The sequence below is a fragment of the Myotis daubentonii genome, chromosome 18 (assembly GCF_963259705.1).
Source record: "Myotis daubentonii chromosome 18, mMyoDau2.1, whole genome shotgun sequence".
NCBI classification, from domain to species: Eukaryota; Metazoa; Chordata; class Mammalia; order Chiroptera; family Vespertilionidae; genus Myotis; species Myotis daubentonii.
Window position 1 is genome coordinate 27,266,962 of NC_081857.1, and position 72,089 is coordinate 27,339,050.

General features: G+C 38.2%; 1 long non-coding RNA gene across 1 annotated transcript; it reads left to right on the forward strand.

Moving 5' to 3' along the window:
* Positions 1–2,749: 2,749 nt before the first annotated feature.
* LOC132221203 (uncharacterized) lies at positions 2,750–44,932 on the forward strand. The gene is made up of 3 exons (XR_009449919.1): positions 2,750–3,232; positions 9,587–9,699; positions 44,861–44,932. It is a non-coding gene; the product is annotated as an uncharacterized LOC132221203 (long non-coding RNA).
* Positions 44,933–72,089: the final 27,157 nt, after the last annotated feature.

Genomic DNA, 72,089 nt, shown 5'->3' on the forward strand with positions numbered 1-72,089 from the left:
ATTTAAAATTGTCCCAAATGTCTCCAGGGTTGACTCACTGTTAAACCTCATGGAAACCCTAGTTTGTTTGGCTGAACCCGGGACTGGGATTTGGGGAATTACGATAATTACAGCTCATCTTATGATCCAAGGCCAAGTATTTTATTTTTCTTTGCTCTCGTTGCTCCATCAGCAAAAGGTAAAATTTATTCTGTGTAACCAGGAGGTCGATTGCAAAGGATAGCAAAAGTTGCATGCAGTTTGTGAAGCATAATGCTATATAAAAGCTAACTGTAACCATCCCAACTGCTGCAGGGGAGTAGAGTTCAGATCTTTTTTCTCAGGGGGTCTAGCAATGAATACATTACCCAGCTCCATTTTTCAGACCAAATCATACAGCACATTTTTAAATCACAAATCTTAGATATTTCAGTATCTCAGTAATATTAATGATGATGATGATAAAAATGGTAGTCATCATTTGTGGAGCCTACGAGTGTACCATATTCTGGATCAAACTTTTCAAAACTCCTGTGAGGTGTGTCATCTTAACTCCCTTTTGCAGAAAAGTAAAAATAACAGGCTCAGTCAGGATAGGTGGCTTGTTTGAAATCACAGAATTAGAGAAATTGTCATCTCTCTGACCCCAAGCTTAAGCTCATAACCAACATGCGTGCCACTCTCACTGATCAAGGCTCTGGGTACACAGCAGAGAGCTGTGAAGTGGGAACTACTTTTGTTCTTTGTGACAGTTTGATTCATTTTATAGCCCCTCACTTGACTTGTTTTACTAAGGATATTTTAAGAGAAAATAATTCAGATTTCAGCTAACTTATAATTTGGTTTAAGTATATGATCCTATGCTCTTTTTGTTGATTTTACTTCCTTCCCTGTCTCCCTCCTTGCATCCCTTCCTTCCTTCCTTCCTTCATTTCCCCCTTTTCTCTCCTTTCACTCTTTCCTCCCTTTTTCCCTCCTTACCCCCTGCATCCTTACTTCCTTTTAAAAATTTAATGGCTTTAAACTTTAACTCTAATAATACAAGAAGGATTTTATTAAAGTTCTGTCTATTTTTAATACCTATCCAGCAAGACTATCACATTGTAGCAATATTTTTTAAAACATTCAGGGCAAACTTTTGGTTTTCTTGACTTCATCTAATTTGAGATACTAACAGTATCACCTTCTATTTATTTGGCAATGTGTTGCTAATATCAGAACTTCCTTCTAGGCAATTGTTCTCCAGGTACATTGGTTTCACTGTAGAGTTGAAGGGAAACTTTCCTCATCTCTTGGTTACCATGGCTTTCAAAATCATAGTTGCACACAGTAGAGCCATCATCCGGAAGACACAGAGGTATTTCTATATTCATTATGTATTCACCAGCCTCCTCCCCTATTGAAATATCAAGGCTTTGGGCCCTTATTTAATCCCACCAAATGCATTCATTAATTTCACAACTAAACTCTGGTCATGAGAGTGAAAAAACACACATAAAAAATCAATCCTTAATTTTATGAAGCTGATCCAATGCATATATTCCAGCCATGTTCACAGTCTATACATTCTCCTAGGGTTAGGTAGAGTTTGTCTATGGGCACTGGACTCTGGGGATGGGTGACAAAACTTAGCTTGAGAATTTAGATTAATTACCATACAAATAGTTTTAGTGTGTTTCTCTTTTAGTTTTATTAGTCTAGATGTCTTCTCCTTTGGTCATCTTAGTTCATCTGCATTTTTCTCTTTGCCTTTTGTTTTCTTCAATAACCTCAGCACCCCCCTCCCCAATTCCCTCCTCCCCGCCATGCTTTAATATTCCGAAAAGCCCTTGTCAGGCTTTGTTTTATAGATGAGGCAATTAAAACTCAAGTTAAGTACATTCTTCAAGGCCACACAGCTAGTAATAGTAGAGCTGGGGTTTTGATTCATATAGTATATCTTACTCCAAAAGTTGTATTAGCAACCACAGTTTTATTCTACTAAAAAAAATTTCTTCCATGCATTTACCACTAAGTACTTAATCACATGGGATTATGCTTTTGCACAATCTAAACTCTGGTCTATAAAACATGAATGATAAAAGCATATAGTATTCCTGGTGCTATTTTCAGCTTATGATGGTTCTGATCCATTGCAGAATCTAGTGTTTCTAATGCCATTCAGTTCAAGAGGACAGTTAATCCATTTTCATTGGGAAATTCTTTGGTCTTCTTTTCAATCCTCTGACACCACACCACTCCCCCCTACATAATCCATCAGAAACCTTGTTCTAGCTAACCCTGAAATTTTTAAATGGCTGTATGTAATTATTACTCACTAATGTGTCTGAGAAATTCCTTTTTTGTATATGTGAGTTGTCCGAACTGCCAGAGTCCTCACCAAAAACAGATGAACAAAAGCACTATCGTTACTGAAAGCTGTTCTGAATTTACACATTTTTCTCTAATACTACCTGAGTTGAGAGTGGTAGAATTTAAAAAGGATCCTATATAGCAGAATGAGTCCTGTTTAGAGAGATCCATGGGGTCGAAGCACACAGGAACATTCCGTGTTTAGGGCCTGTTTTTCTGGGCCTGAGTTTCCTAATTTATGAAATTGGGTCTATTATACTAGGCAGTGACTGTGTGTCAGAATTGTGAAGGAGATTCTTAAAAACACTGACTCCCAGTATCCACTCAGAGATTCTGGTTTAGAAGGTCTGGGAACTTCTATAATTTAACCAGTTGTCCAGGTGATTCTATTGCAGACTGTCTTTTAAAAGAAATTGTGTGGGAACCACATATAATATTCTACACTTCGATGCTTCAATGGACTTTTGGTTCCATTAAACCTATTTTTCCCCCACTTAGGATCCCCGTTGCAAAGAGGGGAGGTCTCGCATCCAGCTGTAGGCCTCTCATTCAAGGTTCTTGCTGCAGCCAGCAGTGTCCTTGGAGTCTAGTTCAAAGCTGGAGAGAGTGAACCAGGGAGCCAGGAGCCATTGGTGGAGGGGCTGGCCCGAAGGAAGTGAAGTATTTCAGCCAGAATGTATTGACGCACGACCAGGAAACCACAAGACTGGTGAAAACCTTTCCAAGCCTGAGCCCTATGATCAAAAGAGGTGCAGGAAACAGCTCTGCCAAGAGTCCTTTCTGCTGCCTGCTGGAGCCCTGCGCCTCTGATGCTTTCTGAGTCAACTCCCTGAGCAGATGCTATCGCTCAAGGAGGCATTGCCCAAGCATTTTCTTACTTTGCTCTGACGTGGCCCCACAGGTGGGTGGAAATGAGTTGCTTTCTCTTTTTCTCTTATAGCCTCTTTCTTTTGGCAGAGGTTGCTATCTGGTTGTACACTCTGATTTTTCAGAAGCCATAGGTTACTGGCTTTTTACCCTTTGGCAACTGGCTATTGTTTGATGTTCAGGACCTGTACAAAAAAGTCAAATCCTAAAACTCTTATCAATACCTGGATCACCCGATCAGCAAATATCAATAGCTTGGGCTTCAACAGGAATGAACTTCCTTTATTTATTACATCATAAGCATTACCCCTTCTCCCAGGATACTCTTCCTTTTGTTCCTCATAACAATAGCTCAACCAGGAATTACATTCAGATCCCCATCAGGGATAGAGATCATGTCTGGATACAAAGTCAAAATAACTATGTTCCTGTGATTTCTCTCTTTCCTTGGCCAGAGTAACTGCCAGTTGTCATGCATGAATCTCATCATCATATAGCACATCCAGTCCACAGATGAGACTAGCATGTCCTTAACCATGCCCTGAGAGCTAAATGATGGAGAAGTTGGACTGGCCATGGAGCACTTTAACTGATTGCTTAGTAATGGGGTATTTTTCCTGGAAAGACAACAGAATCATTCTGAACTATTGATTCTGTCATGGATTCAGGCTTCCACGTAGAGGAAAATAAAGCAAATGTGATACATTTTTCATTTGGCCTTCTGCCTGGCTTTCCTGTTTATTGCCTTATATTGCATGCTTCCATTTTTATTCTTAAACCTCGACTAGATGATCCAGCAATATTGCCCATATGGCATAAAATCCACAATCTTAATCTGCTTGTTACCAAAATCTCAGCTAATAGATGGCCAGTAGCTTTTATGAGACAATGCCCTGAATGTTAGCTTAGGTTTCAATCAGTTTAGGAAACATGAAAAATCAGTGGGGAGGGGCCATACCCCCTTGGCAAAGATTTGAGAGGTCAAGGTCTGGGAGACTCTAGGCACAAAGTGAGCAGTGACAAGCAAGTGTTTTCTGAATGATTCCTCCCCTGGGACGTCCATGTAAAGCAGAGACTTTGCAAACACGTTGCCCCGCAGTGCGCTTGAGACGTGCCGTTTTGGGGAAGTGCTAACTTTGTACACTGCTGACACCAACCATTTGAAAATAAAACCATTTTTTTTTCTGTCTCTCTCCAACACTCTTGGCTCAGTTTATCCTACCAAAACACACTTCAAAAGACTTCTTTATAGAAAGAATGTTTCAAAAATATAATATTCCATCTGTTATTTCAATAATACATGCTCTGGGACTCTCTTTATGAACCATTTTCCTTTCTTTGCTCCCATTTAGATGTATAAATATTTGATTCAAGAGCCCTGAGGAATAGTCAGCCAATCAGGTCACTGAATTGTGAACATTCCTAACCCTATAATTTTGTCTATAGCAGCACCCCCTGCTGTGGAACTAACTGCTAAGGGATTATAGCAATGTAACCCTCAGCCCGTTCCATCTCAAGGTTACTCCTAAGTGCAGAGAAGGAAGCAGTTTTAATTTTGATAAAATAAACTTTGTTTTGTAACTTTATTATTTGTTTTTCTTTCCCCTTTCAGCACTTCATAATAGACGTGTCTGGTAATTTGAAGTCAGCCTCCCTGGTTGAGGTGCCTTAGGCCACCCCCTATTCTTGTAGCTTTTAAAGAGGTAGCCACACGATGTTTGGTCCTGTCATTCCAAAGTGCAGAACCCAAGTTTTTTCTACTTCATGTGAACTGAACCAAGCCATATATTGACCCGTATTAAACATCTCCAATGGAGCTTTCCAGTGGGTGGCAACAGAAGAGCATGAACACTGTCATATCACCCAAATATGTTGGAAATGTCAAACTATGTGTAAAATTCTTTGCTCACAAGATCTGTACTTCAGCTATTATTGAAGCATTTAAGGTTATAATGTGAATTTCAGGGGAACCCCCTCTTTGATATTATAAACTCAAACATGTTGCCAGGAACAAATGGCCTTTTATGGATGAAATTTAATATATTTTGAATAATGCTCAAAGAGATCTTTTGCTGTGTGTGAAGAATAAAATAAAAATTTCCGTTATAAAAATTTATAGCTGGATGGGTAGGGAAAAATATTTTCCAGGATAAAAATATTTTCCTGTGTCTTCTAAAATTAAAAAAATACAAAGTTTTAGATACACAGAAAATTAAGTTTAATTATTACCATGTAATAGCCAAATCTTTCTAGAGACAATAGGCCAAAATGTGGCAGAGCTTTAAAAATGTCCATAACTTTGACCAAGAAATTATGCTTTTAGAAGTTTACTCAGAACATCATGACATAAAAGTACATATCCATAGATGTTTATCATTGCATTATTTAAGAGTGAGATATGCAAAGAGTTTAAATTTAAAAGTGCCCATTAGCAGTCTGAATAAGAACTCATATTTAGTGTTGCTTTTAAAAAAGACTTTTTAAAGTATTATTTCTAAGTATTAATTTGAACCTTGTCATTCCTTAGTATTAATAAGTTAAACACTCAAATTGCTCAGGTCAGTCTAGATATGATCAATGTTAAGATGATAATCTCTAGAGGAGGATTAACTTTCCCTTCCAGCTATGACTGAATAGCTTCTACCTGACCAACACTCCTACAATAGCAACTTAACATCTGGATAAATTTAAAAAATAATTGTGATGGCATTGGAGAGGCGTAAGGCACCAATAACTTCAAAATAACAGAACAAAGAGATGAGCCTAACATTTGGAGCTGCTTTTCCTATTGAGCTATTTCCCATTTTAAAAGGAGCCAAGAAATTGAGAAACTGAGGGCAGCTTTTAGCAGTTTTATGAAATTGAAGGAATAAAAATTAGAATTGGAGTTTGAAGGTATTAAGGATCTGCTAAATAATCAAGACATTCATTTGGGACCCCCCCTAAAGGATTACAATTTAGGAATAAGAATGAATAGAATCAGCCCCTACAGAGACTGAAATAAACTCTAAAGTCAGTTTCGTCCCACAGATTAGAATAAAGTGACCTACAAAGCAAAGTAAATGCCTGGTTCAGGAAGGTAACATCAACAAAAACTTAAAACTGTTTTAAAATATTCTTAACACTAACATTTAATAAAATATTGTCAGCCTTTCCATTAGGCAAGACCAAATGATCAAAAGTGAAGTGAAAAAACACTCGGGGTGGGGAGTGGGGATGAAAGAGACCTGTAGAAAACATTTATTAGAGTTACCAGACATGGGCTTTTAAATAGCTATGATGAATAATTTCAAGAAAGTGTAGGACAAGGTAAAAAGTTCCAGCAGAAAGTGAATCTGAAAAAATAATTGAATTGGAATTCTAGAATAAAAAAATACAATGATTAATTTTTAAAAATCAGTAGATGGGTTTAATAGCAGATTAGACATAGCCAAGAGGTAATTAGTGAATTGGAAGGTAAATCAGTAAAAATTATCCAGAATAAAATATAGCAAGACAAAGGAAAGTACCGAGATAACAGACATAAGACATGTGTAAGTGCAATTCTAGGAGAGAGAATGGGGCAGATGCAATATTTGAAGAGAGAATGGCTGATAATTTTTCAAAACTGCTGAAAAGCATCCAGCCATAGATTTAAGAAGTGTTATGAATGCCAAGTAGGAAAATATAAAGAAAATTACACGAAGGAAAATTATAATAAAGCTACTGAAAGCCAAAGAGAAGGAGAAAAATCTTAAAGTCAGTTAAAAAGGCCCTAACCAGTTTGGCTCAGTGGATAGAGCGTCAGCCTGCAGACTGAAGGGTCCCAGGTTCTATTCCGGTCAAGGGCATGCACCTTGGTTGCGGGCACATATCCAGTAGGGAGTGTGCAGGATGCAGCTGATCGATGTTTCTCTCTCATCGATGTTTCTAACTCTCTATCCCTCTCCTTTCCTCTCTGTAAAAAATCAATAAAATATATATATTTTTAAAAGTCAGTTAAAAAGGACTTTGATTTCAAAGAAACTGTAAGAAAGCAGCTGGCTTCTCAGTTAAAATTATGGAATCTGGTAAATAATGGAAATCATATTCAAATAGCTGAAAGAAAAGAATTTCCTACCTCAAATTCTGTATCTAGTAATATTGTCTTTCAAAGTTCAGGTTAAATAAAGACATTTAAATACCGAGATTCTTCATCATCAGAACTTCACAAAAGGTAATTGTAATGGGGGTTCTTCATGCAGAAGAGAAATGATCCTGGTAGAGGCATGAGGATGCAGGAAAAAATATAGTAAAATGTATAGTCAAGCCAAATCTGAAACAAAAACAAAAACAAATGTCCATCAATAACAGAATGGACACATAGATTGTGTTCTATGTATGTAAAAAGGACTAAAGAGCAACGACAATAATCAAACTATAGTTACATGAATCAACGTGGGTTAATCTCATATGTTGAGTGAAAGAAGAAAGACACAAAGAATATATATTGGACAGGGATATGCATTTCCAAAAAGGGCCAAAATACATATGATAGAATGCAGAATGTTGTTTCCCAGGGTAGAGAGTATACTTACTGGAAAGAAGCACGAGGGGTTTTTAAGGGTTGGGATAATCTCTTGTTTTGGATCTGGTTCCTCATTACATGGCCGTGTTTACTTTGAGAATATTGGTGAAGATGTACATTGACGATTCATTTATATTTCAATAAAGGGAGGGAGAAAATATTCCAGAGGGAGTTTTATTCACATAATGATAAAAATACATTTTTTTTTCAGTGAAGGAATGAGAAAGGAGTACAGGAATAGCTCATTGAGTTTTACTTCCTTAAAAGGGATTTTTAATAATTTGGAGAACACTCCATGGAATTTTAGGATTTTTTAAAAAAATCGGCCCTAACCAGTTTTGCTCAATGGATAGAGCGTCGGCCTGCGGACTGAAGGGTCCCAGGTTCAATTCCGGTCAAGGGCATGTACCTTAGTTGAGGGCACATCCCCAGTAGGGAGTGTGTAGGAGGCAGCTGATCAATGTTTCTCTCTCATCATTGTTTCTAACTCTCTTTCCCTCTCCTTCTCCCTTCCTCTCTGTAAAAAATATATTTTAAAAAATCAAATCCTAAGGGTTATAACCCCTTTCAGTCTTTCTATAATTAGCTTTCAGTCATTACTTCTGAACCTTGAGGCTGTTAGATATGAATACTTTTCTTAAATCATTCATTTCTTTCATTCATCTCGACTAACAAAAATGTGGCCATTTAGATGAGGCTTGTCTTTGACTGTGTTTTAGAGCACCACACAGTCCCAAGGATGGGTCATTGTTTGATAAATGGGGTAGTGATTTAACACTACATCTGCCTCACAGTGCACAGACACAGAGGGAAAAGATTCAGGTGGTGGGTAGACTTTAAACTTTCTTAGAAACTAACAAAGTTGAAACCTCTGAATAGAAACCTTGGGAAGCTCTGGGTTGCTGTGAGAATAAAGGGGGTCAGGAAGATAAGTCTCTGGAAGGAGGCTCCAAAGCAGGAAGGCAGAAGCTCAGAGTAATCTTTTCTTAGGAGACCCATTCAGATAAGAATGAATCATAACAATTCATATTTTTTTTTGGCTTGAACATGTGTGTAACAGCTAGGAAACTATCTCAGCTGACAAACTTTTGCTTACAGCATGGTTAAAGATGGGATGATTTAGTTTGAGCTAGAGGTTTTGATCTAAGAAGCCAAGAAGCAGAGTAGCAGCCAATGGAGGGCCTATACCCCATAGCTAGGGGACTTCTCTAAAACAGAAGTGAGCCTCCAATGGAATGCAAAAACAATTTCTTAATTGTTTCTTCTGTGACAGTTGTATATGCTTAGAAATGAACATGGTCAGATGCTTGTTTTTTCAGATACAAATTACAATGCCGCACAATAAATGTTTTAATGTTCTCAACAGGGGTCTTCAATCAGTTTGGCATGGTTTTTTAATCTTTGCGAAAATAAATTTTACAAACAGAGCTATCTTAATATGTTTGAAGCAATTTATACTTGCTCTAGAATTTTTACTGTCTTTTCATGCAGCAATTTTCAACCTTTTTCATCTCAAGGTATACATAAACTAATTACTAAAATTCAGCTCCCGAAAGAATATAATTTTTGGGTGATCTGACAAAAAAAGGTAAAAAATTGATTCATTTACACCTGGTAACTGTTGTTGTGTTGGCAGTTGTCATTTTTTTATTTGATAATCTAAGGGAAAAGAAGTCAGTGCCCCTGACTAAATAGTCGGTATTGCATGTTTTAAAAATTCTTGCTGCACAGTGGTTGAAAATCGCTGTTTTAAATGTGATGGTGGCAAAAACATTTTTTCAGGGAATGAGAACTAAGAAAAATCAGACTGCTTTTCATTTATCTTTACACATTCTTCCGCAGATATGTCATCAGCGTGATAGTTCAAAAGGAATGATGCCTCCATGACACTTGTTCCCTTACTACGCTTCATGTGACCTGTGTGTCAGCTCTATAGGACTTCCAGCAGCGTCAAGGTAAGGAAATATATTTCTTTCTGGAACATCCTCATAACCACTGTTGTCAGGCATCACTAACAGAATTACATAATCTTCTTCCTTAGTAGACTTGTATTCTAGAGGCTCCTAGGTAACCTAGAGACTCACTTTGCTCACAGAATCTTGGGAAATTTGATAGCCCTCGAAGCGTCAGTGACATCTGGAAGTGAGCAATCCACTGTCCCCAGCCTAGCTGAAATAAGGGCGTTATGGTAAAGACATGTTGATAAATGCCACACCTATACCAGCCTGTGAAAGGTTATTATTTTTGTTGGAAAAATAAGCTTCCTGTTTCTCCTCTCCTGTAACAAACATTGTCCCCTGGCCACAGGGTTAACAGGTGGTATTCCAGGTCTACATCTCACTGGTTACTGTGATTGTCTCAAGGGGGGCACGTGGTCTGAGAAATGTCAGTCTTAATCTTTCCCTGGGACTAACCTATTCCCTGAGGTTGGTGTTTATCTGGGGTTGCTAATAGATATATGGAGAGGATATGCTTGCTGAATAAAGTCAAGTGGAGACAGAGGAATCTGTGACTTTGGTTCTGGTTAAAGACCCTGAGGCTCTTCTGTCAGTTCTCTGACTTAAGTATGCTCTTTGTGAATGAAGGAATTCTCCTATTGCACAAGGCAGTTAGAGTTGATTTCTGTCACTAGCAACCCAAAAAGTCTTAATGAACAAAAGAACATTATCAAGAGTAATAGGAGGCTCAACAACTGCCAGTTGCCCCCAATTTGTGGCTATTTTCAGCATCTCATCCAAAGATGCTCTCTTATTTGTATGGGTCCTTGCCAATTGTACCTTGAATACCTGACATATATATTGTCATCATTTCCAAATAGTCCAGGCTCTCCATATGGCTTTTCTCAGAGGGCAGTGTTCCTCAATTTCAATCTGTTGTCAGGAGCTAAAGATCTGATTTTTTTTTATATACCAAAAGTGCCAAGAAATCTATATTACGACCTTGATTGGCACAAAGAGTATAGTAACATCTGCTATAGTCTCTAGGCACTGTGCTCAGCAGAAGTTTAATGAATTAAAAAATGGCTTTAGACCTCAAGTTACTTAAAACCAGAAGTTTATCTATAAATACTAGTAAGAACATAATATGCTACATGTATTATTCATTAAAGAAACAATAGCTAATATAAACTGAGCAATTTGGGAATTGAGAGGACACTATCACTGTGGGCTAAGAACACTGGAGATGTGGAATTGAGCAGAGTCCTGAAGGACAGCTGGGTTCAGATTGTACAGAAAGCAAGAATTTTTGCAGAGAAGAAATATTTGGGACAAAGAGAGCAAAAAGAATGGAAGCTTGATGAAGAGGAGGGCATTCATTCCATACCATCTACCATTTGATACTATCTGTGGCCAGTCCTTAGGATTTTATGCTGGATTTTGATCTGAGAGTAAGAAGAGGGAGCTAAGCACCCCATCTGGAGCTCTCCTGGACACATGGTCCCTAAAAGCCTTTTGTATGCTCCTATTCTCTATGAATCCATGGGCTTCCCTTCTGATCATTCATCAAAGTAAGGGGCCATCTGCTCTGTGCTCCATGAATGAAATGAAGGCATGTGTTATGTGGCTCCATTCCAGCTTCCCCTTCTTTACATCTGCTGTGCCTCTTTGAACAGCCCATGGGGCATAACTGATATCTCACCTTACTGCAAGGTGCACGACCCTTTGCTTTCAGTCCTTTTTTACTTTGAAAACTACCTGCACCTCCCGCTGTTCAGGTGTTATTGCAGAAACCCTTACCATCCACCAAACCACTGGTTGTTTAGACTTCTTTGGCAGTAACCCATTTTACCAATGAAAGGAATTAAACATTTTCATTAGAGGAAATTCAACATTTCAACCAATTCTTCTATTACAGGAAGAATAACAACTTTCAATTTATATATCCCAGCCCCTTTGAAGTACATTATTGACATTTGCTAACCAATCTCCTTTATATTCTTGGGCACCTCACCTCACAAGACATAGTTTGAAGCTATAACAACCTTGAAACTACAGTGTAAAATGAATGAAAATATGCCTGGGAGTGAAGTGACAGAACTAAAAAAAATATTGCAAAGGTCTTTCAATAACTGTGTGTGTGTGCATGTGTGTGTGTATGCCCATGCCCTTGCCCATGTGTGTATCTGTCATGTGCTCTTTTCCCCCGAACCAGAGAAAGACCTGTCAATGACTAGGAGGAAGGAATTTTTAATTTTATATTTGTATAGGAAAAAATTACTTTTCCAAAATTTTTTGCATCCTAGATAAGTAAAATCAGGCAAGTATTTAACATCTCTGTTCCTCACTTTGCTAATCTGCAAATTGATAATAATAAATATCTGTATGAAAGAATTTTTATTAAGGACTGAGTATTAAGCACAGTGCCTAATATATGTAGTAGGCACTCAATCATCACAGTGCTTGGAATATACTGGACATTCAATAATTATCCCTTTTTTGAATAAGTGAGTAAATTAAACAAATATGTAGAAAGTGCCTTGTCTTCCAGGCACATAGTTGGTATAAGTTGGTGACTCTTAAGCTCCTGGAAAGATATATTCCCACCATAATTTAAAAGTGATTGATTTATATTCATTGCTTAGCCTGATGAAAATAATGAGACATAAAAACTAAACTATAGAAATAGTCTTAATAATTAGGCGCCACTGGCAACATCCTTAAGGCTTTTGTGAACTGGGTCATTCTTTTCTAGAATTTCAAACAAAAAGTAATTCGCTGAGAGCTATTAGGCAACAGAAAGCAAAATTTAATTAAGGATAATTTGGGGCTGTGAAAAAGGCAGGTAAACAGAATTGAGTTTGGTGATAGTTTTAATAGCTTTATTGAGAAAATAACTGACAAGCAATAAACTGCATGTAAAGTGGGCAATTTGGGTTTTGTTCTATGAATAAATGCATGTCACTGACATACAAGCATATCAGTGACCCACCAAATGTCCTCTCACTCTCAGTAGTCCCTCCTTCTCCTCCCTTTCCTCCTTCCCCTGACAACCAGTGGTCTTTTTCTATTAGTATAGATTAGTTTGGATTTTCTGGAGTTTTATATAAATAGAAGTATATAGCACACGCTACCTTTTTTTAAAATATATTTTATTGATTTTTTACAGAGAGGAAGGGAGAAGGATAGAGAGCCAGAAACATCGATGAGAGAGAAACACCGATCAGCTGTCTCCTGCACACTCCCCACTGGGCATGTGCCTGCAACCAAGGTACATGACCTTGACCAGAATTGAACCTGGGACCCTTGAGTCTGCAGGCCGACACTCTATCCACTGAGCCAAACCGATTAGGGCAGCACATGTTATCTTATTGTCTGGCTTCATTCACTAAGCATAGTTAATCTGAGATTCATTCTTATTGTTGCACTTATCAATAGTTCATTCATTTATATTTCTGAGCAGTATTCCATTGTATGGCTAAAGCATATGTTGTTTGTCCATTCACCTGTTGATGGAATTTTAGGTTGTTTCTTAGTTTTGACTATTACAAATAAAGCTTCTATGAATATTTGTGGACAAGTCTCTATGTATAGTCAGGGTGGGGCAAAAGTAGATTTACAGTTGTTTGTATGGAAAATAATGCAATAATTAATAAATAATAATACAAGCATAAAATCTGTGTAGTATGTACTCACAACAGTAAACCCACTTTTGCTCCACTCTGTGTGCTTTCATTTCTATCTAGGAGTGGAATGGCTGGAAAATGGTAGGTGTGTGTTTAACTTTTTTTTAATATATTTTATTGGTTTTTCACAGAGAGGAAGGGAGAGGGATAGAGAGTTAGAAACATCGATTAGAGAGAAACATCAACCAGCTGCCCCCTGCACGCCCCCCACTGGGGATGCTCCCACAACCAAGGCACATGCCCTTGACCGGAATTGAACCCGGGACCCCTCAGTCCGCAGGCTGACGCTCTATCCACTGAGCCAAACTGGTTCGGCATGTGTGTTTAACTTTTTAACAAGATGCCAAACTGTCTTCTAAAATGTTTCCATAGTTTTCATATCCACCAGCAATTCCAGGTCCTCCATGCCCTCACCAATCCTTGATATGGCCATTCTTTTCAGTTTTGGTCATTCTAATGCATATACAGTGGGGCCTTGACTTATGAGTTTAATTCGTTCCAAGACCGAGCTCGTTAAGAAGCTCGTTAACTCAAATTACTCTATCAACTCAATGCAAAAAATCGGCCGAGAGACAGCTGGTCTCTCAAAAAACTCGTTAGTCGGGACACTCGTAAGTCAAGGCCCCACTGTATAGTGATATGATGTTAATTTGCATTTCTCTAATAACTAAGAATTCTGAGCATCTTTTCATGTGCTTATTTACCATATGTATATTTTAGTGAAGTGTTTGTTCAAATCTTTTGCTCATTTTATTAGGTTGTTTTCTTTTTTTTTTTTTTTTTTTTTTTTTTTGCTCAGTAAACAATGGTTTTTATTTTTATTTTTATTTTTATTTTTATTTTTATTTTTTTTATTGCTTAAAGTATTACAAAGGGTATTACATATGTATCCATTTTATCCCCCCGCCCTAGACAGTCCCCTAGCCTCCCCTATCACCCAGTGTCTTATGTCCATTGGTTATGCTTATATGCGTGCATACAAGTCCTTTAGTTGATCTCTTACCCCCCTACCTCCTGCCCCCCCAACCCTCCCCGGCCTTCCCGCTGCAGCTCGACAATCTGTTTGAGGCAGCTCTGCCTCTGTATCTATTATTGTTCAAAAGTTTATAATGGTCTCTATTGTCCACGAATGAGTGAGATCATGTGGTATTTTTCCTTTATTGACTGGCTTATTTCACTTAGCATAATGCTCTCCAGTTCCATCCATGACGTTGCAAATGGTAAGAGTTCCTTCCTTTTTACAGCAGCATAGTATTCCATCGTGTAGATGTACCACAGTTTTCTAATCCATTCATCTACTGATGGGCACTTAGGCTGTTTCCAGATCTTAGCTATGGTGAATTGTGCTGCTATGAACATAGGGGTGCATATATCCTTTCTGATTGGTGTTTCTGGTTTCTTGGGATATATTCCTAGAAGTGGGATCACAGGGTCAAATGGGAGTTCCATTTTCAGTTTTTTAAGGAAACTCCATACTGTCTTCCATAGTGGCTGCACCAGTCTGCATTCCCACCAGCAGTGCACAAGTGTTCCTTTTTCTCCACATCCTCTCCAGCACTTGTCGTTTGTTGATTTGTTGATGATAGCCAGTCTGACAGGTGTGAGATGGTACCTCATTGCTGTTTTGATTTGCATCTCTCGGATGATTAGTGACTTTGAGCATGTTTTCATATGTCTCTTGGCTTTCTGGATGTCCTCTTTTGAAAGGTGTCTATTTAGGTCCTTTGCCCATTTTTTGATTGGATTGTTTATCTTTCTTTTGTTAAGTTGTATGAGTTCCCTATAAATTTTGGAGATTAGGCCCTTATCAGATATGTCATTGGCAAATATGTTTTCCCACACAGTGGGTTTTCTCGTTGTTTTGTTGATGGTTTCTTTTGCTGTGCAGAAGCTTTTTATTTTGATGTAGTCCCATTTGTTCATTTTTTCTTTAGTTTCAAGTGCCCTAGGAGCTGTATCAGTGAAGAAATTGCTTCGGCATATGTCTGAGATTTTCTTGCCTTTGGATTCTTCTAGAATTTTTATGGTATCCTGTCGTACATTTAAGTCCTTTATCCATTTTGAGTTTATTTTTGTGTATGGTGTAAGTTGGTGGTCTAGTTTCATTTTCTTGCATATATCTGTCCAATTTTCCCAGCACCATTTATTGAAGAGACTATCTTGGCTCCATTGTATGTTCTTGCCTCCTTTGTCAAATATTAATTGAGCATATTGGTTCGGGCCGATTTCTGGGCTCTCTATTCTATTCCATTGATCTATATGCCTATTCTTGTGCCAGTACCAGGCAGTTTTGAGAACAGTGGCTTTGTAATACAACTTGATATCTGGTATTGAGATCCCACCTACTTTGTTCTTTTTCAGGATTGCTGCAGCTATTCGGGGTCTTTTTTTATTCCAGATGAATTTTTGGAAAGTTCGTTCTAGATCTCTGAAGTATGCTGTTGGTACTTTAATGGGAAGTGCGTTGAATTTATAGATTGTTTTGGGTAGTATGGACATTTTGATGATGTTGATTCTACCAATCCATGAACACGGTATGTTCTTCCATCTGTTTATGTCTTCCTCTATGTCTTTTTTCAACGTCCTGTAGTTTTCTGAGTAGAGGTCTTTTACCTCTTTAGTTAAGTTTATTCCTAGGTAGCTTAGTTTTTTCGGTGCAATGGTAAACGGGATTGTTTTTATAATCTCTCTTTCTGAAAGTTCACTATTGGTGTATAGAAATGCCTCAGATTTCTTGGGGTTAATTTTGTATCCTGCTACATTGCCAAATTCATGTATTAAGTCTAGTAGCTTTTTGATGGAATCTCTAGGGTTTTGTATGTATAATATCATGTCGTCTGCAAATAAGGACAGTTTTACTTCCTCTTTTCCAATTTGGATGCCTTTTATTTCTTCTTCTTGCCGAATTGCAATGGCTAACACTTCCAGTACTATGTTGAACAGGAGTGGTGAGAGGGGGCATCCCTGTCTTGTTCCTGTTCTTAGGGGAAATGGTGTTAGTTTTTGTCCGTTGAGTATGATGTTGGCTGTGGGCCTGTCATATATGGCTTTTATTATGTTGAGGTATGATCCTTCTACTCCCACCTTGCTGAGAGTTTTTATCAAAAATGGGTGTTGAATTTTGTCAAATGCTTTTTCTGCATCAATTGATATGACCATGTGGTTTTTTTCTTTCAATTTGTTTATGTGATGTATCACGTTTATTGATTTGCGGATATTGTACCATCCTTGCATCCCTGGGATAAATCCTACTTGGTCATGGTGTATGATCTTTCTGATGTACTGCTGGATCCGATTTGCTAAGATTTTGTTGAGGATTTTGGCATCTATGTTCATGAGGGATATTGGCCTGTAATTCTCTTTCATTGTGTTGTCTTTACCTGGTTTTGGTATTAGGGTGATGCTGGCTTCATAGAATGAGCTTGGAAGTGTTCCTTCCTCTTGAATTTTTTGTAGTAGTCTGAGGAGGATAGGTTTTAGTTCTTCCTTGAATGTTTGGTAAAACTCCCCTGTGAAGCCGTCTGGTCCTGGGCTTTTGTTTGATGGAAGCTTTTTGATGACTGCTTCAATTTCTTCCATAGTTATTGGCCTGTTGAGATTTTTAGATTCTTCCTGATTGAGTTTTGGAATGCTGTATTTTTCTAGGAATTTGTCCATTTCCTCCAGGTTGTCTAGTTTGTTGGAGTAAAGCTGTCCATAGTATTTTTTAACAATCATTTGTATTTCTGTGGGGTCTGTTGTTATTTCGCCTCTATCGTTTCTGATTTTATTTATTTGGGTCCTCTCTCTCTGCTTCTTGGTGAGTCTGGCTAGAGGTTTATCAATCTTGTTTATCCTTTCAAAGAACCAGCTCTTGGTTTCATTGATTTTCTGTATTGTTTTTTTGGTCTCTATGTCATTTATTTCTGCTCTAATCTTTATTATCTCCTTCCTTCTGCTCACTCTGGGGTTTTCTTGTTGCTCTCTTTCTAATTCTTTGAGTTGTAGAGTTAGATGATTTACTACCATTTTTTCTTGTTTTTTGAGATAGGCCTGTAGAGCTATAAACTTCCCTCTCAGGACTGCTTTCAATGTGTCCCATAGGTTTTGGATTGTTGTGTTTTCATTGTCATTAGTTTCCAGGATGTTTTTAATTTCTTCTTTGATCTCATTGGTAACCCAATCAATATTTAGTAGCATGCTATTCAGCTTCCAGGTGTTTGAGTATTTTGGGTTGTTTTTATTGTAGTTTATTTCTAATATTATGCCATCGTGGTCTGCGAAGACGCTTTTTATGATTTCAATCTTCTTGAATTTGGGGATACTTTGCTTGTGACCCAATATGTGGTCTATTTTTGAATATGTCCCATGAGCACCTGAGAAGAACGTATATTCTCTGGCTTTGGGGTGAAGTGTTCTGAAGATGTCTATTAAGTCCATCTGATCTAGTGAGTCATTTAGGATTGCTGTATCTTTGCTGATTGTTTGTCTATAGGACTTATCCAGTGCTGTCAATGGTGTATTAAAGTCCCCTACTATGATTGTATTGTTGTCGATCTCTCCTTTGATATTTTCCAGGAGTTTTTTTATGAATTTGGGTGCTCCTACATTGGGTGCATATATGTTTACCAGGGTTATATCTTCTTGTTGTATTGATCCCTTTAGTATTATGAAGTGGCCTTCCTTATCTCTTGTTAAGGCCTTCACTTTGAGGTCTATTTTGTCCGATATAAGTATTGCTACCCCAGCTTTCTTTTCCTTTCCATTTGCCTGAAAGATATTTTTCCATCCTTTCACTTTCAGTCTGTGTGAGTCCCTTCTAATGAGGTGGGTTTCTTGTAGACAGCAGATGTATGGGTCATGTTTTTTTATCCATTCAGCCACTCGATGTCTTTTGGTTGGAGCATTTAGTCCGTTTACGTTTAAAGTTATTATTGAAAGGTACTTGTTTGTAGCCATTTCTTTTTGTGTGTGTGTGTGGCTGTTTTCTTTCTGAGCTTTTTATTTCTTCTTTTTATACCAGTCCCTTTAGCATTCCTTGCATTGCTGGCTTGGTGGTGACAAACTCCCTTAGTCTTTTTTTGTCTGTGAAGCTTCTTATTTCCCCTTCAAGTTTGAATGATAGCCTTGCTGGATAGAGTATTCTTGGATTCAGTCCTTTGCTTTGCATCACTTTGTAAATTTCAGTCCATTCTTTTCTGGCCTGATGTGTTTCTGTTGAGAAGTCATTTGACAATCTAATGGGAGATCCCTTGTATGTAACTTTCCGTCTCTCTCTTGCAGCCTGTAAGATTCTCTCTTTGTCCTGAACATTTGCCATGGTGATTATGATGTGTCTTGGTGTGGGTCTTTTCGGGTTCACCTTGTTTGGGACTCTCTGGGCTTGTGTGACTTTTTTCTTCCCCACCTCAGGAAAGTTTTCTGATATTATTTCTTCGAGTAGGTTTTCTAATCCTTGTTCATCTTTCTGTTGTTCTGGTACTCCTATTATTCGTATGTTGTTTCGTTTCATGTTGTCCCAAAGCTCCCTTAGGCTCTCCTCCTGTCTTTTAATTTTTTTCTCCAATTGCAGTACATTTTGGGTGTGTTTCGCTTCCTTGTCTTCTAATTCACTTATTCGGTCCTCCGCTTCTCCTAGTCTACTCTTGATACTTTCAATGGAGTTTTTCATTGCAGCTATATCACTCTTCATTTCTTCTTGGGTCTTACTTAGGTTGTTGATTTTTTCATCTGTTTCTTCTAGCTTCTTCCATATGTTATCGATTTTTTCATCTGTTTCTTCTAGCTTCTTCCATATGTTATCGATTTTTTCATCTGTTTCTTCTTGCTTCTTGCAGAGGTTGTCGATTTTTTCCTCCATCCGGTTTATGCACTCTAGGATCCTTATTCTGAATTCTTTATCTGTCATGTTGCATGCCTCTGTATTACTTAGCTGCTTTTCTGGAGAGTCCTCCTTCTCTTTCCTTTGGGGGTTTCTTTGTCTACCCATGTTTGATCTCACTGACATATCTAGACGTTGAGTTGTTCAGTGGTTGCTCCCTTGGTGGCAGTGACTCCTTGGTCTGTGGTTGCTCTTCGGGCGGTTGCGGTAGCAGCTGCTCTTCAGTTGGCAGCAGCTCCTCTGGTGGGTGCTGTTCACAGCTGTGGTGGCTCTTCCGGCTGGTGGGGCGAGGTTTCACGTACAGCTGCTGTTCCTCAGCAGAGGATGAGGTGCTCAGGAGGTTGCTGTTGCTTGGATCTGCTGCGTTGATTTAAAGGCACAAAATACAACACAACAAGGCACCACGTACCAGGCACTATACACAAATATATTCACGATATTAATAACCCCAATTAAAGGTGACCACCTGAATTAAGAGAATTAGGGGATAAGGAAGAAGGAAGAGAAAAAGATCAAAGAGAAAAAGGAAAAGAAAAGTAGGGACCAAAAAAAGGGAGTGCAAAAATGAAATTGGGAAAAAGGAAGGGGGAAAATAAAAGCGAGAAAAGAAAAGAAAAAAAAAAAAAAGAGCGAAAAGAGAGAATGAAGTGGAAGAGGGAAGAGATTTTTTATATGAGGAGAATACTCCTATAGAACAGCCATTAATCCCAACAAATTCCAGCAACAGCTCCCTGGATATGAATGCAAACTAGAAACAACCAATAATATAACGATGAAAATAGAATGGTGAACACTAATCCCAAAATAAAATAAAGAAAAAATAAAATGGCACTTTAAAAAATGGTAAAATGGTAGCAGTAATAATACTGGTGAAAAATAAGAAGGTAGTAATTAAAAGGGTAAAATCAGGTGATGGAAAAAGAAGAAAAGAAAGAAAAGAAAAAAAAAGAAAAAAAAAAAGAACAGAAAAAAAAAGAATGAAAAAAAAATTGGTTTCTTAGTTAAAAAGTGAAAAAAGAAAAAAAATTGCAGTAGTGAAGGTCCTTCGTTTCTTCTATTCTTCAGTGTGGCTCGCCTTAGACCTTCCAGGTATTCAGGAGAGTGTTGAGTTTCCCTGCGATATACTGTTCCTCTGTGTTGTAAACCACAGTCCTTATTTTAAAGCATGCCGCATTTATTTCCCAGACTGCCTTATTTTGTGTTTAGCAAAGAGTCAGTTTGTGGGTCAGCCTCTGGGTGGCAGTGTTCTGGGGTTGGCCTCTGAGGCTATAGGGCCTCTCTGTCCAGTGGAAGTTCACTGCCCAGAGCTGACTGCGTAATAGTTAGTTACCGGCGCTATGTTGTTGCTGGGATTGAAAATCCCCCTATAGGCCAGACCCTGTTAACTCCCAGGGACTGATCAGGTTATCTTAATCCTTGATCTCGTACAGGGTGGAATCTGGGTGTGGCTGTGCTCCTTGCCTGGGGGCTGGGGGGAGGAGACTCCCTCTCAGGAGCGGGCGGCTGCCCCAGTCCGGGGCTCTGGGGTGTCTCAGCACTCAATTCACTACCACCTCTCCCGGCTCCCCCTCTTTCCCCAGTCTCTCCCCAGATTCCACTCCCCAGCACACTCTCCCTCTCTTCAGCACAGGTGAGTGTCTGTATCCGAAATGTCCCATGAACAGGATTCAGTGAAAACAAACAAACAAATGCCGGCCGCGGAAACGGGGAAGGCTTGGTTTCTGTAAGCTTCTTCTCTTACCAGGACTGCATGGTCAGGTCAGCTCTTCAGGCTGCCCCCTTTAGGCTCAGTCCTCCGTGATCACAGAACCCAGCTCTCAATTTCCCTGGCGGCGCCAGGAATCCCGCGGTTCTCCTTTCCCCCGTCAGGGGCTGTGCCTGTCCCAAGGGACGCGGCTGTCTGCCACTCGGTCTCCCTCGGACTCTCTGGGCTCAGAGGTCTGGCAAACTTTCCTGCCCAAATCCCTGGTTTTTTTTTTACCTTACCAGGGGAGTTCTGCTCTTCCCGGCAGGTTGTTTTCTTATTATTAGTTTTAAATATACTTTCTAGATTCCAGATATAAGTTCTTTATGAGATTTACAATTTGCAACTATATTCTCCTAGTCTGTGGCTTGTCTTATGTCCTTAATAGTGTCCTTCAGTAGAACAGACAATAGTGTGGTAAGGGCCTGGGATTGGGGGGCAGGTGCCAGCTAAAAGAGATTAGTGGGGGGGAAAGGGGACATCTGTAATACTTTCAACAATAAAGATAAAAATATATTTTAAAAAAACCAAAAAGTAGAACTAATAATGCTAATGAAGTACAACTTATTTTTTGTTTGTTTGATGGGTTATGCTTTTGGTGTCCTGTCTAGGAAATTGTTTTCTTTAGAGCTCTATGGTTTTAGAATTTACATTTAGGTATATGATTCTTTTTTTTAGTTTGTGCATAAGGTAAAAGCTGTGGACCACATACATTCTTTGCATTTGGGTATCCTGTTGCTTCAGCACCAAATATTGAATAATATCCTTTCTCCACAGAATTGCCTTGGCATCTTTGTAGATGTCTATATATGCATGGATCTATTTCTGGACTGTTTTCTTTTCCATTGATCTGTTTTTATATCTTTATGCCAGTCATTAGCACACTGTCATGATTAATTAGCTGTAAAACAAGTTTTTGATATACTAGTAAAGACTTTATTCTTTTCTTCCAAAGATGTATTGATTATTTTATGTTCTTTGCAATTCCATATGAATTTTACAATCAACCTGCCAATTTCTCTTTAAAAGAGAAGTCTCATGAGATTCTGAATGTATTAAATCTATAGGCCAATTTGGGGAGAATTGACATCTTAACTATATTGAATATCTCTACCTACAAACACAATATATTTCTTCATTTATTTGGGTCTTCTTTCATTTCTTTCAGCAATATTTTGTACTTTCTAACATACAGGTTTTGTAAATCTTTTGTCCATTTTATTCATAAGTAATTCATATTTTATGCTATTATGAATTATGTGTTTTTAAATTTAATTTCTAATTTTTTGTTTCCAGTACATAGAAGTAAAATTTGATTTTTGTTTATTAATCTTTTATCCTGTAATCTTGCTAAAACTCACTTATTAGTTCTAGTAGCTTTTTCATAGATTCCATTGGATTGTCTACATAGAGAACATGTTGTCTCATGAATATGTTTTTTGTCTTCCATTCTAATTTGAATGCCATTTATTTACTTTTTTTACTATATTTTACTGGCTAGAACCTCCAATATAGTGCTGAATAGGATTGGCAGAGCAAGCATTTTTGTTTTATTTATAAACTCAGGAGGAAGACATTTAGTTTTTTACCATTAAGGTTACTGTTAGTTACATGTCTTTCATAGATGCCCTTCACGAAGTTGAAGAATTTTCCTTCAATTATTAGTTTACTGTGAGTTTTGATCAGTGCCTTCAGATATGGATTTTACCAAGTGCCTTTCCTGCATGTATTAAGATGATCATAGGTTACTTTTATAGTTTAATATGGTGAATTACATTGATTGATTTTTATATGTTAAATCAGCTCTGCATTCATGAAACACGTTGTACTTATTAATGATATATTACCCTTTTTTGTATTGTTTCATTTGTTTGGATAAAATATTGTTTAGAATTTTTGTATCTTTGCTCATAAATGTGATTGGTTTATCATTTTCTTTGCTTTAATGTCTTTTTCTGGTTTGTTATTTGAGTAATACTGGAACCAAATAATAATTTGGGAAGTATTCTCTCCTTTTCAATTTTCTGAAAGGGTTTGTGCAGAATTAGTATTATTTCCTCCTTTGATGATTGGTAGAATTCACCAGATCAACAGCTTAAGTGAAAGGGACCAATTCCTTGAAAGACACAGATTCCCAATGGTTGCTTAAGAAAAAATAGATAATCTGAATAGCCCTAGATCTAATAAAGATCTAATAAAGACTTCATGCTTAAAAATATTTCCATAAGGATTATGATTGAACTTTGTGGGTGTTGTGTTCTTTATTTATCTTGTGCTTGGAATTAATTGAGTTTCTTGGATCTTTGGATTTATAGTGTTCATCAAAGGTTTTAAATGGCCATTATTTCTTTAAGTGCTTTTTCTGCCTCCCCAGCATCTCTTTTAGATACACTTATGTTAGACTAATTGAAAGTATCCCACAACTCACTGATGTTTTTATTTATTGTTTTAAATTATTTTTTTCTATCAGTGATTTATTTTGGACAGCTTCTATTGCTTTATTTTCAAGTTCATTTATCTTTCCTTCTGCAAGATGCTATCTGCTTGTAATTCCATCCAGTATATATTTTTTTATCTCAGACTTTTTTGTTCTCATCACTAGAAGTTTGATTCATTTTTTAAAATTTCTTTTATGCTTCTACATAACGTTTGAACATATGGAATACAGTTCCAATAACCATTTTTATATCCTTGTCTGCTAATTCAAACATCTGTGTCAGTTCTGTGTCAGTTTCATTAGATTGCTTTCGCTCCTCATTACGGATTGTATTTTCCTGCTTCTTTGCATACCTGGTACTTTTTTACTGGGGGCCAGACATTTTGAATTTTAGATTTTGGGATACTGGATAGTTTTGTATTCCTATACATATTCTTGAGCTTTCTTCTGAAATACAATTGAATTACTTAGAAACAGTTTGATCTTTTTGGGTGCCATATTTAAGATTTGTTTGATGGAACCAAAGAATTTAACCTAGAACTAATCACAACAACTGAGGTGAGACCCTTCTAAGTACTCTTCCTACTTCTTTGTGATTATGATGTTTTCTAGGGGTGATGAGAGTAGATACTCTTCCTGGACCTATGTGATTAACAGGTACTATTACCACAAAAATTTTCAGGTAGGTTTTTTCCCCCTGGCTCAAAATGTTTCCTTACATGCCTGTACTAATCAGTACTCTGCTGAATACTCAAGGGAGATATGTTGCAAAGTTCTGGAGTTGCTCTGTGCAGATCAAAACAAAGGTATATTCTCAAGTTGGTCACCTCTGTGGGCAAACAGGGCATGATCTCACCAGGATTTTTTGAGAGGCACATAATGTGACGCTCACATATGGCCACCCAGGGGCCGACAGCAGAAGTGTTTATACATGGTCTCTCCTATGCCATTCTTTGAGGGTCAGGTGCCCATGGATGCTGGCCAAGTGGCATCATGCTGGCATCCCATACTGAGGTATCAGAGAAGCCCTAGGGGAAAAAGCAAAAGCAGGTCACACTTGAGGTGAGATGCTGTTAGCTCAAGTGAGTGAAAGTTCCCAGGGCTGGAATCTGAGGTGAGGCTGAAAAGATGTCAGGTAGGGAGCAATAGATATCTGATACAGATTGTAATTTAAATATGTAATATAATTGCAATGCACATCCATCACTAAGTTGTATATTGAAATCATGCATACATTTGGAATTATCAAGACATAAAGTCCTAAATAAAGAATAATGCCATCTCAGTTTTAGCTGGAGGTATATTTATAACAATGCCCACCAGCAAACTAGGTTATAGAATTTAACATTTTAAATTATTTTCCAAAAACTTTGAACTAAATTAAGATGTGCAGTATTTTTAAAAAATAACCTTTTAGTATAAAAAGTTTTACTAGAGAGGCTAATACACTGAACACCCCCCAACATATGCCCCCTTCCCCAGTTTTAATAACCTAAAGGTTTGATTACTTTATATTTAGTAACTTTTTAAAAACAAAATCCAGTTTATGGACAATTATACAGAACAAATCAACTAGTTTCTTCAAGATATAAATAGCAAGTAAAATAAGAAAGAGAATAAGAAGGAACCCAAAGTTTAAAAGAGATACAGGAGACAAAGTCACTAAAAATGTGTGAACCTTGTTTGAATTCTGATTCAGATACACCAACTGTCAACAAAGAAAAGATAAAATAATCAGAAAAATCTCAACACCGACTAAAAGTTTGATTATATTAAATAATTATTTTTTTATCCTTCCTGGATTTGAAAGTGTTATTTTACTTACGAATTTTTAAACTGATTCTTATTTTTTAGAGATACTTACTGAAACATTTTGTATGAAATGATAATGTTGTCTCAAGTTTTTTCCCACAATAACTGAATGGCAGGAGGTGGAGGTATAGATGAAACAAAAGTGATCATTGAAGAAGCTCAGTGATTTGTCCTGTAAAATTGTCCATAAACTGTATTTTGTTCAAAAAATGTATCAAGTAAAAGTAATCAAACCCTTAGAAAAAAATGTCTAGCAGAACATATTCAGGAACTAGCTAACTAAGGGCCACCGCTTTCCCCCCTAATCTTTATCACTGAGAACCCACATTTGTGCAAAGCAGATGGCTTAAACATTTCAGTGGTCATCAAAATGGGTGCTGACTTACAAGACCTAAATGGTTAAGATTATTTACAGATCCAAAATTTAGGATTGTATCCAGGAAAGGGCCTAGAAGAGTATGAAAATAATACACTGTTTATGAATATTCATATGCACGGGCATATATACATATGTTTGTATGTCATATGTACACATCTAGATGTGTTTATAAACATGTTTAAATATATGAATTAAAGGCTTGTTTTCATTTTTTTGATGAGGTTCACTTAGTCAGTAAATGAAAGCTTTGACTCAGCCTACATTTCTGCTAGTAAACAAGATAGAAACATAAGCAAACCCACACATTCCAAACATCTTCTCCTGAAAAGGGAATTTTTTTCAGCAGTAAAATATATATTCATACTTTTTAAAAAAATGTCTATCCAAAGAGGCGTTTTTAAAGATCAAGAATGCCAATGGACATAAGACACTGGGGGGTAGGGGAGGCCAGGGGATTGTCAAGGGCGGAAAAAAAAGGACACATATGTAATAACCTTTGTAATACTTTAAGCAATAATAAAAAAAAAGGATCAAGAATGCTAAATGTTAACACTCAAAAATTGAGAAAACTTATTCTACTTAGGTTGACTTTCTAATGGTGTAAAGTTCTATTGAGTGTCTTTGGAGGTAAACATCAAATTCTCTGTGGATGTAGTGCCATGGCCAGATGGCAACATCGATATGATCTTTTCAAAGATGTTAATCAGAACATGCTTAAAGCCTTTCATTCCACTAGACTAAAATATAAAGATTAAGGGCATCTGTCCATGCCTGTATTAGTTTTCTAGGGCTGCTGTAACAAAGGACCACAAACTAGGTGGCTTAACCAACAGAAATTTATTGCCTCATAGTTCTGGAGACTAAAAGTCTGAAATCAAGACGTCAGCAGGGTTGGCTACTACTGATGGCTGCGAGGAAGAATCTTTCATGTCCCTCTCCTAACTTCTGATGATTTGCTGGCAATCTTTGGTGATCCTTACCTTGTAGATCATTATCCTAACCTCTGCCTTCATCTTCACATGCAGTTCTCCCTGTTTGTGTCTGTCTCCATATCCAAATTTCCCCTTTTTATAAGGAAACAGATATATTGGTTTAAAGCCCACACTAATAACTTCATGTTAATTTGATCATCTGCAAAAATCCTATTTCCAGATAACACAGTCACAGGCACTGGAGGTTAGGACTTCAAGACCTTCTTGCGGGTGTGTGTGTGTGTGTGTGTCACAATTCAACTTATAACAGTGTCTACTTTTCTGATATCATCTCTTGCCTCTCTTCTGCTTGCCATGGTCATACTGGCATTCCTGCTGTTCCTACAACAGGTCAATGGCATCTTCTCCTATTCTTCATGCTGAGAAACCCCTTCTCCTGTCCATCATAGTCTTCTCATATAGATCTCAAATCTAAGTCAGAGATTCTGGCCCTGACCACCCTATCTGAGGTCTGTCTCTTCACCCACTGCTATTAGCCTATTTAATAGTATGCCTGCAAAACCCTTACCACTATCTGAAATCTTCTTGTTCTTCTGTGTGTTTGCCTTTCCTATCTCAGAGTAAGGTATAAAAATAAGGTATAAAAATAATCATTTAGAGTCACATTACCAAACAGAATAAAAAATTTACCAAGGAAATTGGCAGAATATGTCATAACCCAGAATAATGTTTTTTTCAAATATGGAAACATCAGTAGCTTCCTTTCTCCCAAGATTCAAATCATCTCTGATCACATGTTTCTTTTTTAAACCTCACTGACCATTCTGTTTAAAATCACAACTTTACGCCCCAACCAGCATTCCCATATACCTCTTCCTTGTTCTGTTGTTCGTCAACACTTCTCATCTTCTGAAAGACTGTATAATATACTTGTTCACACTGCTTTTTAAAAGGCCTTTCTCACTTCCAATAGAGAAACTTGTCTGTTTTGTTCATTGAATTAGCCCAAGAATTTAGAACAGTGCTTTGTCCTTAGTATGTGTTCAATAAATATTTGTAGATAGTGGAATAAAAAGTGCTGCCTTGCTCTTTTCATCTCTAATTTGTTTGCCTGAGTTTAATGACAATAGTAAAACTTCATTTGTAAAAGAAACTGCAAAAGAAAACTCTAGATTAGAGGAGAGAGAATCAGAATCACTAGGGTGTGGACCTTGCACAGTGTTTTTATATAGGCTCTGACTATCCTTGCTAATATTTTGGTGTTTATTGGTGCTCACATATTGAAACTCCTGTTGGGTTGAATGAATCCTGCAGGGGCTGTGCTGATCCTGGGCTCCAGGCTTCATTCAGTCTTGCCTCGACTAGAATTGGGGTCTTGTCACTCTTCAGGATGAACGGTTGGCTTCCAAGACATGCTCTCTAGCCAAACCCCAAATGCATTCCTTTTTCCTACAAAAACTTTTTTTTAACCATACCAACATGAAAGGCTTCCCAAAAATCCAGACCAACATTTGCCTTAATGGAGTCTGAAGTTCACTCTTCTGTTTATGATGTGTAAGAATTGAAGTGGGAGATATAAAGTTTGCAGCTATTATGTAATCGAAACCATTTGTGTTTTCCCAAAGAGGAAAAGGGAGGCTAGAAAGGGATGGGGAGACAGGGAGGAGGAAGAAAAGGAAAAATCCCAGAATTGGAAGCTTAGAGCCTGTGCAATGAGCAGGAAGTTGAAACTCATCCAGCTGTCACATAAGAACAGAAGAAAAATGCTTTATGTATTCAATCATTATTAAATGTTCTGCATGTCTATTTCCCACGTTATTTGCCAGTATATATTGGTTTTCAAATGCTAGCATTTTAAGAGCAGGAGAATATTTGCTTTTAAGATAAAAATTGTTTCATTTTTTGAAGGCCATAAAACAAAGCTTCCATGTGATGAAAGAGGGGAAAAAAGCGATACCCTTACTCGCAAGCATTCTCTACTGAAACCAAAAAGGCCTCTCCTGCCTTTAATTTTGAAAGGGGCTTTCTAAATGGAGGGCCACTCAAAGCTAAGTCAGTAGTGTGCCAGCTTCGCAAATACTAGTAGATTTTAGAAATAAATTCCAGTACTCAGTGATGGTGTGGAGGTAGACAGGACTTCAGGGCAAGAAAGTGCTTGCCAAGTGAGCTGCCAGTATATGGCTCTCCCATAGAGAACAGGTCCCTCCAAGCCACACTAGGAGATGGAAAATTTGGGGCAGTAAACGTCTTTGTGAACATTTTTTTCTTTTAGCTTCTACAAAATGGTCCGAACAGAGAAATCTCAATTAGAATTAAATCACTGAATTTATGAGTCTTAGCATTATGCAATACTAGGACTAGAAAATGAAGAACGCAGAGATGTCCCATCTGTCTCTCTTTTACAGATGAGAAAATGAGAGCCTTGAGAAAAGCCTGACTTCCCAAGGCCACATGTGTATTCATCGTCTAAGCCAAGCTTCACGCCCAGTTATATAGTTATTTGAGAATAAACATGAAATGTAGATATTATGACTCTGATTTAGGCATTTTTTCTTCTTTGGTCATCTAACAAGTGGCTCTCTGCTGTCCTTTAAAACCTTACAAAGGATCGTCTTACTTCTGGAGGTGGAAGCTCACATATCCACTCTTTAGTCCATTTACCTCATCCCTATAAAAGGCCATCTTGAGAACATATTTTATATACTTCAAGTCCACATAAACATAAAATCTGATCCCTTATAAATAGAAATGTTTGTGGTGGACTGTTAAAGAGCAACAGAGTTCTGATGCAGCTTTCCCACTGGCAGAGTTCCCAAATTCCCTTTAATGATGTCCATTTCTCCTAGAATTAAGGCTTTGTTTACTTCACCCTTACTCATTGCCCATTCACTCTAGCTCCTAAGTCCAGTTATCCTCTTTAGCTCTCTCTTTAGATATTTATATCTTGGCTTCATATCCAATACCTTTTTGGCTTCACATCAAAATTGCTTTCCAAGAAGCCTAAATAATCTTGACACGTTGATTGTCACCTCTTTACTGCCCTTGGTCTCTGAGTGGCATGTTTTTGTTTATCCAGTCCCTGTGCACAATACTGTGCTAAACTCCCCTTAACTGAGATAAATGTTATCCTCTTTCTTTTAATACATCCTAACTTCTTGATGCCTTTTACTTCTCTTACTTTCTATATTATGTTTGAAATAAATGGCTGTAAAATTATATGTCAGTCAGCTTTCTTCATCCCTATAACTCCTAAATTTATGGACTGTGCAGTTTTAAAAAAGAATAATTACATGAACACTAGTGTGTACACCATCAATCTTAAGAAATAGAATATTGTCAATATCATTGAAGCCCCCATAGGCTCCTCCTGATTGCATCTGCCTTCCTATTAGTTCAAAATGTTTGTTATTCCATTGTTTTTCTTTATAATTTTATCACTTCTGCCTATTCCTTGAACATATGTTTAGTTTCGCTTTTTTGAGGTTCACAAACACGGTATCATGTATATACTTCTGTGACTTGCTTTTCTGGCTCACTATTTTTAATTAATGTTTATCAACACATGTTGCTTAATTAATTTTCATTGCTGTAAGGAATTCCATTTATAACCATACCATCATGTACTTATCCTTCCTACTTTTGATGACAGATATTTGGGTAATTTCCAGTTATTTGCTTTTATAAAAAATTGCTGTTAGGAACACATTTATACATATCTCTCGGATTATTTATTAAAGAATTTCTGTAGGTTATAACATTAAGAGAAAATTTACTATTTCATAGGATACAAGAAGCTTCAACACAATTAGATAATGTCAAGTTATTTCCTAAAATGGTTGTACCAAGTTATATTTCCATTTGCTCAATGTTGTCACTAATACTCGGATTTGTCCAACATTTTTTTCTAATTTGTGTGTGCCTGTGTAAAATATTCTCATTTATGGTGTTAATATCGTTTCCCTAGGTACTAATAAAATTGAGCACTTTTAAAAATAGGCATATGGGCCATTCCTATTTTCTCCTCTGATACATGGGTATTGATGTATTTTGCCACTTCTAAAAATTGGATTGTTTGTCCTTTTAAAATTTATTCATTGTTCTTTACATATTCTAGCTTTCAAGCTTTTGAAATAATGTATTGTAAATATCCTCCTCTGGTTTGTGAGTTGTCTTTTTACTTTCCTAATGATCTGTTGTTATTTTTTTTTAGTTATTTTTTTGTGATTCCTAATTTTAATTTAGTCAAATCCACCTTTTTTCTATAATATATACTTTTTGTACTTTGTTTAAGATATTCTTCATGCCCTGACTGGTGTTGTTCAGTGGATAGAGTGTTGGTCCACAGACTGAAGGGTCTTGGGTTGGATTCTCAGTCAAGGGCATATACCTAAGTTGCAGATTTGGGGTGTGGGTGGGAGGCAACCAATCGAAGTGTCTCTCTCACATCAATGTTTCTCTCTCTCCCTCTCCTCCTCCCTCCCTCCATTCCACTCTCTCTCTAAAAAAAAAAAAAAAAAAAAAAAATCCATGGTGAGAATTTAAAAAAAAATTCTTCTCTTACTTGAATTCATAAACATATTCTTCTGTTTTCCCTGAAATTATAAAACTGTTCTCTTAATCTATGTGTGTTTTCCTGTGTGTTTAGTATGAAATGGAATCTTACTTTTTTCTTATGAATAACTAACTAGATCAATACCTTACAGAAAAAGTCTGATCTTTCCTAACCTGCAAAGACAACTCAAGTTTCCATATTTGGATGAATTTATTTTGGTCTCTCTACTTCATTCCACTGGCTATGTATTTATCCCTGCATCAATATCACACTTTCTTAATAATTAGAGCTTTTATTTTAAGGATAAATATCTGGTAAGATGAGTCCTTTTAACAAAGTTCTTCAAGAATGTCTTGGATACAACTCACCTCAGGCAATGAGTTGGGCATTTTTCCATTTTATTTCCTCTGATAAAGTATTACATATGTCCCCCCCCCCCATTGACCCCTTCTAGCCCGTTCCTGTCCCTCCACCCCAGGCCTTCACCACCCTATTGTCTGTGTCCATGGGTTATGCAGACACGCATATAAGTTCTTTGGTTGATCTCTTCCTACCCATGAAATTATCTGTTTCTTGAATGTTTGACAGACTTATTTGTAAAATGTCCTTACCTGGTGCTTTATTTGTGGAATGATTTTAACCATGGATTTAATTTCTTTAATAGTAGATTATTCTGGATTTTTATTTCTTCTAAGTGACTTTTATTGTTATATTTTTCTAATAATGTGTGCCTCACGTAGCTCCTGCAATTTATTGACATTTAGGTTTTAATTATATTCTCTTTTCTTTTTTAAAATGAGATGTTTCTCTATGTATGTCCCCTTTTCTATTCTTAATATTATTTATTTTCACCTTCTATTTTTTTCCTTGACAAATATTGCCAAAAGTGAATTAATTTTATTAAACTTTTACAAGACAGCCATTTGGCTTTTTAAAATCCTCTCTATTTCCATCTTTGCTTTCTCTTTTATTAACTATTCATTATCCATTTATTGTTACATTCCCCCTGATATTGACCTAGCCCTTTAGCAAAGAACTTCATATATGAGTACACAGTTTGCTGGTTTATCTTGTAGTGCTGATAAAGAGTGACAAGATTGGGAAATTTCACCCCATCCCCTCCTTGCCTTTAGCAGGAATTGGCCATTGCCCAATTGGGCAGAAGATGGCTTTGGATTTCAGAGGGTGGTATATGGTATTAGGAATATCCACAACCTCAGAGGGAGAGTCTGAAAAGGACACATTACACCTCTGACAGCCCTAATCACACTGACCACACACTTAATGTCAGAATGTTCCTACTTGGCTTCTTTAAACTACATACTAGTCAATTCCCAAATATGCTGTTCCTCACCCGTGTGAGAGAGATAACCTTTCCCACTGATTAAATATTTTGAGAGGCGAGGGAGTATTGATGAGCGCAGGCAAGGAGATGGAGTTGCTGAGGATGTAATGGATCCTTAAAAATGGACTCTTGACTATGAAATAAAATAAAAGAACAGAAAAGGGAAAACATATTGGCAATCATTTACCATTTATACGATAGTTTACAATTTTCTTTCTAAAGCATCCTAATAAACAAAAACTCATTTGGTCTCCTAACAGCCCCAACATCAGTAAAGAGGGCAGGGCAGGTGTCCTGAAGGATATAGAATGTGAAGCAAGTGCTTGGGGGTAGTTTCCTTGGGAAAGGAAGTCATCAACTTGACTGAAGACAGACTTTATAATGAAACAGCTGATAATAGATTTTAAAAACTCTCCCGTTGAATTTCTGTGATGCCTAGAGCGTCTCCAGTAGATTTTTAGATGAACTTGGTTAACAGGCAAGTTGTTTACATTGGTATGGCCTTCCTGAGAGTCGTCATTATTCTTTAGATTGATTTCCTTTTCAGGATCCAAGATATAATATACATCTTTAATTTATCTCATCACTCTTATGGGGCACTTTCCAGCATATGCTATTGAATTTGTTAAGTGAAGGCATATCTCTATTTTGTAATCCATGAAAGCTGGTATTAAAGACAAAATAAATATACTTCAGGAAAGATAACATTTTTCACAACAGATGTGAGAGCAAAGAAACTGCTGACATGTTTATTAGCAATGGATAAACTGAATGTTTCAGTTTGGCCCAGCACCCAGAAAATGCAGATGTGTATCCAGATGCAAACCTCTACAGTCTGCAAAAGAAAATTTGTATTGGACATTCTACAAGATTTCTGGCACTTCCTGCTTGACAAGAAGTATCCTCAAGAGCCACCAATCTCATGATATTTTGGTAGTTGTTTTTTTTCTCTTTCCTTGCTCTGGTAAGAGCTAAGGAGTGCAGCAGGGCACAGTATTTACATAATAAAACACCAGAACTGAGAAATTTACTAAACTAGTTTTTCTTTATTAATCTTCACCTGAGTATATTTTTTCCATTGCTTTTTAGAGAGGGTGTAAGAGAGGGAAGAAGAAGGAAGGGAGAGAGAGAAATAGAGAAACATGGTTATGAGAGAGACCACATTTTAACATCAACTGGCCACCTCCTGCACATGCCCCAACCAGGGATGGGTAGCGAACCCACAACCCAGGTATGTTCTGTTGACTGGGAATCAAACCCAAGACCCTTTGGTGGGTGGACCAATGCTCCAACCATTGAGCAACACCAGCCAGGGCTGAACTATTTTTGACCTTCAAGTTAGAATAAAAAGGTGGGTCTAGCTGAGACTATAGGATGCCTGGGTCATCTTTCTGCACTCTAGGTACAGAAAGTTTACTATTTTTGAGTAAACTAAGCATTCTTTAATTCTTGCAAACATTTGTTTAAATGCATAAGGCCTCAGTTTAATTCCTTGATTTGTTTTTCCCTTGATGGGAAAGTACTTGACTAAGGTCTTAGCAAATCTCACCATTTAGTGACATTTTTTACATATCGACAAGTACCAACCAGGAAGTCAAACTCAACGTAGAAATCCATGCTTTTAATAATATTTATTTAGAATAAAATATACATTAGGCAGTGCCTCAAAACTAAGAATTTGGCATTGTGTCTGTCTACTCTGGTTGTATATGGTCACCAAGTCAATTAAATTTTTGATTAAAGTATATTTCTGACTATTTCACCAATAAAATTTTTTTAAATGACAATATTAATAGCTACCATTTATTTAACCACATATGCCAAGTACTGTGCTGTTTGCTTTACATGAAATAGTCACTAACATTTTTGAGCATTTAGTGTGCTACACACTAAGTTTTTATTGGAATTATTTCATTTACTTCTTTCAAAAACTCCTCGAAGTCTCATGATTACACTAGTTATGTATTTTATAGATGACAAAACTATGGCTTAGAAAATTTGACATTCAGTAAGATTTTCAAAAGAAAATCTAGTGGGGGAAAACTTGTAAGATGTTTTTATTGTTTTTGTAGCATTGAGATTGTTTTTATGAACTTGTTTAGAACTCAGAAGTCCTTGAAAGTTGCTATGGTGTTTATTCCATAAATCTAAGAAATCATATACCAATTTGCTGATGGCTGGCCATTGCTGTTCTCAGTGCCAGGAGAATGTGAGCCTGTGATGTGTTGCTCAAACAACTGAGCTTATTGGAGGCAGCAGGACTCAGAAACCAAGAATCTACGGCAGAGAACATGGGATTAAAACAAAAATTAGGTTTTGCTCAGTGGGTAGAGCATCGGCCTGTACACTGAAAGGGGTCCCGGGTTTGATTCTGTTCAAGGGCACATGCCTGGATTTTGGGCTCAATCCCCAGTAGGAGACATGCAGGAGGCAGCCTATCAATGATTCTTTCTCATCATTGATGTTTTTATCTCTCTCCCTCTCCCTCTCTGAAATCAATAAAAATATTTTTAAAAATTAGGACAAAATAAGTAGATGTTTAAGATATTGGATTTACATCTGATTGAGCAGCAATAGCAAAGTGAAAGTATTCAAAAAGCTAGAAAGCAGTATTCATGGGCCCCTTCTAGTCTGGCTCCTTTCTCTCTTTATTTCATACTGTAGAACTTGATCTGGAACTTGTGGTAGAAAGTCATCAATGTGGATGGAATTTGAGGCATCATGTTAAATTAATGTCCTTGTGTACATGTTTCTGATACGATAGCAATGCATAATTATATTTTCAGGAGTGTCTAGAAACAGACCATTTTGAATATTTGTTTCTACAAGCCAAATATAATATTTTAACAATTTTTTGTTACAAAGAAATACAGTGATTATGGAAATGTGCATACCTTTTGTCAGACTTACTCATCTTTGTATTTTATGAGAGCCACCCAAGAAAAATCAATTTAATTTGCTTCACAGTCACATCCTATTTAAGATCCCAAACCATGTTACCCTGCTTGGTCATTTACCTTATTCACCAGACATGCTTCTAAATGGTTGTGACTATTGCTAACATTCAAATCCACTCTTTAAAAGTGCAGATTTGCAGCACTGAGTAGATAGGAGAGAATGTTTTACAGGCTGCTATGGCAACATAAAAAGCGTAATCACAAGAAATGTTTGGACTGTGAAACAGCAACGGCATTACAATATATTGTTTCCTAAGGCAACTGCTTTCTTAAAATGTAAAGTGAGAAGTATTTCCTTTGAACATACCAAACTTTATATATTTAGAGCAGTTGTTTTCAAACTCCAATGTTTATAGAGTAAATTAGGAATATTAAAATAAATCTGCAGAGTGGATCCATTCATAGAAACCTTGGGATCCAAGTCTCAAATAATCCAGTGGGTCTTCAACAGACTCGGGGATCTGCATTTCAAAAAGCTCTCCCAAGGGATTATCAGGCACGTGATCAACAGGACATTTTCTACAATATACCCATCTGGACATATTACTACATAGTCACACTCAGTACACCCAGGAACATAACTTGACTATTCCATGTTTGCTTTCTTTAAACCATCTTGAGATTGCTTAATACCATGTTTGGACTCTTGTGGTTATTTTTAGTTTCACCTTAAGTATAATAATTAAACTTTTTACTATGACCTTAAGCTAGTCATTCTTAGTGGATTACAAATGAAATCCCTAAGATTCAGAATGTAACCTCTCCACAGTGTCCAGGACTACAGGCAGATGGCTTTGTCTGTACTTGGATTTTATAGTAGCCCTTAGGAAGGAAGTATGGTTTCACGGGTATATCAAAGTGTATAGGACAAAGTCCCAGCTTTGAGGACACTTCTAATCTAGAGTGGAAACAATCCAAACATCCATTTAGAGTGGAGTGGATAAACAAACTGTGATGAGTTCACCCAGGGGAGTGCTATGCAGTAGTGGGAATGAATGAACTATAGCTGGATGCACCAACATGGATGAATAATATCACAAATACAAGTTCAGCAAATTAAGTGAGTTATTAAATAATACAATCAGAGTGACTTCATTCATAGAAAACTCAAAACAGGCAACAGGAGCCATACATTTAAGAATGTATACATTAGTGACAAAACTATAAAGAAAAACAATTAATGCCACAAAAATCAAGATAATAGTTACTGATGGAGTAGTTATGATGAGGAAGGAGCATACAGAGTGGATTTGGGTGCTATCAGTGTTCTAGTTCTTGACATGGGTTGTGGTTACATAGGTGTTTGCTTTACAATTATTTGTTAACTAGAGGCCCAGTGCACAAATTTGTGCACAGGTAGGGGCTGGCTGGGGGGAGGGGCGGCGGGAGGTTGGCCAGCCAGCCCTGCCCCCATCGGACCAGTTGGGACAACTGCAGTGGGCATCATAGCAACTAGTAATTCCGGTCGCTTGACTTTTACATATATAAATTATGTTAAAAGACACATATAAAGTTTACTCTGTTTTACTTACCAAACACATACAATAATTAATCAAATATAAGAGTGAAGTCTGGAATTTCTATGGTTATCATACACACAGACATTACACATGGATATTTATCTATTACTGTGTACCACTTACCCAAACTTAGTAACCTAAAACAACATTATTTTATTGTTATTATGATTTTGTGAATTGACCAGGCTTAGCTGGACAAGGGCAGAATGGTTTAAGATTGCTTCTTCTCTCAATGTGGGGCCCCTCAGTGGGATTCCTGTTAGGGCTGGGGCTGATGAGGCATCTTCCTCTCTCCGGGGCCTCTGTGGCAGGATAGACTGCTTTATCTTGTGGCGTAGGGCTCCAGTCAAAAACTTCCAAGATGATAAACCTTAGAATGCAAGTGCTTATCAAACCTGTTTGCATCATGCTTGATTATGTCTCAATGAACTCAAAGCCAAGGCCATGAAAACCATAGCGGGGGCATGCTTTATTGGGAGCCACCAATGTAACTGTGTACCACAATTGTGTGTGTGTGTGTGTGTGTGTGTGTATTATATATATACACACACAGATATACACATATAGATTATGTAATGATATATATGTGTGTAAATAGGTAGATGATAGATAGATAGATGATAGGTGAAAAGTCTCAATAGTCTAAGGATGGCTCCACTTGAAGATAAGAGAATGGTTCAAGTGATTACTGTGTCCCTCCCAAATTTAAGATTCTGATATTTGTTCTGTGAGTCACAAGGTTCCTTTTTGTACAGTCACTGTCATCTCTATTTTCCTTAGTCCAAGTTGACTAAAGTAACCAGTAAACAAATTAGATGCTAAAAAAAAAAAGAAAGAAAAAACTATTGCTGAAATTCTGCCATTTCAGCTGACACCGACATGGCTGTGGTCATCTGCAAATACATACCTGGTACTTAGAAAGAGCAGCCATCAGCACTGCTGTACTGGTTTCTAGGCTCAGTTGGAAGTTAACAGCAGCTGCATTTGACTTTCTTCAGCCAGAATATCCTTTCAATGGTAACACAATAATGACTTTTTTACTAGCTTGGGAGGTACCATAAACACCAAGTAAAGAACACTTCAGCTTTTGGCCCCACTCTGGGAGCACATGGGTATGTCCTGTGGGAGGTGTTTTGAGTACTAGTACATGGTTCCTGAGATTTGCCACATGAGATTTGGTGTAAGACATAAAGCAGGCAGGGAGGGATCCTTGAAAGGAAAGCCAACAAGCATGCTGATCACATAGCTTTGGGAATGTGTTTTAGCAGTTTGGCTGAAAGCCTGCCCTAGTTTAGCATTTCTTGTAAGCAGTTATGTAGTAATCCTTTTTCTATCAGGCCATAAGCTCTCAGGGGACATGAACTAGATTGTTTGCTCTCCTTGTAACTCCCCAATAGAACCCTGAACTCACTAGTACACTGTACCCCATGGACACTCACTCACTGTTGATGGCCTGGCAAACCCAAATCTCAAAATCCAGAATCATTATTAGCATGTTTAACCAAATATTTTTGGAGTTTGAAAGAGGTCTTATTTTGAGTTTGAGGTGAATGCCCACCTACTCCTTTATTCCAAACAGCCCTGTGTGTCTATTTCCATAACCAGATACATATTTACAAAGGACTCAGCTCAGCTAACTGCCCCTTGGCATATCACAGACCCTCATGCTCAGGCTCCTTCTCCAAGCCCTTGAGAACTGTCCACACTAAAGGGTGGCAATTCAGTCTTTCACCAAGCCTGGATAAGGTGATGCTCCTGAAATGTTCTAGAATACAAAGAACAGAATTCTACAGCAGATTTCTCTCTTGGTCTTTCCCTCTTATATGCATTGACTGAAACATGTATCCATATGTTTAAAGCCATATAATGGGACTTCCAATTTTTCTTTTTACATCATACTGTTCTCTAAAGAGAACCTCAATTAATGACTTATGTGTCCATATTTTTATTTGAAAATCATATTTGAAGTGTAATGAATGATCCACCAGTAAACAATACTGAAATATGTACTTGTTGAATGAATGTTGGTGATTCACTTCAGGAGACAGGCAATCATTTGGGTGTGTACCATGGGTCAGATACTGTTGTTCTCAGTATCTGAAAGGCTGTCTAGAATCCAATAATCTATCATTGTGAAACTGGTCATTTCCCGACATATCTCCCTTTCTCTTTTAATTTTTCAAGATGAAGTGATGAAACTAAAAACCTTCACTCTTTATTTTATCTGAATTTACATTTTCAGGTTGGGTTTGACTCCTCTATACCATATACTTCCAGCTATATATTTCACATGAAGACAGAATTTTGTGAAGTGTGTGTCAAGTACAAATCTCATATTAGTGAGATTAATCTATTATCTATTTCCCTTCTTAAATCTAACACCCCTTTTAAAAAGTTTTGATGGAGCCTTTATAAGGAAACATGAAAATAACTCTAGAGGGTAGAGACCACCCAATCTACAACTATTTAACAATACTGGTAGGATTCCTATTGTTTTGCGAGGAGGATTACCATGGCAACAGTGCCAGATTTTTCACTACTTTCATGTAGGGCATGGTGACATCTCTCTGGGTAGTTATTGCTTTACATAATGTTGCCACAGTTGAATGACAAAGGTTACCAACATAACAGCTGTGGCCAGTTGGGAGAAGGCATGTTCTCTGGTCATGATTCTCAGAGGCAGGTTACATGATTTCCACCTGTTGGGAAACCACTAGAAAGATGGTTCCTCTTCAGACACCTATCTGGCCTGAGAATCCTATACTGGGGTCTCTCTCTTCTCTCTTCACACTGGCCAGAATAAAAGTGAATTCTGTGCTTCCCAACATCAGAGCTACCCTTCCTCAAAGTTTCTTCTAACCACCATCATATTCAGGTTTTTAAAAGCTACCACTTACTTTCCTTCTGGGATATTTGGATGTTTGAGAGAGATATCTTTCCAAAAGTTTTATGACCAAAGCACATACTAGTTTTGAGAAAAATACTTATTTCTTGGCCTAAAATGAGAAGATGTATGAATGGGAAAATAAGTTACTTGGGTGTGATAACTGAGTAGCTGGCAACATTAAGTTTATATCTCTTTCAAACTTAGTATGTTTGAAAGAGATATTGACTTTTAAATATTTTTATTGATTTCAGAGAGAAAGGGAGAGGGAGAGAGAGATAGAAAATCAGTGATGAGAGAGAATTATTGATCAGCTGCCTCCTGCACATCCCACACTGGGGATCAAGCCCACAACCCAGGCATGTGCCCAGACCAGGAATCGAGCTGTGACTTCCTAGTTCAGCCACAGGTCGATGCTCAACCATTGAGTCATGCTGGCCGGGTGAGATATTAATTTTTAATTATGAGAAGTGGTAACCTGCTATGCTCTCAAAACCACAGTGTTTAAAAATGCTTTAAAAAATTAACAAATAACAGAAAAATATTGTAATGAAATTGATTCCAATTGGCCAAGATGCTCACTTCTCTCTTGATAAATCAGCATTAATCATTATTTGCCTACATTAAGAATGTGTTCCTGTTAGAGGTAAAAATAGATCCCTAAGTGTCTGTGTGAAACCCTCATGAACACATGCATTTGTCATTCTTCAGCCAGGGTCAAGCAGCACTTAACCCATCCCACAGCAGCTAGGAGGATGACTCGCTTCTAGAAAGTTGCTGCTCTTAAACAGTTATAGTATCAGGAGACTTTGAGCAACAGACCAGTGATTTCCAAATACATCTAAAGATGCAAGCTAAGCCAGGACACATCCTCTTTTTATCTTGTTTAAGTTTTGGAAGTTTGGGAAATATTCACTGCTGAAAAAATTTTCCTTGATAGAGTTAGGAAAGAACATTAAGATTTTATGCTTTAAAAAAATTAGATGGTGCCCTATCCGGTTTGGCTCAGTGGATAGAACGTCGGCCTGCAGACTGAAGGGTCCCAGGTTCGATTCCGGTCAAGGGCATGTACCTTGGTTATGGGCACATCCCCAGTGGGGGGTGTGCAGGAGGCAGCTGATCAATGTTTCTCTCTCATCGATGTTTCTCTCTCCTCGATGTTTCTACCTCTCTATCCCTCTCCCTTCCTCTCTGTAAAAAATCAATAAAAATATATTTTACAAAAATTAGATGGTATTAGAGGGTTTTTTTAATACAAAGGCAGGTGAAAAAAATTTTTGTATTGTTTTGATCATCCTGATAAAGGGACAGAGAAGAAGGAAATTTCAAAAAATAAAATAAAATATGTTTTTATTGTTTTGAGTCAATATTTCATGCATGTTGATTTTCAAACAAAGGATTTTGACCTGAGAGTTATGGGGGCAGGTGGGAGTGGTGGAGGGGGAGAGGGCTGAGGGGAGGAGAGAAAAAAGAGAAAAGTTCTGTGCATGTGGGGAGCAGAGAGGTGTTTATGAATGTGATCCGGATTAGAGGAGTGGTAACAGTGATGAGCTAACTGAGTTAGTAAGAGCATGAGGCAATGAATTTGACAGCCCTGGTTTCAAACCTAGCCTTCACCACTGGTTGTCAGTGACACTTGGGACAAATTATTTAACCTCCTTGCTTTCACCTCCTAATCTGTAATAGGTGCAGAGCAACATGAAATCTACATTGCTTTTAGAATTGAATGAGATCACACATAAAGCCCTGAACACAGTGCCTGACCCAGCTTAAAGCTGCTGTTAGAGTTTTTATTATTCTCTTCTGGCAACAGATTTTTGCGGCTGTTTTGACAGTTTAACCTCACATCTCCACCAAGTTGCCAAAAGAGAATTTTCCATCCCTGCCCCTCTTAACCACACCCTGCTTTAATCATGAACCAGATTTCAACACCATCCCTGAGAGGTCACCACCTTCTACAGATTTTCTCTGTGTAGTTTTAAATTTCACTGCACCTACAAATGTTAAAAGCAATCTATCAACCAAAGTGATACTTAGCACCTCTTATTAAGAGACTGTACTGTTAGAGTATGCCCTTACAGTCTAGAAAGGGAAAACATGTTAGACATGAGTGAGGACATTCACAATACCCTCCATTCCAATGACTTCAAGACAGTACTCTATGTTTCGTTCAGGCAGGAAGAGTTTATGCTTTATAAGCCGTCTCTCCAAGGCTACCAATATCTCAGCAATGTCAGCATCATCCAACACCTCTACATAAGCTCCTATCTATCTATCTATCTATCTATCTATCTATCTATCTATCTATCTATCTATCTATCTACCTACCTACCTATCTATCCATCCATCCATCCATCCCTTCATTTATCTTACAAAATAGTTCCAATGATGGAGCACTGTAGGTTTAAAAAATTTTTTCTCCTCACATTTGATTGATGTTCTGTGTTTTTGTGTTGTTGGTTTTTTTTGTTTGTCTTTTCAGATTTCAATTTTGTCGTGAAACACACCACACCCAATTTATAATGTAATTATCCCCAGAACATTGGGAACTTCAATTTTGGAATGGATCTTGACAATTCAGTTATTCTCCATCTGTATCAGCTACTTCTTGTGCAATGATGGAAAGCATAACTAAATCTGGCTTTCACAACAACAAAAGCAGAGGGGGGAGTAGAAGCTAATTTTTTGGCTCTCTGAACCAAAAAAGGTAAGGGTAGAACCAGCTAGGGCAGTGGTTCTCAACCTTGGCTACACATTAGAATCACCTGGGAATCTTTTTAAAATCCCGATTTTAAAAAGAAATTTAAAAATCATCCTCCAGAAATTCTGTTTCTTTGTTATGGGGTGGGGCCACAACATTAGTAACAAAGAAACAGAATTTCCAGAGGATGAGGCCCAGAAATCAGAATTTTAAAAAGATTCCCAGGTGATTCTAATGTGCAGCCAAGGTTGAGAACCACTGAGCTAGGGGCTTGACAGGTGCCAATAAACATTAATTGTGCTACACACTTCAGTTCTACATTTTTAAAGTGGTTGCTTCATTCTTACATTCCATGAGACGGCAAGCTCCAAATCCAGTTGGCCCCAAGTTTATGTCTAAGAAAGAAGAGAGTTTCTTTTTATCCCCACCTCTCTTTCTCTCGAGTCCTATCAAAAGACACATTGGATGGGAGAATTCTGTGAACAGAGAAGGTCAAATGGATGCTAGGTACAATTGCAAGATAGCTGGTGAACTGTACTCTCCTCAAGTAGCTGCAAGGCAAGAATAAAATGATTCTTTAAATTTGGCTACCCTGAAACTTCACACTTTCACCTTTACTGGGCTATTTGGAAGTAACCAACCTATATGGCCATCTCAAAGTATCTCATCATATGCTAAGTAGCTTCTCACCAAGTGTTAGTCAAGCAGTATAGTTTGAAGAAACATACAACTATACCGCAGCTTTCATAATACCCACCTCTTCATGTAAGCTATCAGACATTTCATCCTAATGTTAAGGGGAAATAACAAGGAGATAATAACTCCTTTGGATTTGTGTGCTGTGCATACACAGTTTAAAACAAAACAAAATAAAACAGACAATCAAACAAAAACAGAGAGCAGCTTATACCTTTGAGATACATGAGATCCATAAAGATTATTCTCTCTTAAGTCCACACTTACGTGGACCCAGGGTGCACAAGATAATGTGGTACGTTACTGCTCCCTTTACTGAGAAAGCTCAGAGGGTTCCTGGGAATGCTCCCTATGACTTCAGGAAATCAAATAGAACACGGATTTGCCTGAGACCATACATTTTGGAGTCTGTGTTATCTTGGCCAAGACTTATTCTTCATAATCATGATAGTTGTCATTTCAGAAAAATTTAGAATGACTTAAATTGTTATTGATGATTCATTGGATAGGAATGTACATGGTTTAAGTTTCATGAAATGAGGAGAAAGAGCTTGTTAAATACAGTCAGGGCTTTTTGAAAGATTGTAGATAGAATTTTAAAGCAATTTAAATGAAAAAACTTTTCCAAACAGATTACAGCTGTAATCCTATATAATAAAAGCATAGTATGCAAATTGTCCCCTCCACTAGGAGTTTGACCAGGGACAGGTCCGGCCGGAGGAAGGGAGAGAGGCCCTGGCCTGCAGGAAGCAACCACTAGTGACCATACCAGTGCATGAATGTAGGGCACAGAGAGAAAGGCAAGGGCTATGTGTTGCTATTTAGGTCTAATAACCCAAAATGGATTAGTTGACATTTTTGCTTCCCTTTTATGAACATGGATCCAATATTCAGTTGTTCAAAAGCAGATTTCCAAGTGTGTATGTTTTCTAAGAAATTAATGTTTTTCTTTCTTTTGCGGGACACTTTTGAACTTAAAGAGAAAACATTTACAAAAGGCTAGATGAAAACTGGTATGAATTGTAAAGTGAAAATTTTGGATTATTCAAGGACTTTAATTATTCATGTTTCTTTTGGATTTAGTTAATACAAACTAAGTTGAATTGCTCTATCACTTTTTCATGTGTTACTAGTTTTCATCCTGTTGTAGTCCAAATATACCTTCTTTTGAAAAAAGCAGTGCTGAATATCCCAAGAATTCACTATGACATGGAACAGCCCCATCTTGAATGGGCGTATGTGAAAGTTGAAATCTGAAGTAAAATTTGAAGGCCTATTTACAAGCTTGCCCTTTAGTGTTCCCAATTTAGCCTTACTCCTCCTCACTTTTTACTGGCCTCTTTCTGGAAAGCTGGACAGCTCTTCGATGTTCAGGATAACTGCTCAAGTTACACTCTATATGGAAGCCCTGGCACTCTGCTAGTTTTATATGAGGGTTTTATTAAATCTATGCCAAACAGCTTCCCATCATTGGATCAGCTAAAGATGAAAGTTTTTTGCTCAAGTGACATTTTGTATTAAAAGCAGTTTGTGTGTGTGTGTGTGTGTGTGTGTGTGTGTGTGTGTGTGTGTGTGAAAAGATGGATATTTGCCTATATCAGATACTGGGTTTTCATACTAACACACATCAAAGGAAAAGTTTGCTTCCTAACTGGTTCTCATGTTTTCTTCTAGTTGGCTTCTCATCAAGATGATTCAGAAAATGCTGCTGAGCTGTGGTGCACAAACAAGGACATGAGGTACTGGTGACTCAAACCTTATCAGATAGGCTGAGGATTCTCTGTAGAGTCCAGGGAGTGAGTGTCCACTTGAAAAGACATGTAGGCAGAAACATGGGAAAACTTGGTTGTAACAAACTAAATGGAGAGTGCAGTGCATTTGTTTGGAGCATGTAAGCATTTAGCATTATGGTATGTGTATGGCAATTATTGAGAAGAGTAAAACCCATGATGGCAGCCTCATTATCCTCCCCTGTAGAAGAGTGGCACTAATGGGTCCTAGAAGAGTCTTGTAAATTTTAGTAAAAATCAAAACTTTTTAATTGACAATTAAGACATTTGGCTATGATTATAAACTCAGAGAAAGACATGGGATTGTAGGCTTTCCAATCAGGTCTGAACTTGTTTGTTTGCTTTTCAACATTCGGGCTGATTAAAAATACTTTTAGTTGATGGAAATTTGGGTTGTTTCCAGCTTGGGGCTATTATAAATAAATCTTCTATAAACATTTGAGTACAAGTCTTTGGGTGGGTTATGTTTTTATTTCTCTTGAGTAAAAGCAAAGAGCAAAATTTGTGGGCTATCTGGTAAGTATATGCATGTTATTGGTATGGCTAAACATACAGAAGTGATTGTACAATTTTGCATTTCCACCAGCAATATATATGAGCTATAGTTGTTCCATATCCTTGCCAACACTTGGTATGGTCAGTTTTTTTTAATTTTTGCCATTCTATTGGGTGTGTATTTGTATCTTATTGTGGTTTTATTTGCATTACCCTAACGAATAATAATAACCTTGAGCATCTTTTTCTGTGTTTATTTGTTACCTTCATATATACTTTGGTGATAGGTCTGCTAAAATATTGTGCTTACTTTTTTATGTTGTTTGACTTTTCATTATTGAGTTGTAAATATTTTTATGTCTATTATATAGGTTCTTTGTCAGATACATTTTTTTGAAATATTTGCCTTTTCATTTTCTAAATACTGTTTTTAAATGAGCTACTAGCCTTTTAAATTTTGTTGGGCTTCAATGTATCAATTATTTTTTATCATTTGCAGATTTTTTTTGTTCAATCTAGGATATCTTTAGCTGAAGGTTACAAAGATTTTCTCAATTGTTCTTTCAGAAGGGTTATAGTTTTAGCACTTACATTTAGGTCTATAATCCATTTTGAGTTAATTTTTCTACATGATGAAAATAAGGGTCAAGTTTAATCTTTTTCATTGTGAATATCTAATTGCTCCAGCACCATTTGTTGATAAAATTACCCTTTCCCCATTGAAATACCTCAGAACCTTTGTCATAATACATTGACCCAATATGTATTTGTCTGTTGCTGGACTGTCAGTTCTATCCCATTGATCTATATTTCTATCTTTTTTGCCAACACCATTCTATCTGGATTAATGTAGCTTTACAGGCTTAAAAGTAGGTAGTGTAAGTCCTACAACTTGATTTTTCTGTTTCAGATTTTATCAGGGGCAATTTTAGATCCTTTGTCTTTCCATATAAATTTTAAAATTAGCTTTTCAATTTCTACAAAAATAAAGCTATTTGTCTGGTTTTGCATTGAATCTATAGATTAATTTGGGAAGAATTAACATCTTAATATTGAGTCTTCTAATCCATGGAAATGGCATATATCTCCATTTTATTTGTCTTTTAACTTTCACTTCACAATGTGTTATAGTTTCCAATGTACAGGTCTTTATAAGCTTTCACTCCTACTCTCTACTCCATCTCCTCCTAGTAAGCATTGATCTGCTTTCTGTCACTAAAGATCAGTGATGTGAACCTTTTGAGCTCGGCATGTCAGCATTTTGAAAAACCCTAACTTAACTCTGGTGCCGTGTCACATATAGAAATTTTTTGATATTTGCAACCATAGTAAAACAAAGATTTATATTTTTGATATTTATTTTATATATTTAAATGCCATTTAACAAAGAAAATGTGTTCGTGTGTCACGTCTGACACGCGTGTCATAGGTTCGCCATCACTGCTATAGATTAATTTGTTTTCTATACTTTCAAGTAAGTAGAATCATACTTTTCTGTTCGACTTCCTTTACTCAGTATAATTATTTTGAGAGTCACTCACATTGTAGTGTGAATCAACAGTTCATTCCTTTTTATTGCTTAATAGTATTTCCTTATATCAGTGGTTCTCAACCTTCCTAATGCTGCGACCCTTTAATACAGTTCCTCATGTTGTGCTGACCCCCAACCATAAAATTATTTTTGTTACTACTTCATAACTGTAATTTTGCTACTGTTATGAATTGTAATGTAAATATCTGATATGCAAGATATATTTTCATTGTTACAAATTGAACATAATTAAAGCATAGTGATTAATCACAAAAACAATGTGTAATTATATATGTGTTTTCTGATGGTCTTAGGTGACCCCTGTGAAAGGGTCATTCGACCCCCAAAGAGGTCGCGACCCACAGATTGAGAACTACTGCCTTATATGAATATACCATAAGTTGCTTATCCATTCACTGGTTGATGGACATTTAGGCTGGTTTTGAGCTATTACATATAAAACTTCAGTGAGTATTGGTATACATATATTTCTTTGAGTTCATGCTTTTATTTCTCTTAGATAGATACCTAGGATGGAAAAGTTGGGTTTTATGGTAGATGTATGTTTAATTTTATAGGAAATCAGTTATCCAAAGTGGTTGCATAACTGTATATTTCCACTTGAAGTATATGAGATTTTCATTTGTCTCATTACTATATTAGTTCTAAAATTCATATTTTCTTTGACCATGTTAACTAAAAAATCTCTTTTGTATATATTTTAAAATACTCCATACTTGCATATTGACATTTCATTTATGAATTAAAGCCTTTCTAGATGCAACCATTATTAGGGGGCAATTAAATGTGGTGTTGCATATTTACTGTAGTTACAAAAATTAGTATTTGATTCTATTCTATTCTTGTTCAAAGCTGAGATGTGAGCCTGAGAATGCAGCAACCATGTTTAGAGTTGGCCCAAGAGAATGGGGCTGGTATGCAGGGAAAGAAAGAGAAGAGAAGAGATACTAGTAAAGGTGGAGTTGAGACAGATTGATAGAATTCAAATCCCTGGCTTTAGCATTTGTTACATGAGATAGTATATTTCTCTTTTTGCCTTAAAAGGGGTACTACATGTCATCCCTGCTCACATGCTACATAATCTAGTTGATGAGGCCACAATAACATAAGAATAATAACATACCATCCAATGAAAAGAAAAGGCAGAATATGACATCCTGCTAAGTGATACCCTTCTGCTTCTATTGTACCGCTTCTCAGGCTGAGACTCCTGTGGTGTTTCTACAATCTAATGCTTCTCCTATTCCTGCTCAAGAGCCTGGAGCTCCTGTGAGGAGTATGTGTATGGTATTTAGGTGGATGGTATTTAGGTAATGATATGTCTGCTTATAAAATACTTGAACAATTTTATAATTTCATGCCTCATTTACTTATTTTAAAACCTTCACTCAGGCTTCATCACCATTAATAAGTTCTCAGATTTTTTTTTTTTTTAGTTTTTAAGTTGAAAGGTGTTACGTTAAACATGTTCACAGGTCGTCTTAAGTGTTTGAAAGTTGCCCACAGATAAAAGATATTCAGACAGTAAACCTTTCTCTTATTGTGAATAAACAGACTGGTTCAAATAAGTATTTGCCTGCCCAAGCAGTCCACTTACCCATGAGAAAACTTCCAGTAGCAAGTAGTATAGTCAAGAATCTCTTATTGTCGAAACCAAGATGGCGGCATAGGTTAAGGCCGGAGATTGCTGCCTCGAACAACCACTTCAGAGATATAACTAAAGGACAGAACCGACATCATCCAGAACCACAGGAAGGCTGGCTGAGTGGAAATTCTACAACTAGGAGGAAAGAGAATATCATACCCAGACTCAGAGGAGGCGCAGTGCTGAAGTGAAATACTCAGGTGCGGAGTGCGTGCGCGGAGCGGGCTGGCGGTGGAGGGCGCAGTTGTTGTTTTCAATCGGGAGGGAGTTTCAGACTCTGAGCTCCAGATCCGGGCGAGTCTCTGGGGACCCAGACTCAAACGGGAGAAGCGGGACTGTCTGGCTTCGGTCGGAACTCGAAGGCAGCTTTCTCTCCGAGGTTTGCAGCAGTTGCTGGGACTCTGAGAGGCAGAGCCCCTAGGGACGGAACTGAGAGCAGCCATAACTCCTCAAAGAGAGAATCCTAAAAGCAGCAAGAGAAAGAAACCCAGTTACCTATAAGGGAATACCCATACGACTGTCAGCTGATTTCTCAACAGAAACTTTGCAGGCCAGGAGGGAGTGGCAAGAAATATTCAAAGTGATGAATACCAAGAACCTACAACCAAGATTACTTTATCCAGCAAAGCTATCATTCAGAACTGAAGGTCAGATAAAGAGCTTCACAGATAAGGAAAAGCTAAAGGAGTTCATCACCACCAAACCAGGATTATATGAAATGCTGAAAGGTATCCTTTAAGAAGAGGAAGAAGAAGAAAAAGGTAAAGATACAAATTATGAACAACAAATATGCATCTATCAACAAGTGAATCTAAGAATCAAGTGAATAAATAATCTGGTGATCATAATAGAATCAGGGACATAGAAAGGGAATGGACTGACTATTCTTGGCGGGGGAAAGGGTGTGGGAGATGCGGAAAGAGACTGGACAAAAATCGTGCACCTATAAATGAGGACAGTGGGTGGGGAGTGAGGGCGGAGAGTGGGGCGGGAACTGGGAGGAGGGGAGTTATGGGGGAAAAAAGAGGAACAAATGTAATAATCTGAACAATAAAGATTTAATTGAAAAAAAGAATCTCTTATTAATAAAGCATTGCTGTCATATGTACAGATGCACACCTACAAATCCTATAGGATCAGAAATCTGATCAACTCCAAAATTACTCTGCTTATGCTTTGTCTTGACAAAGACAAACAAAAGAAAGGTGTAAAGTCATACAACTTTATAGTAACCAAGGACTAACACTTTTCTCTAAGGTTCTTCATCTCATGCAAGGCCAGCAGAGCCCTGTTCAATGAATATCATGGACTGCTGACAAGATCTGTATTTTTGTAATTTGGAAACTCCTAGAAGATAGCTTTTTAACTCTTTATTTTCCACTCAGGAAAGAACTTAGTCAGATCATCAACTATAAATGCATTTAAAGTTCATGGATCCTGGGGCCCATTGGTGTGATTGAATTTAATAAATATTCCATGTAAATTCCAAGTAGCTAAGAAACTGATTAGCTAAGGTACTGTGAGCATGGGAAATGCGAATGTAATTTTCGAGGTGATTGGCCTTTCAGAGTGGATAGGCCAATAGAGAAACCAGGCCTATCAGAGCAAGGCCTGGGTCTGCTTCCATCCAACCTGACCAAGGCAATCAAACCAGAGTTTTACCACATGCCTACAGATTCTGAATAAATTGGCAGCTACCCGTGCTTCAGGGATTTGAAGGAGACTAGGGCTTTTTTTGTATTAAAAACAAAACAAAACAAAACAAAACAAAACAAAAAACACATCCTAGCTGGTTTGGCTCAATGGATAGAGCATCGGTCTGCAGACTGAAGGGTCCCAGGTTCGATTCCAGTCAAGGGCACATGCCCGGGTTGTGGGCTCAATCCCCAGTAGGGGCCATGCAGGAGACAGCTGATCAATGATTCTTTCTCATCATTGATGTTTCTATTTCTCTCTTCTCCCTTCCTCTCTCTGAAATCAATAAAAATATTTTAAAAATAAAAACAAAAAACTGTCAAGGGCTGAAATTGTCTTTAAAGCAAAACAAAAACCACACATCAGAGAATTCTATCCAGCTGCATGATATCTCGTGCAAGGGAGACATCTTGTGTTTCTTTAAACCCAGAGGTTTTCTTTTCAGTAAGGACAGATGGAAGCTTTTCTTCATTATCCTGGGTGATCTTTTTCAAGGCAAATTTATCCTGAAAAGCCAAAACCAAGTCTCAGTTTGGGCTTCAGATGAGGCGATGTACATTTTTTACCTTTGAATTAAGACACTTCAACCACATTGGCTATGGATGGAACTCTTCAGTCTCCTATTTTTAAAAGTTTCAGGCTTGAAAAACACAGAGCACCGTAAAATAGAAACGTTAAAGAGAACGGTCATCAATTAATCAGGCTGTGTTAAAAGGTCAAATTAAGTCTGATGAGTTTAAATGAAGCTGTATTTAAATTCAATAAATATGCATTGAGAGTCTACTAAGGAACAGAGCAAGCAAACACTGTGGTCACTGTTACTTTAAGAGAGTTTTAGCCTAGAGAAAAACACAGATGTATTTTAAACAGGTTGCTTAGCATGATAGACATTAGCAGAAGCACAACACCTTTTATGAGACTATTTACAGAGCAGATTTCTGACTTTCCCATGCTTTGTCAGCTCTAGCAGAATTTGGAAAGCCCGTGGTTCCTCCTCGGAGGGTATTCTCTGCAAGCCTGGAAGGGTGTCCTGGCAATATTTAAGTCACTCTCCCTCTCACAAATACCATGGAATGTGGAATGAAAAGGCAGCGTGGATCCCTCTTTACAATTTTATTCAAAAGTGTTGTGGAAGAGAGAGCTGGATCAGTATCAGTACACTTCAGGCTGAGAAGTGGAAGGAGCAGAAACACAACTGGAAAGTAACAGGCTCGGGTTTTCAGAAAGGGGGACTGTCCAGCCCTGAATGGCAAGGGGAAATATATGGCAATGGAATCTGACCTGAAGCCTTTGGAGCTGAAGTTGTAATCAAAACATAAACCTTGAAGACAAAGTTCTGCCTGCAGAAATCTTATCTTGTGGTGAAGTACTGAGCTGGGCCCAGAAAGCTTTAACCACTCACTGACATGCTAGGGAGACTTTCTGGCAGGATACGACAACTGAGAGGCGGCACTGAGAGACCTGGTGTGTTTATATAGTCATGTCCAGGTTACCTGTGTCAGGCAAGAGTTTGACAGGCCTAAGAGAAGGGACTCCAGAGGGTCGCCCGTTATCCGTGCTGCTGGAAACGCCACTGGCCCGGCCAGCCAAAGAAAAACACATGCGCCTGCCAGAAGTAACAAAGTAATGGACTTTCCATGAAAACTATCAGTTCTGGACGGTTAGGTCTTTTTAGAGAAAAGACTTATGTATACTAGGCACCGTGATCATTAAGACCTGAACAGATGGGGCTCCTGTATTCAAGGTGGAGGTCGGGGCTGCTGGTGAAGAAATGAAGCATCAGTATAGAGAATTCATGTCCTCAGGTGAGCAGGAAGGCACAAATATTGGGAAAATATACAATAACCTACCCTTTAAAGCATAGATTCACTATGGCACCAACAACCTAGCATGAGCATGTAGTTTCGAATGAGAAAAAAGGGCTTAAAACTGTAAATGTGCTTGCTTATCATCTACAGCTGTACTTGCTGTGTCTTGAAAATGGAAAGAGAAGTATAAAAGATTTTCACACACATTAATAATCCCTGAGGGTCCTTAGCCAAACAGTCTTGAGCTGGGAGCTATAGTTGACTGTAGCCCATGCACTTCCAAAAATTTTCTTGAGGCTGATTTAACACTTAGATCCTGGAGTTTCAGATTTTTATTAAACCATGTTTTATGCAGTTTATCAAATAAGGTCATAAAAATTTTCAGATACACAGAAAGGTGAAATATTTTGAATAGTATCTAGGGCTGAGAAACAAAACTTCCTAAAAAAAAAACTGGTGAATATGAGGTACAAGGTTGTAAATATGAAATCTCTAGACCATAGTACTGCATCTTGCACAAGGTTATTGCCTAGGAAATACTTGTTGGACTGACAGAGAATGAATATTTTCATTAGTAAGTGAGCCCTATGTAAAAGCAGTATTCTTAGTAGTAACCTATTCTATTCTCTCAGGACTAGAGGCATCACTTAGTCCAGGAGTGCCAGATGTCATCATTCAATAAAGTATTCAACACTCTACCTACCTGAATATTCATGAACCCAGATGCCAAGGACATGTCAGATTATCAATATTCCTGTGAAATTGTGTAGTGGAAACTGTTCAATGTACATTTGGGGAAAAGCCAGTTCCAGGCCTGAATTTCTGATTTTACTCAGTAGTTAGCTGCAGGCCCGTTGTCTTGCTTAGCACACATTTCTTATTAACACTGGGAAGTTTAGGTTGAATCTTGATTTGCTTCTCTCCCATAAAGCTTTATTTGGATATCATAGCTGCCAAGAGAGATACCTACCCCATTCTCAGCAAGACATCCTGTATAGCTTTCCCATCTTAGATAACTTATCCAAGGTAAAATTTATCTCCAGAAGCCATTCATTTGAATTAATGTCTAAGAAGCTATTAAAGAACAGATTCTTGCCTTAAAAAGCTTAATGTAAAGACCCATTAGTGAATGATTTGCAGTCTTACCTACTTAGAGTTCAGTCATATATGCTTATAGTTCAATTCCATACTGGACAAAGATTTGACATTCCTTATGTATCTATAAAATTGTCAAATGCACACTTAGAAGAATAGAATACTGAATTGAACTGAAGAAAGCAGGAAGTGTTTTTGTGGCCACACTGTTCAAAAGCTTCTTATTGCATTTAGGATAAAATCTCAGCTCTTTACCATGGCACACAGTCCCGCGTGATGTGGCTTCTCTTGGCTTCCTCTCTTGTCTGCTCTCCACCCTTTTAGTGATGCTGCAACCACATGGCCTCCCTCTCTTTAGGACATACAGAGTTGAAGGTCTTGCCTTAAGCCTGTCTCGCATAGTGCTCCCAGTCCCTCTAAATCCTTTCTGTAATCCTCTCCTTCCCCAGATCTTCCTGTCACTGGCTCTGTCTCATTTAAAGGCCTTAGCCATATTTTCTTTCACCTTCCACCCTGATACACTTCCCCTAAACACCCAGTTTAAAGGGTCTTTATAGCATGCCAATCGCTCTCTAGCATTCTCTTCTGTTTAATTCCTTTCTTTTTCTTCATAACACTTATTATGACCCAAAGTAACCTTGTTTATTTGTCAATTTTCTGTTTCCACCAACTGGACTGAAACGATGTTAAAGGCAGAGACCTTGTCTGTCTTATTCCTTGCGTATATCTGGCACTTAGTGCCTGGCCCGTAGAAGGGGCTCAATACATATCTATAGACAAATAGAAACAAAATGGATAAAAAAAAATCTCTGTTGTGGGTAATGGGATCCTAATGTTGAGCCTATGAAGCTAGGACTTCAGAATCCAAGAAGGACAGTCTACACTCAAACCATGAGGGCACAACACCCAGCTCTAATGTCCACAAGTCACCTTCTGACCGGTTCATCTAACCAAAGCATGTCAAACTTACAGCCAGCGGGCCACATACCTCATTTGAAACCCAACCAGTCTCTGCTTCTCTTGCCCTATTTATCACTCAGATCAAGCCTTTAATCTGGCCTCTCCTATAATTCCTCTTGGATATTCTGGAGACAGCACATGAAAAATGGACTCTGTCCATGAGAACCAACACACAATTAACCACTCTTTCACCAAAGCTCCATTCAGTCTCCTGTGTGTTTGGACTGGCTGTTTGTCAGGGCTCAGGATACTGGTCACTCTCAGAACAGGAGCTTTGCATCCAATTGTTACAGCTGCCTTGTCTTAATCAGTCGCTCTTTTAAGTGGTTAGAGCTGCATAATATTTGGCTTAAACCACTGGCATCAGTGGAAGGAAAATGGGAGGATGGGAGGCCAGTCACTCTGTGGTTGGAATAAAAATATCTAGGTCCAGCCCTAACTGGTTTGGCTCAGTGGATATAGTGTTGGCCTGCCGACTGAAGGGTCCCAGGTTTGATTCCAGTCAAGGGCATATACCTTGGTTGCGGACACATCCCCAGTGGGGAGTGTGCAGGAGGCAGCTGAATTGATGTTTCCTCTCATCAGTGTTTCTAACTCTCTGTCCCTCCCCCTTTCTCTCTGTAAAAAATCAATAAAATATATTTAAAAAAAAATATCTAGGTCCAGTGAGGCTGAAATAAATGAGACTGTGATGGGGTGAGTGTGCAGAGCAACTGAGGACCTGGGGAAGGGTGGTTATGATACTTGGCAACAATCAAGGAAAGAAGAAGAAAAGTGTGCAGAATAGATGGGAGAAACAAGGATCCACTAACCAAAAATCACATGACTATGGATAACACTACTTCATTTCACTGGAAACTATTTTATGGTAGGCAAGCCTTGAAGTGAGAGTGGTTGATTTTTTGTTCTGTGTAATCAAAACATTTTGACATTATACCCACAAAGGATGTAGAATCCCTGACCCCAGCTGCTGTGCATACCAACTATCAGAATTATAAAGGTGACCTTTCATACTTTCACATGTCTTCAGAGCTAATATCTGCATGTAACTTAGTGATTCATCTATGATGAGACAATAGCAACAAAGCACAAAATAATGTTTTTGTTTGTTCTAATGCCTTTTTTCCTTTTCTCTCTTTTTATAACCTCTTTAAGAGAATCTGATGATCAGAACCTCAAGTGTGCTTGTTAAGTTACTGTGACATGTTTATCTGTTTCCCATGAGCAGGAGACAAGAGTGTTAAGTGTTAAACATGCAAGGGAATGTTTTCTGACCCCAAAGTGGGATGCCTGTATTCTCCTCACTCTGTGCCGTGGAAACAGGAAAGGAAGGCCATCTGTTCCCCATCCAATAATTATGTCTTCTTGATCTACCTCTTAAAATTACATAGTTATTAGAAGGCTCTGCCATCCATTTCCTGTTTACTAAGACACCTGTCATATGAGCTTTGCATTCTGAATCAATCAGTAACTGCTAGTCTATGGGAAAACAGACACAGCTTTTCTGGATCATTCTCAAAGATTGACAGCTGAAGAGTCAAAGTTGCTAAATTCTTATCTTGTCTTTATCATTCACATTCAGTGATCTGTAAAATGGTAATAGTATCATCTACCTTGTGGGGTCGTTGTATGGCTCAGGTGAATTAACATGCATAAAGCACTTAGAAAATAATAACCATGCTGTGAATATAAGCAGGAATTAAAGAAGCTTCCAACTGATATATGGCAGTGGTCTCTATCAGAAGTTCATATAGCCACATTCATCAATTAAGAAGCTTCTTCACGCCCAGCTGGTATTGCTCAGTGGTTGAGCATCGACATATGAACCAGGAAGTCACAGTTCAAGTCCCAGTCAGAGCACATGCCTGGGTGTGGGCTCGATCCTCAGTAGGGGGTGTGCAGGAGGAAGCTGATTGATGATTCTCTCTCATCATTGATGTTTCTATCTTCCTCTCCCTTCCTCTATCTGAAATCAGTAAAAACATTTTTTTTAAAAAAAGCAGCTTCTTCATGAGTTGGTAAATCATTTACACACATTTTGTATGGACTATGTCAACTATCCCTAGGTCAGAAGTTATATAGTGCTTTTCTAACAAATATGAACTTTAGTTCATAATACCAGGGTGCAAAAAATGGCACATACATTTGTTCTAAATAAAATTTAATCTGTTTCAATCAGGATGGTAGAAAATAAAAATTCAGGCATTTGAAATATTGGTAGGAAGCAATGGGAGAGGAAATCTCCCACCTCCCTGCTATCATTCAAGAACTATGAGAATATTAGGCAGTCTAGAACATTTGGAGTGTCTTTTTGTCGTTGGTCAACATGGGTCATCATTGTTATGTTCATTATCCAAGCACACGCATGCCCTTAAAGGTGGGCAGCCTACTACTTCCATAGCAGCCTTGGGTTCTAGGGATTTTGATAAAGCTGGGTGTCCCCATATATCTCAAACCATCTCCTTGGGAATACCAGACAACCGATGCCTTCTATGTTACTGCCATTGCCCCAGGCCATTGGAAAGGATGAGGCCACTGATCGTGGCTACAGTTGTCTAAATCAGCAGTCGCCAATCTTTTGGACCTCATGGACCACCAGCGGTCCATGGACCACCGGTTGGCAACCGCTAGTCTAAATTGAACCTAGGAAAATGGAAATTTTGTATTGTGAATATGACGTTATATTAGTCCTTCCATTTCATAAATTTATTGAGCCCTTTCCTAGGTGTTTGGGGGTTTACAATGTCTCTGGCCTTAACAATCTAGCAGACTTCAAATTTTTTTTTGGTCAAGTTTATATAATTTAATCCTTGAGTCAAGACCATTCTCTGTGGTGAAAACACAAGTCATGTTACATATTCCTGTTTGACAGTTGAACCAGCTCAGCTGAAGCTCAGAAAGGCAAACATGATTCACAGAGGATCATATCCAGTCAGAGGAAGTGCTAGAAGTACAGCTGAAGATTGAACCTCTGTAATCTTTATATTACTCCACTCTGATCCAGGAAGGAACCTTGAATAGATTTGGTCTATAAGCCAGTAGGTGGGAACAATTTGAGTGTGGGGGATCCTTCCCTAAGTGATAAAATAAAGGGGGTTTCCCAGCTTCACACCTTGTAAGCATGGCACAGCATGTCTGAGAGGTTGCCACATTATGGTATGGGGGTAGACAGATCTCAATTCAAATACTAACCTCCAATCGTCTAAATGTGACTAATTGCCATATGCCTTCATTTTCTGGGCCGCTCTGATGACCTACCTTATAGGACTGGTGGAAGGAGTGAGTGAGATGGTGATATAAAATGTACAGTCCTGTGCCTGGCACCCTTACCTACAGGAGGTGCTCCAACACTGATTCCTGTGTGTGGTACAGTGATGAACATAGCTATCTTCTAAAAACATTAATGCTTCCTCACCAACAAACACACATTTTACTCAGTTGTGCATTCAAAAAAAAAAATGTATCCAGTACCTACTAAATGGGAGTCTCATTGCTGGGAAGTAGGTATACAAATGTAAGTCATGTCTAAACCCTGCCTCAAGGAATTTGCCTTCTGTGGCACTTGGTAGGGAGGCCTTTCTCCTCCTAAACTCTTTGATTTTTAGGGAGGGAAGGAGGCTGGGAGATAGGGACTCAGGAGCAGTCCTTCTCCACTGCCAGTTCAAGAGGTGCAGAGGGAATGGGAGCAAATTCCCTTTGGGATTTCAGGCCCTCAGGCTGAGTGGTGGGCTTGAGACAGAAAATGGGATGGTGCCTGCTCCTCTTATGCAGCTGAGAGAGTCGCATCTAAAGGGGGTTCTTATTTCCAGTCTTTTGTTCCCTGACATTTTCAATTTCCATCACATGAGCATTTGCCAGTCATCTGCTTTGCCTTTATCTCAAAATTAATTTCCTGGGAACATCTGGCCCGAACTACAAGGCTGCCCTTCCCAATGGGCTGTTCCTCATGTGGTGGAGTTGATGACCACACTCCTTTTGCCCTGATATGCAGTGAGGCATGGGGCCTGAGTGGCTCATGTCTGTCCAAGTCCCCTTCTCTGAATGCAGAGATACTTCATACTTCACTTACCTTTTTAAAAAATCCTCACCTGAGGATTTTTTAATTGATTTTTTTTTCAGAGAGAGAGGAAGGGAGAGAGAGGGAGAGAGAGAAACATCAACGGTTGCCTCCTCTAAGTGCCCCGACCCAGGATTGAACCCACAGCCTGGGTTTGTGCCCTGGCCATGAATCAAATCCACAACCTTTTGGTGTATGGGACGACACTCCAGGCAACTGAACCATTCATCCAGGGCCTTCATGTCCATTTTTACTTCAATTAAACTAGCCAGACTTATGGTAGAAGAAGGTGCTGAGATTCACTGGGACATTTCTCTTTCTTTCCTCCAGAGAGTTCAGGCAAGGAGTTCCAAATGGACTCGGGAGGACTCTTTCTAATTCACTGTGAGCACCCCAAAAAAGTGACAATAAAGTATCAAACAGTAAATACTGGTGATACTGGTGTGTGTGTGTGTGTGTGTGTGTGTGTGTGTGTGTGTGTATGAGAGAGAGAGAGAGAGAGCGCGCATTAACAGGGATCACGATTGCCGTTTCAGAGTAAAGCCATTTTTACTCAAGAAATTTCAGAAAGTACTCCAAAATAAATGTGAACACATACACTCTGAGCAACCAAAAGCATTTTCTCAGACTACATGTCTCCTGGGGAAAATGTGGAGTTTTTGCTTCTGACCAGACTGGAACCTGTCCCCATGCCCACCTCACCCTGCCAAAGCTTTGATGCTAACAAAACACTTCGCTATTTCAAACTCCAACCCAGAATAGCAGACATTGTGGTGGATGTGTTTCACTTTCATGATATTTCTAATTCACACCCACTCTCTCAAACCGCACTCAGTACGAGGTACATACCACAGTCCATTCCCATTTTTTCTGACCACCAGCCCCAGCCCCCACCCTACACGTCATGAGCCGGACTTTTTTGTTTCCATCAAACTTCCTCCCCATTCACCATGCTGCAAGAGCTCTTAAAACTTCAAATATCCTCCAAACCATTTCCCACTTAAACTGGCAGTGAGATGGCCTTTTCTCCAGCTTCAGAGTTCCAAGGTAAAACTCACAACTTCACCACATTGCAAATGACAACAACTAGGACCCTTTGGATGTAAGCATTACTTTCTCTAGAGCTCAAGCCTTTTTACCAACCATCACGTGTGTTGTCGTAGCATTCTATTCAGTAAAAAGAAGAAGGTATTGTTTCTCATTTGGCAACCAGCAAAACTGGGATCGGCATTAGCAGCATATCTAAGATCCCTCAGCATGATCCAGGAGGAGGCAGGGCAGGGAGAGAACCTGCAAATTCTCAAAAATAATGATCTATGTGTCCCAGGCCCAAAGTTTCCTTGGATTCTACGGGATCTGTTTTCACTGCTGCACATGATCATGGAATTTTCTATGTCCTTATTCTCAAATGGATGTTAAAAATTATTTTAAAAGATTCCATCCTCCCAATCATATATCCATTTCCTTCCAAACACATATTTTCCCCACCAGACTGCTAGGGCAATGCCTGAAGTTCTGACCATGGGAGTTGGAGGTGAGTGGAATTTCCTGCTTTCTCCTCCTCTGCCCAAGGAATGAAGGAAACTGATATTTATTCATTGTCTAGTGCACGATATACCTGGTATTTAATTTCACTTAGTATTTATAACAACCTTCCATTTTTACTATGGTATTATCTCCCCTCAGAAGGACTGAATGCTTTCTCTATATCTTACAGTGTACAAGATGCAAGGCTGAGCTGTGAACCCCTGGACTCTTGTTAGTTTCAAAATCTATACGTTACTTCTGCTTTTTTCCTTTCAAGTTTGTTCCTGATGTTCATTTTAAATATATGTAGGATATAATAATCTCCTTTGGATAGATGCTTAAAAATGGGATCAATGAGTATTTTTATCCTGGCTTGTAATTTTTTGTTTTGTTTTGTAATTTCCTAAACATTAAGTTGGTTGAGTTAACGTTCTTACACCAGAGGCTGGGACCAAGATGAAAGTCAGGAGTCTGACTTATTTCTTTAGGAATGTATTCAAATCATACAAAGCTATTCATTGACTTGGCCTTTCCCTCCCAAGGACCTTAATTTAGAATGGTTTGATTTTATTACTGATGATTGGGAGAGTTTATTGCATAGGAATAAACTATATGATCCCTTGGAGAAATATGAAAGTCATCACCAGCTGAGGTGATCCATGAATAAAATGAGTGAAAAGCATGCTAGAGAGGAAGAATCTATAAGAGAGATTATTGTTGGAGATAATAACATGTCTTAGGCTAGATGTGTAATTTGGTCCCTGAACTTAAAAATAAATCTTGTTTTTCTCTCAATCTGACACATAATCATTACAGAAAAAAATATATATAGACTAAAAAACAAATTAAACACACATAACTCCATCCACCCAGATCTAATGACAATAGACACCCTGATCTATGAACTTCCAGTACTCTCCTCTATAGACATAATTTACAGAAATAGAATCACACATCTTTAAACTTGCTTTTCTCATTAAATATTATGAATACCTATTGATATCAATAAGGAACCATTTATAGCATAATAATTAAGACCTTCTAGTATGCTATTATGTGCCATAACTTCCTTAACCATCCTTTACACAGTGAGACAGTTTCTAACTTCTCAATTTAAAATAATGATACAACCCTCGCGGTTTGGCTCAGTGGCTAGAACGTCAGCCTGCGACCAAAGGGTCTCCAGCTCAATTCTGCTCAAGGGCATGTACCTGGGTTGCAGGCTCCTACTCAGGCCAGAAGCCTGGTCAGGGCTCCTGCAGGAGGCAACCAATTGATGTGTTTCTCTCACATCGATGTTTCTTTCTGTCTTTCCCTCTCTTTTACACTCTCGCTAAAAAAAATCAATGGAATAAAATAGTGTTACAGTGACTGCCATACAGATGCCTTTAAATGAGGAGAGGGGCAGGGAATGAGAGATAGCAACACATGTCTGAAAGTGGAATTGTTTATTAAATTAAAGGTATTAAAAATGTCAAAGGTTTTGATAGATTTTCCCAAATTCTTTTTCTGAAAATTATACTGACATACAGAGCATTGTATAACTATGTTCATTTTCCTAAATCCATAGATTGATGGAATTGCATGTTATTGTATCTTTCTTAGTATGCATTTTTTGATTAGCACTTATGTTGAATAATTTTTTCTATTGCCAGTATGTAGTTTTTAATTTTGTAAGTTACTTATCATTTTGCCCACAATTTTCTACCCTGGTATTAGCTATTCACTTACTGAATTTACAAACTCTTGTTATTTAAACATACAAGCTGTCCCAAAAAATGTATACATGCTTTGAATAATGATTAATTTTAATGGGTTAAATCTGAAAAGAAATAAACATTGGAATTAATAATTATTCAAAGTTTATATACATTTTGGGGATCACCCTACATTCTAATTTATGTTGCAAATATTTTTTCCAATTTGTTGTTTTTGCCTTTTAATATTTTTATAGTGTTTTATGTAGCAAACTGAAATTTTACATTTCATGGTATTTCTTTATTTGACTTTTCCCTTTGGTTTTTGAGGTCTTTAAATCAATTTTTGAAAGTCCGACTGATAATACAAAAGATCTCTAGAAATTAATTCAGAATTTTCATGCATCTCTGCTTATGATACTGATTCTTAAATCATGCTTCCATGGAACACTATTTTTCCACAATTTTATTTTAGTCAAGGTGTTGTGCCATTAAATATGAATAATATCAGTCTTTCCAACTTTTTCAAAAACTTAATTTAATGGGATATCTTTCAATTCCAAGGTTTCCAAACACATTTTTTAAATATTTGGTGCTGATATTTGCCTTTATTACTATCTTATAAAATCTGGTGTCATATTATATATTCTGTTATTTTAGATTTAATATGTTGATATTAAATGGTGTTGTACAAAGATCACTATTACTTCCAGATGTTCTACCAACTGACAAGTTGAAGGATCTCTAGTGTATGGTATATGTTTGCTGCAGTTAAAAACTGAGAGGGATATAATATTCACAACACATTAAAATTGGAAAACTAAAGACTAAGAATTCTCATATAACTGCTAATCGCTCTCCCTCCTTTCTTTAATATCCCATGCCTTGATTACAGATATCACTGAAAAATGTATTCAGTGAATCTCATTGCCACATTCTTGTGAAATTAGAATTTTCTGATGAGCTCAAATAACTTTTCTAAAGGAAAAATGCCTTTTTAAACTACAAAAATTATTATTGACATTAGAAGTATAAATGGGACAACAACACTTCTTTCTTTCTTTTTTAATCCTTCCAGAGGCAATCTTTATTGCTGTACTGGGTCTGTGAAGAACATACACAAAGGCACCTCTTAACTGTCACTCACAAATAGAAGCTTTGAAAATATGCACCTATAAAATGCATGCATTTCCTGAACTGGTAGCTGCTTTATTCAACAGACCATTAAAAGCCCATTTAGAGGGCCTCTCAGAAGCTCATGTGCACTACAGGTACTAAAAGCTGGTGAACCCCGCCCGCATGGTAAGAAACAAAACAAAACAATAAGTTGGACCAACATCCACTAAAATTTACAGACAAAGAAAGCTCTCTCCCCAAACCTAAATTTCCTACAACACTAACACTCTTATAAAGAACAGGTCATGTGACAAAATCGACCCACTTCCAATCTCCCAACCAAAGTCCAACACTCCTCCTGCCCTCCAAGTATCAATCATCAGGAAGGCAAGGCAAATGAACTTTTAATCAATAACAGCTACTGTTTCTTGTACCGGGACTGTTTATGATTTAAAAGGGGGGAAAAATTAAATTGATCCTGATGTGAATGTTTTCCCTCTTGAAGAGAAAAAAGCAACACCCTGTGTCAAAACAAAACAAAACGGGGAATGTATTTTCACATGTTTTTAAAATATATTAGAAGAAAATAAATTTGAAATTGTTTTTGTCCTTATTAGCTATAGACAGGAGAGTAACTACATAGGATGCTACAGATGATGTCATGTTAAACAAATGCCTTCAGTCTGTGCCTTTGCACCATTGTATTTCCTGGCGTTTATCCATTGCTATAGATCAATAGAGCCAGAAGGAAATTTAGTGAACATCTGTCCAGAGATGGCTGACTTGGGAGCCCTGTCACTGGAACTGTTTAGGCAAGAAGATGAATCAGATGGAAAGTGTAGCGGGAACTCATACAACAGAAGGGCTTTTAGAGCATATTAGTGGGTGAAAATGATTGTATATGGGAGGCTGATATGTAGAACTTACAATAGTAGGTCTGATCTGGCTAAAGGTACTTGCTCCTTTCCTTATCCATATCCAAAAGGCAAGCCTTGCCTGGAAACTCCAGGTTTTTGCTGAAAAAGTTTGTAAACTCCAGTGTAGGGTACCTTGAAGGCCACCTGGGTGTTCTAATTCTTCCCTCAGTGTTCCTTCCATTCCTCTAGGCTCCGTCCATATAGGTCCAACTCGGCACCCCAAATCTTATACTACTGGTAGTCAGGTCTTCCTACATGTTGAGTCTCACTTTAGCCAGGGATAAATCAAACTGGACCCTTTATGAAGCCTGCTGTATTATTTTGGCATGTTTGCACAAACCAGACTTAAATGGAGCCCTCTTTCCCTTGATTGGGAAAAGCTACACAGGCTTTTGCCCATTCTTAAAGAGTGATGTGATTGGTGGAGGTGAGGTAGGTAGCAAGGATGATAATGGGAGTCTTAACTGTTTTCTTTTAGTGTGCTGAAAAGGAACAAATCAATCCTGTCTTGCTTATTTATAAAACTTTAACACCAATGGTGTGGGGAGAATTAATGAGACCAGGCACAAGGAATGTGGAAATTTTCATTTCTAAACTTCTGGCACACAGACATGCATTAATGTCTTGTAGTTTTTCAAGGGCATTGAAGCAATGAGTTTTTGGCCTCTTACAACTTTGGGTGGAGAACTTGCATTTGCACACGATTACTCACCACTGTCACTGGCATCCAGGGGAAGGACCCAGCAAAGAAGCCCACAAATTTGAAGAAGCAAGATACTGCACCCTCACATGTACCTGTTCAAGAACATAATGATAACCGTCGACCCTCAGAAGGGAAAGACCATGTGACTTACAGGGTGCACTTAATCTTCATACCACCTCTGTGAAGTGAAAACTTTCTGCACATTACAGATGAGGAAATTGGCTCTCCAAAGGATCAAATAACCTATTAAAAGAAGCATAACTCATAATCAAGCGAGCCAAGTTTTAAATTCAGGTCTATGTCTAAATCCCAAGTTCTTCTCATTTTTCTGAGAAATACTTTCCTGGGAAGTGGAGAAGGAAGTTAAATCTATATTAATTACCATATTAATCATCAGTGTATAATAAAAGGTTTGATGTCCGCCAGCCACAGTAACCATGCTGCACATCAGTGTTGTTCTGCTCTGGAACCCACTTATGAATAGCTGATATCCTGAAAACTCCTTGAAGACCTGACCACTGTCATCTCTGCCAGGATAAAATTTACAGGATGGTCACAATAATCACTTGCTACAGTTCCAGAAGGTGTATCCCAGAATGCTTTGCAGACTTGCACCAACTCTCATACTGTAAATATGTGTCCTTTCCACCGTCTTTCTGATGCCATGTTTTTAGGATTTTGTACTTTTTGTTGGTGATTTCATCTGCTTAAAATGGTCCCCAGGCACAGTGTTGAAATGCTGTCTAGAGTTCCTGAGCATAAGAAGGCTGTGATGTACATTATGGGAAAATATACATGTTAGATAAGTTCCATTCACGCAGGAGTTGCAATGTTGGCTGTGAGCTCAATGTTAATAAGTCAACAATATATATTAAGGTGTCTTTAGATAGAAACACACATAAAACAAGATTGTTTCCATTAGCTGACAGGTAATGAGGGGAAGACTTCTGTTCTGTCAGTAGCTGGGTCAGTGGGCCAGACACAGAAGTAGGTTCACACTCCTGAGTTCTCCGGACTTGGTTGTCATATTGTTTGGGGACGTTTATGAAGCTGCTTCATCTGCATATTTCAGCATCTGTGAGATGGAGTTGTAATTTCACCCAACACAGGGGAATTGAGGGGATTACTACACAGCTGTAAGTTAAGGTTTTGAAGTAAGTCTGCTTTTTTAGAATCAAGAGACCATAAAATAACAACTTTTTTTATTATTAATGTACAGTTGATTCTCATTATTCATGGATTCTGTTTTTACAAATTTGGATCCTTGCTAAGATTTCTTTGTAACTTCTAAATAAATATCTGTGCTGCTTTCATAGTCGTTCGCAGACATGTACGGAACAACGAAAATTTGAGTAGCTCTGTGCACTCATTCCCAGCTGAGGTCAGACAAGGCGGTGTGGGTACTCTGCCTTGTTTCAGTTCTCATAAATATGTGTCCTTTCCACTGTCTTTCTGATGCCATGTTTTTTGCATTTTGTACTTTTTGTTGGTGATTTCACCTGCTTAAAATGGTCCCCAAGCACAGTGCTGAAATGCTGTTTAGAGTTCCTGAGCACAAGGCTGTGATGTACATTATGGAAAAACTAGAGGCCCGGTGCATGAAATTCGTGCGTGGGTGCGGTCCCTAGGCCTGGCTGGCAATTGAAGTGCGAGCGTCTGGTGTGGAAGGGCAGGTCCAAGCTGACCTCTGGGCCCTAAGCAGCACCTGGGCCCCCGAGCGCCATGTGCCACCCTCCGCCTAAGTCATCAGGCCCCTCTGCAGCTACTACTGGTCGCCTTCTGCGAGGCGATCAGTCCCTGCTTGCACCTGCCTTGGCCTGGCGCCGCCCATTCACCTGTTCCACCATCCTGTCACGGTCCCACTCTTGTCAGGGCTCATCAGGGCTGGCAGCGCCTCCACTGCTGCCCGCTGCCAGCATCGCGTCACTGACGCCCGCCATGTTATGCCCTGCCCCCTCGTGGTCTGTGCATGTCATAGCGAGCAGTCGAACTCATGGTTGAACTCGCAGTCAAACTCCCATTCGAGGAGACAATTTGCATATTAGACTTTTATTATATAGGATAGGATATGCATGTTAGGTAAGTTTCATTCAGGCAGGAGTTACAATGTTGGCTGTGAGCTCAATGTTAATAAGTCAACAATATATATTAAGGCAGTGGTTCTCAACCTGTGGGTTGCGGCCCCTTTGGTGGTCAAACGACCCTTTCACATGGGTCGCCTAAGACCATCCTGCATATCAGATATTTACATTACAATTCATAACAGTAGCAACATTACAGTTATGAAGTAGCAACGAAAATAATTTTATGGTTGGGTCACAACATGAGGAACTGTATTTATAAAAGGGCCAGAAAATGGAGAACCACTATATATTAAGGTGTCTTTAGATAGAAACACACAAATTGTGTTTTCATCAATTGATGAAAATGTTGTGCTCAAAGGCTCACAGGAACCTAACCTTGTATTTCCCCTAAGAGCAATGGGTTACATTTGCTAATTCAGTTTTCCCAGCTGCTTAGAAGACATAACTCCTGCAAATAATTAGAATCGGATGTATTTATTGTTGGTTATCCTGATTTTCTCTTAGAAAAATGACTTCCAGAGATAAAGGAGAGTTTATTCACCATTTCATCCAACTCAATTATTTTACGTTAGAGAAAATGAGAGTATAGAGTTGTGACTTGATCTTGGTTTCTAAGCAAGAATCAGGCAGAACTTGGATTAGAACCAGGTGTCTCGGCCCTCAAGCCCATCCCTAGACCACCAGACCACACTGGTTTTCCTGTGTAAGCATGGGGAAAGGGACTACTTTGGAAGGTATAGGTCAGTGGGGCGACATAAAAGAATGGTTTCCCACGTGGCTTGTGCTGTAGCTTCGCGCCCAGCAGTGTTTATTCCTTTAGTGATGTGAAGATAGTAGAGTGCATCTCGCAGGTACCTAAGCTTGAAGAAACAGGTGCTGTGCATTATATTGTGGGCAGTGTTTTGATATGTGGCAAAAGACCTCTGAACAATATCAGGATGGAATGAGATCAACATTTATAGGAAAAAAATTTCTTTTAAAATCTTCACTGTTATCCTGGGCATCTTTTGTTTGAGGTTAAGCTAACCAATCTTGGAAGCAGCTAATAAGCTTTGTTCTTTGATACATTTTCCTCTGTATTCTTGAGGAGCAAGCAGAAGTCATTTTAAATTGAGGCAAGAGAGATTTGGGTAACACTTAAGCCAAACTAGGGGGCTATGAGAAAGATGAGCACAGGGAGTGACATCCTAGAGATCTTGGAGAAACATAGAAGTGACTGCTTATCTTGAATGATGTCATTAAATTCAGTGAACACTTGAGGATCTACTGAGTGCTAAGCATTTTGCTTTGTGCTCTAATATTCATCTCTTGAGATCTCTGTTATGATAAAACCATTATAATCCCCAAATTTATTTTCATTGCCAATCAGTTTGTCCATGATGCAATAACAACAATAAATAAGTATAATCTATTCAAAATCATAGTCTGTTTTTTAATATAATGGCTTATGTTTTAAATTATATTTTCCAATTATGGTTGACATTCAATATTATTTTGTATTAGTTTCAGGTGTACAGCATACTGGTTAGACAGTCATATACTTTAGAAAGCAATCCCTCAGTAAGTCCAGTACACACCTGGCACCATACATAATTTTTGCAATATTATTGACTATATTCCCTCTGCTGTACTTTTACATCCCCAAGACTATTTTGTAATTACAAATTTTTGCTTCTTAATCCCTTCACTTTTTTTCCCCCCAGTTCCCCAAACTCCCTCCCCTCTGTCCAACATCAGTCTGTTCTCTGCATCTAAAATCACAGCCTATTTTGTCTCTAATCTTTTTCTTGGCACCTTTCCTGTTTTTCCCCCCCCTCAGTATATACTTAAAAATATCTTTCCTAGAAATACAAAGAGCCAAAAAATTCCAAGTGGCTTCTCAGTGTAGAAAGTTAGTGTCTGAAGGTGAGAGCCTGCAGTCCAGCTCCTTGGGCCAGGTCTGGAGCCAGATCAACCTGATGTGTCTCTTGGCACATGGACACTTCTGTTTATTGCCCCAGGGCAATCATTAAGTAATGTAGCTATAAGTGGAAGGCAAAAATAACCCGATCTGTAAGTGCGCAGAAAAAGTGTGGGGTAAAGTTAGAGCAGAAGCTTGCATTATTTTATCATCAAGTTTTCTTCTAGTCAAGTACAATTTGTCAAAGAGCATTAACTACCAAATGCCACCGGCATCACTTTGTCAGCAGGTTTCAATCTTCTGCGGAAAAAAACAAACAGAGAGAAAGAGAAAATTATCAGTGAGTACTTACTATGTGTCACATACTGCTCTGGACTCTTCTATATGTTATCTTATTTAACTGTCATAGAAAACAGTCCAGGTAAATGTTTTAATCTAAATTTTATAGGTAAAGAAACAAAAACAAAGAGATGATGTAATTTTTCTAAGGTCGATAAGTAATGGAGCCAGCGTTCATATTCAAGGATTGATCCAATTACCATCCTCTTCTCATTCTATCACATGGCCTGCCCTTGTTTATCAGAGTTTTCTATGTAAGGCAATGGAGATCCCAGGCTTTTTTCTCACTGTGTCACCCACAGACCATGTGTGTCAGAATCACCTGGAATACTTATTAATGATGCAAATTCCTGGACTCCATCCCTGCACAATGGGTCAGAATGTCAGTGGGTGAGGTCCCAGAATCTGCTTTGTTAACAAGCTTCCCAAGCAATTTCTATGTACTCTGAAGTTTGAGAGACAATGGTTTACATACTCATACACATCCAGAGGGGTGGAGTAATAAAGAATATCACAAAACCTGCACCGTACTGATGTTCATGGCAGGTGCTGTCAGTGCCCTGCTCATATCCCTGTGGCCTCACCAGTATCAATCAAGACAGCCAGCTTCAACTGTGTCTGTGTGACTTGCCCTTGGGGATTTCTTCCAAGCCTCAGGTGGGGTTCTGCTTGTGTACATGGTAGACCAGAGGTACCATGGAATTAACTACTACCCAACTCCATCCCCTCTGCCACAGTTCCTACCCAATAATTGGGCAGAGCGAGTGTCTAAATCCTCCGGCTTGCTGACTTTTTGGATAGATGATTCTGAGGCTTGTGTTCTGTACTGCTTTCCAGAAATCTGCCAGGAGATTAAGTTCCAGTCTTCCGTGGTGATAGCTGGGTTTATGTATCACTCTTTTTTGCAGTATTCTCTTTCTTGTCTTACTCTCCCACTTTTTTGCCCATATTTCTTGCTTGCCCTTTTATTTTCACTTGAACCCTGGTATCTGGGTCTGCTTCTGGGGAACACCAAACCAGACATTTAACTAAAAACCCAATGATAGCGTTTATCTCTGTCTGTTAGACCATGATGTTTCTCTCCTACCACTTCACTAAGAGACCTATGCATCTCTGAACTAATTTCTACTATTCTGTGCAGGTGCATATTTAGAAAGTACAAGCCAAACTGTGGAAGTTGCTCTCTGGCCTCTCTTTAGCCTCTCAAATTCAGCCATCCTTCATTTTAAAGTGAAGAGTATGAACTCAGTTGGATGTGGGTTCGAATTCTAACTCTTCTGTTTACTGGAGTGATCTTGGCAAATTTCTCAGCATCTTTAGGCTTCCATGTCCTCTTTTATAAAAAATAAGAATAATACCTACCCTAATACTTGGTGAGAGGATTAAATGAAAGAACAAATGTAAGGATTCTGATAGGTTATCAATGAATGTGTGTTTGTTTTTCCCTTCTTCAGGTCTCCTTATTTCCTGAAGGTGTGGTAACCACTTTAGTCCCTGGTCACGTATCTCTCCTTTATTCGAACTTGATGGTCCTTATTGATTATGCCACTCATGTTTCTTGCCATGAAAAATTAACAGCACCTACCGATAGCTAATGTCCAATGTCTGCTCCACACTGTTATAGATTCCTCTATTATAACTGTATCTTAAATTCATTTATCCCTCTATTATTATGCTTTATACATAGAGGTTATGTGGTAAATATTTTTATTGATTTGTTAATGCATCATATAATTAGCATCCTCAAGCATAATGATCCATATTTGATCTTAACGTTCCATATCAAGATCGTATTGTTGGCACCAGCCCTCAGCAGTACTAAACTTCTTCTCTGGACCTGGCAGGGGGGAATGAAAATAAACATCTCATTCTCCCAAGGAGGGCTGGAATTCCAGAAAGTTCAGGAAGTGAAGGGTGTAAAGTTTGGCAAGAGATGCTTTTCAGAGCTTCTTGGCAGATATGAAAGCTGTAGACTGACTGAGTCTTGGCTGGAATCTTTCCCCAAGTATGATTTTTAGGGGAGGCAAGGGGTTTCAAGAACATGGTGGTCTCTCTGCAAACACTGTCACTTGGCTCCTCCCTGCTCACTCCTACAGTGGAATCTGGTCCAATGAATAATTATTTACTTATTTTCCACCCATCATGGCCAGTCCTTGCATTATGTTACTGATACTTCTTACTACATTATTGCTATTACTACATTCTGGAAGGCATCCTTAAAGCTCCCTTTTATGTTGTTTGTCAAAAACACATGTAATATCTTTTCTTTTTCAGTCAGATTTTCTTCTGCTTCCCCTAATAAGTTATTTTTGCAAAATAATTTCCATGACTTCTATTGAAATTTCAAATCCTACTACTTCCTTTTACAAAGTCAGATCCATTTGCAACTTGCCAACTTTGTTTTATATTCTGTAATTTCTGGAGACACAACCAAACCACAATCTTCTTTGAATATGTTGGGGCAATCAAGTATTTAAATTATCACCAATAATAATTATTACCAGTTTTATGAAAGCAACTCTTTGATCCTGCCTCCCTTTGAGCCTCCACTTAAAACTCAGCAGACTTTTTAAAATGTTACCTCTTTTCTTCACCATTCCCTTCTTCCTACCTAAAAGTGCTTTTGCCCTTAGAAGTTTCTCCTGCCTGTCATTCAAGTTAACCTTGGAGAGAAGTTAACAATTAGTGATTGTTTTCCTTGGGAGGAAAAAAAGTTAATTTTCCATGTGGTCTCAGCCACAGTCATTTCACCTTAATGCTTGTATTGAGTGGTAAAAGCGTCCTTTAGTTGTCAGGACAATACATATTCCTGGTCCCACCCAACTTTGGGATCTTCCTGTGACAGAGCCACTGCATGTGGTATATTGTATGGATTCTGAAGTAGGTAGAAGTAGGCAAGGTAAGAGGACTTCTTGAGGGTTCCCCTAAGTTGTACATGAACTACTCCAAGGTAACAAAGGATATTATTTTGCTTAAAGATCCAGGGAGCTTTTGATGGGGGTTGTAGGACCCAGCCATAGATTTGGCACCCAGCACAACCACAGAGGTTGAGTAATATGAATAGTAGGGTTCTGAAAGAGATGGGCCTGGTTTTAATATCACACTCTGGTCTTACAGTCCAGCAAAGTGCAATAAGTGGAGGCTCAGGAAAATATACTACAATCTGGGGAACATATGAAGAATGATCAGGGAGTGATTTATAAAGCTCTTCTTGGCAATGATAAAAGTGTTGGGTGAAGAGCAATATAGAGAGGGAATATATCTTGTCCTATTGTGGTCTGTAATTATGTTCTTTTCTTGCAGATTTTAGATTCCAAACCCAGGTGTCAATTATAATGACGGCTTCCATGTTCACTTTAGTGAAGTTCCAGACCTTCCCTAAGTCACTTAATTCTAGAAGTTGTCTAGGCCAAAGAGCCTTGCTTGCCTAAATGAAGCTTGCTGTACTTTTCCACCCTATAATTGTAAAGGCGTTAACATTCCCATCCAACTGCAGCTAAGATATTATTCAGCCACATTGTCT